The sequence below is a fragment of the Streptopelia decaocto genome, assembly GCF_964273445.1.
Source record: "Streptopelia decaocto genome assembly, chromosome: 7".
Taxonomy (NCBI): Eukaryota; Metazoa; Chordata; class Aves; order Columbiformes; family Columbidae; genus Streptopelia; species Streptopelia decaocto.
This window is the reverse complement of record NC_138661.1, coordinates 9674355-9738465: the sequence shown is the minus strand read 5'-3', so window position 1 is coordinate 9738465 and position 64111 is coordinate 9674355. Positions and strand designations below refer to the sequence as shown.

The 64111-nt window shown below is 39.6% G+C and overlaps 2 protein-coding genes across 2 annotated transcripts; both read left to right on the top strand.

Annotated features, from left to right (window-relative positions):
- Positions 1-13089: 13089 nt before the first annotated feature.
- Positions 13090-22775, top strand: LOC309442212 (inverted formin-2-like). Its single transcript, XM_082057843.1, has 7 exons — positions 13090-13211; positions 14451-14521; positions 14622-14729; positions 15319-15389; positions 17008-17128; positions 17868-18032; positions 22449-22775. Exons 1-7 carry the CDS (start codon positions 13133-13135, stop codon positions 22569-22571), a joined length of 738 nt encoding a protein of 245 aa, XP_081913969.1. The 5' UTR covers positions 13090-13132; the 3' UTR covers positions 22572-22775.
- Positions 22776-33006: 10231 nt separating this feature from the next.
- Positions 33007-59922, top strand: ADSS1 (adenylosuccinate synthase 1). Its single transcript, XM_082058236.1, has 13 exons — positions 33007-33243; positions 46970-47072; positions 48286-48348; positions 49100-49150; positions 49485-49551; positions 50546-50653; positions 50999-51080; positions 52044-52170; positions 53478-53632; positions 54810-54934; positions 56873-56970; positions 58112-58261; positions 59698-59922. The coding sequence occupies exons 1-13, from the start codon at positions 33058-33060 to the stop codon at positions 59748-59750; spliced, it is 1368 nt and encodes a 455-aa protein (XP_081914362.1). The 5' UTR covers positions 33007-33057; the 3' UTR covers positions 59751-59922.
- The last annotated feature ends 4189 nt before the right edge of the window (positions 59923-64111 follow it).

Here is a 64111-nt window from a genome sequence, read left to right as displayed (position 1 = left end):
TTTTTTGAGTATTTCAAAGTTTAGAATAAAATAAGTACTTGACAAATTTGCTTTCTCTTGTGGGGATGGAGAAGGCCTGTGATTCACCAGAATATGTCCATCAAAGTCCTGTATATTCCATGTAGTTTATAAAGCAACTAAGCATATCATTGTTGTGTATGCTTAGTAACAATTATCCATTATCTTCTCTCAAAGAAACAGAAGTGGATAAATGGAGCTATATCTAGTACCTGAGTACCACCACAGTGATGCACTGTAGTTAGGGCATGGCTGAAATCTCTGTGTCCAAAGTTATGCCAGTACCTTTCACTTTGAGCGTACCATTTGGTCCTCTCTTACATTTGGTAGAGCAGAGAGGGCTGAGAAATTCTTTCTAACCAGAACAGAAGAGGATAAATTGAAATAAAAGACAAATGCATGAGCCTGTTTCAGCAAAAGTAACCAGTTTTCATTCTCTTTAAACATAAAGCCTGGATCTACAGCTTCGTATTTCTGGTTTTCTGTCCACAGTGGTCAACTGAGTGCAACACACAAGCTTACCAAAACCAGAAGTCGGTACTGTACCAATCCTAGCTCACTCTTTCTATCTATGTGGTAATAGTCACAGCCATGAAATGTGGAGGAACACGTTAGTCATGGCGTTACATTCACATTGCATCTGGAAACAAATACAGTCATGAGCCAACTCCATCACAGACCACGTTTTGTTTGGTCATCTCACAACCAGGCTGTGGGCAGGATATGAAAAACAGCTTTTCCATGTCTAGAAGAGTGACTGCAGAGGGTTAAAAATGAGGAGTGACAGTTAAGGGACCTTGCTGGGTGTTTGCAACTACTACACAGTGACAATATTTCAGAATAACTGCATTGTTTGCAGGATTTGCAATGGCAATGCAGGTTCATAGTAAAGAAAAATGTTTCCAACTCCTTAGTGTAGAGCAGGTACCAGACCTTCAACACCAGTGGAGAATTTGACCACTGCAAGTTCATCAGCATACTGAGTATTATAAGTGTATCTCACTCCATCATCTGTGCTGTGCCAGCACTTAAATCACATTAGGGACTCTCCAGCACTCTCTGTGCTGCAGCACGAGCAACTCTTGCAAGATCCGTGTGTGACAATTCATAGAGAGCCAGGTGTTGGTAGGAATTAGCAGGAGCTCTGCTCTTCTCTAATGGAGACTTTATGTAGACTCAGCTAACATTACTCAAAGTCAGAAGACAACAATCACCCTGTGACAGTCAGCTCCTATCAAGTCAGTTTAGATACACTCCCAGCCTGTAAAAGTAGTTTTTCTCTAGGATTAGAGATGACACCAACATTATGGCTATGGTTGGCTTGTCCTGCTCTGGTCAGGCAGAACCTGATGTGTCTATTTAATACTTAAACAGCTTCACACAACATAATCTGCAATGAGTTTAGTTATAAATGGGTGACAAGTAATTGCTAAATCAATCAGTCAGAATAGATAGAGAAAGTCAGAGGTACCACAGAAAGATAAGGTTTGCTCAATTAAGAGATAGCACAGGCAAAAGGGGTAACAGATCTATGTCTACTGCTATGTTCCTTTAAAACATGGTACTCAATTTGGTCATCTAAATGAAACCCCCAGTAGTACACAATTTGCAGGAGTGATCCTTTGAGGCCAACAGACTTTTTTAAATACACTTTGCCTTGTTTTGTAGTCTTCATTATTTTTTTCACAGCTCAATTAGGCAAAACCATAGCTCATCTGATATATAGTGGTGGTGATAGTCCTCCAAAGGGAAGCTTGGACAAGACCATTTCCAAGGTCCCTCCCAACCAACATTCCTATGATCCTCTGTTCAGCAAGAACCAGACACAAGAAAAGCAGAGTAGTTCAGAAAAGACAAGCGTAGTAGAAGTCCAGAAACCCCTTCAGATGTATACATTAAACCTCGTTGGTGAACTGGTATCATACACTCAGAATATGCCCCAGGAGTAGTGACTATATTCACCATAGCAGCAGTCTACAAACCCATCCTGCATCACAGACAAATAGTTTGCTTCTCTAAAATACCTCCTTGATTGGAGAGAGCCCAGGGAGAACAGAAGAGTTTTTCTCCCTCCAGGAACTTTCAGCTGCCCTTCTTCACTTGCAGATGTCTAGAGGACAGAGGAGTGACCCTAACCTCTAAAAGGCAAGTTCTGTGACACATACAGCTGCCTGCAGAGTCTGCGTGCAGACCATAATATAACTGCATATCAATGAAGTGACAGCCAACACGGTAATCTCTCCAAACCATCACCTATCTCAACCCTAGCAAACATCCAAAGATTAAAGCTATTATATCTTGTCACTAATTCCTTCAGCTATACCAGCCCTAATTAAAGTAACTGCTGAAATTCATAGAATGATAAGAATCATTTAGGTTGGATGAGAAACTCAAGATCATCAAGTCCAACCATAACCTAACTCTGGCACTAAACCATGTCCCTAAGAACCACATCTATATGTATTTGAAACACCTCCAGGGATGGTGACTCAACTGCTTCCCTGGGCAGCCTGTTCCAATGCTTCACAACCCTTTCCAGGAATAATTTTTTCCTAATATCCAATCTGAATCTCCCCTGGCACAACCTGAGGCCATTTCCTCTCGCCTCATCATTTGCTACTTGGGAGAAGAGACCAACACCCTCCATGCTACAACCTCCTTTCAGGTAGTTTTAGACAGCGATAAGGTCTCTCCTCAGCCTCCTTTTCTCCAGGATAAAGAGTCCCAGTTCCCTCAGCTGCTCCTCATCAGACTTGTGCTCCAGGCCCCTCACCAGCTTCACCACCCTCCTCTGAACTCTCTCCAGCACCTCAATATCTTTCCTGTAGTGAAGGGCCCAAAACTAAACACAGGATTCAGGGTGGGGGCCTCACCAGTACAGTGGGACAATCCATTTTGAAGAGTTCATCCCTACTCTCTACAAAGCCCTTAGTTAGTCCTACAGCCCACCTCCTCCAGCCTCCTACCTTTCACAGCCCATCCCTGTATCCTACATACACCTTTGCATGGTTCCTTGGTTGAGCTCCCTCACTGCTCTGCTGCAGGGCACAAAGACCAGTAAAGGGGTCTTAGCAGCAGTCTCCCCAATGTCTGCCACCCACAGCTGCTGCTGCTGGTCCAGGCTCCATCTCCAGCAGATCACAAGGCTCCTGCCTTCTCACCAGCTGCCAAAAAGCTCAGCCAGTTTCCTTAGAGGGCTTTTTCATTCACCCCATCGCTAGGATTAAGCCCATAAGCGTGAAGCACGTAGACTTCACAGCCATGCTCCAGACAGCAGCAGAGGCAGTGAAAGAGTGAAAAGTAAACATTTTTGCTTTGTTTCAAACTGCTTCCAGCTTTTTGGTATGAGAAAATGAAGGTACAGCAGTAGCTGGATCTTAATAAAGGAGAGGTGGGTAGATTGCAAAGACTATACAGGTTTTTACTGCCAGAGCACTGAAACGAAATGCCGGAGACTTGGGCTACTGGGATAACTCATTTTGTGCCACTGGCTTCCTGCCTGGCTGTGGGCAAGCCATTTCTCCGTGCCTCAGTTTCCACATCTGCAAAATGCAGGCAATGGTATGCTTTGAAAGGCTTTGACAACTGTTGATGAAAAACACCACAAAAGAAATGTTAGCAATAAGAAAAAAATAAATAATTCTTTTCTTTTTATTTTTCTGACATCATAACACATATTTGCAGTCATATTAGAGTCAAAGCAAAAGGAAGAGGGCAACTTTCAAGGAACTACTGTTTCCTGAAGACCTCTCTGAACCAAGATTGCAGGAAATCCTTGGAAACCCCTAGGAATGTATCTGAAAGGAAGACAGTGACACTTATAGCAACAAGTTTGCTTGTGCAAGGAAGGATTAAGATCTCGCATTTCTTCTACTTCTTATTTTTATCCTTGCAAGAATCATGAACATTGAAAATCAATTACACCTGTTGAACAGTCAGCAGTGAAGAATATCACACTGGGAGCCTCTTCATGCCAGTAGGTGCCTGAATCCAAACTGCACCAAGTGTAGTCCATTGGGAGGCAACAAACAGTAGCTCTGTATTAGTGAGGGACCATCTTTCTGCATAACCAAGGCACTAACCCTCTCCCTGGTTGGATGATACATCCTGTAGCTCCCTTCCAGCCATCTGGCTAGCAGCACATCTTACCCTTGAAGATATCTTGCATTGCAGATATTAACTCTTGTGCTTACACTTTTGTAGGTTACCTTGAAAGAGCCTAGGGACACAGTTTTTAACCAACTTCAACCCTCCTCCATCCCCTGCAAAAAATCCCCAGCCTTTGGGAATAGCGCACAAGGGGAAATACCAAGTTTTCTGAAGCATTCATTGAAATCCTTGTTTCTAACATAATAATGACCAATAAATGAACTTTCAGCTATGAAGACAATCCAAGTTTTACAAAATAATGCAGCCTCATATCAGCCCACTGGCAACACCAGAAATGAAAAATTGAGAATGCTTACATGGCCCAAGACACAGAGGTAAGATGTTTTGGATCTAACTTTAAAATCTAAAGCCAATGCCATCAAAACACAACTTATTTTTCTAGGCTAACGAGAAGTGTGCCTATTTTTAGCATGTCATTAGGCAGATGAAAACAAAAGCCTGTTTGAGGACTGCCACAATACATCAGCATTTTTCCCACTGAAACAAAAGCTAGAGTAGCAGAGCACTGAAAACAGCTTCTGAGTTAATTGCAAGTTAATTGATTTCAACTGGATCACCAGAGTTGGGCTGATGTATTGAGTCAACCTCTGTTCCCTGCCCAAATGCTGCCAGCCAATTATTTCTGAGCTTTGGGAGCTTTCTGCAGTATGCCAGCCCTTGTCTGGTTGCATTGAGATGTGTGTGTATACATGTGTATATTTACCAGAGGTGGATTTTTGCACTTTCTAAGGAGAAATTTCACATAGAGGTTTTTATTAATTTTTTTTTTAATATACCCACAAGCTTATTTGAACAGTGTCAGCAATGTAAGTTACAGCTGCCTTGAAGTTATACTGAAGCTTTAATCTTCCTAGAGAGCATGGATTTCTCTACACAGCCTCAAAAGTATAATCTTTGGAGGTACATTATTATAAGCCTATTTATCATTCAAAGCATATTAGCTGTTTCTTGTGTAGTATTCCTTGTTTATTAGAATTTTTAAAAAACAACATTTTCCACTACACAAACCCTGTAGCAATTCAGATGAGCACTCTGATTAAAAAAAAATGAGCTTCCTAATTAATAGTCTTTTACAGATTCCTCCAATAGCTTAATTAAAACAACAAAGCAGCAGAATTTTAACATGATTATTTCTAATAAGATTTTTTTTTTTTAATCAGCTCATTTTAGACCTAATATGTCTAGCAGAAAGTGGCTTATTTCTCATTAGGCTCTTTCATAGTGCTGAATACCTCACTTGTCCTGTTAGGGCAATTACAGACATCTGTGCAAGTTTAGCACAGAGACTGTGAAGTCCTAAAGGGGATACATTAAGTTGTTCACATAAATTAAATGTAAGCCTGTTTTACCATTGGGAAAGTGTTAGAGCTTATTTGTGAAAAAAAAAATAATAAAATATCAAAACCAACAGCAAATTAATTCAAGTAAACAGCAAATATAGTTAATTCTTATTTTCTACTACAGGCCTTTGGCTTAGCTATTTTAACTGCTTCCATTTTGTATGTAAATCAAGTGTGATTTTCTGGTTGAGTTAACATTTAACATTTTTAATGTAAGTCATTCTTACTAAATTAAGATTTAAAACACAAATCAAAAGTTTTATTGCTTTCTTTTGCCTTGGATCCACGGTTTCAAAATTTTACTTAGGCTATTGTAAGATCTGGATGCTATCATCAGTACGGACTGCTACATTTCGAAGTCAAACTGTTTCAAATTGTAGGAGACACTTAAGAGCTGTACTATGGATTGAAGAGGCATCAATCGTAGATTTTAATGCAGCTCCCTTTCAGTGTTCTGTCTAACTCATTAGTTAAAATTGCTGTGTGATGAGGAAAATGGTCATTCGTAAGTATTAATTTAGTCCTTTGGGAACATAAACATGGTGCATGTATCAAATAAGTCCTTAATCCTGCATTAAACATAAAAATCAAAGTACCCTCCCAGATAACTCCATTAAAACTGCTGATGCTACTAATGTACGTTTTGTTAAAGACATGTGTAAGGGCTGGGATGACTGGGGACATAGTTTCTCTCTGCATGCAGTCCCTAGAAAGGCTGCATCTCCTGTGTCATTGCTAGAGCACTGCTAGTCTGCTCATCTCTCCTTCTTTAACATGTTCCTACTGTTGTTGATGAACATTGCTATAGAAGTTAGCTAAAGAGAGAAATCACAAAACAGCCACTGCTACTGGAAGTAAGTGTCCCAGCACACCGTTCATCCACAAGAGATGCAAGTATTTGCAAAAGAAAGGTTCACTCAATCTGGCAAAGCCAAGTCCTAAGCCAGCAAGTAGCTCTGCTGATTTGGGTAGGTCCACTTCCATGTTTAAAAGTGGGCACATATACAGATGGGGACTTCTGCATAGTTTCTTGCATAAAGCTCTGAGTGAAACTATATATCCTCAGGGCAAATATAAAGATTCATCCTAGATTAAAATCTGGTTAAAAAGGCCAAAGTAAGACCATCTTACTCATTTTAATGCTTACCAGTCAATTCCCCATATGGTCACAGATCCTAAAGCAACTCAGCCCAAGTCTTCCTCAGCTGTAGCTTGTTTTATTCATTAGGCTATTCTGCAAGCTTCTCTCAAAATCCCCACCCTTCTCTGCACTCAAGGTAAGTTTGTAGTAGGATGGTTTCTCAGGAATAAGTAACTGTCTTCCTATTGTCTCAGAAGTCCCCTTTGTAGAGCACCTGTAGCAGCTTCCATAGGAGCTATCCGTTTGTCCCATCAAAAGAAAAATCCCAGTGAATGGCTGAGCAACAAGGGGAAAAAAGCAACCAGGTAGAGATTTACTATGCTGATAGCATTTACTTTTCCTTTATGTGTCATAACAAGAAGGTAGAAGGATCAAGAAGAGTCAAAAAGGAGTCTTATGGCCAGCAGTACTGCTTTGCTCCTGACTCACAAAGCTGAAACTACCATGGAACGTATCTTGTAGAGCAGATAGAAATGTTTCTGATTTTTACCTTAGTGGGAAGGTCATTGTTACTTCTCTGTTTCTCTGTGGTAGCTGGCAGTAGCTGGCAGTTATGGGGAACTTTGCTAATCCATGCACCTCCTCCTTGTCTTGTAGAGCAGGAAAATGGGACTGGGGCAAGCTACAGAGGACCTGCTATCAAACATGCAGTGCCCGAATCACCACAAAGCAGCATCCAGAAGATCTGTTCAAAAGGTGAACAAATGTATTCAAGCTGATATGGACTTGGAGGAGGGGAACCCCAGTGCAGACCTGAGCCTTTCTCCAACATCCAGCCTTTCCAGGAAGCTGCAGCAGTCCCCAGGGAATGTGTCACCTTCCCAGCAAAGTGTTTCTTCACCCTCCCAAGGACAGTTTGCTATGCCAGTTCTGCCACCAGCTCCTCCACCCCTACCCCCTGGGTGTAAGGTGCCTCCTCCACCCCTTCCCATGCCTGGCATAAATGTCCTGTCACTCCCACCTGCTCAGCCATGCAGTGATCCCGAGTGCAAACATCTTACCTGTGGATGTGGGGAGCAGCCCCAATCTAAGAAGACGCCGACACTGAGGATGAAGTTGTTTCACTGGCAGAAGCTCCCTTCTGATGTGGTGAGACGTACGTGCTTGTTTGTAACACTGGGCTGACTGGTTCATTTACTTTGCGTCCAAACAAAGATGCTCATGTTGGGGCACTAGGCCTTGACTCAATAAGTCAGGTCACACAGGTGGTTCCATTGCTTCCTCTCAGTCCTACAAAAAATTAGTAATCACAAATAAATATGGAAAGCTGGACCTTTGCCAATAAATGGAGGAAACGGTAATTTGGGGGAAGCACTGAACTGAAGCTTTATGGCTGATAAAATTATCTTCTTCTAACCTTTCAGTCTTTGTTACTTGTTAAAGTGATGTTGTGGGTCTGCACTAATTAAGGTTTGCCAAGCACTCTGATTGTGTTGAGTGGGAGGATCTCTTTAATACTCAGGCTCCATGGTTCTTCCTCATGAGCTCCTGGCACATCACTGGGGAGTGTCTTCTCAGCTGAAGCTTTGACTTTCATTTCCTTGCACAGCCAGAAGATACATCAGCCGAGATTCAAGACTGAAAACTCTTGTCAGCAGGGCTAGGGAACATGTACCCTCAGGGTAGGCTGAGGCCTCCAACTTCATTTCATACTGACCATGGCCATGTGGATTCTGTGGGTTTTTTCCCCCCCACAAAATAACACTAAGGTCTGCGGTTAACATGTGGTCTGCCAAAGGAGACCGCAAGGCCTGTTCAACCTTCAGCAAGGAGACTGTGAACACGTTTCTATTCATACTGCAGCTTTTCACACTCAGTTCACACAACATAGAACTCTTAGGTGTTCTCCTTTGTGCTTACGTCCGAGAAAGGGGGGACACCAGGTGACAAGAACTTGCTGCTGTGGTAAAATACCTAAACATGCATGGAGAAAATCAGTCTGAGCCACATTCTGCCTTCTTGGGCAGAGATAGACATTCAGACTCAGAGCCAATGTCTTCAGTGCAAATGTTGCAATGTCTCCTAAAGCAAGACGAGGTGAGATCCTTTGTTAAAAATTCCAGTGTTGTAAACAAGGCCATGTTTTGAAGTGCCATGTGTTATTTGGATGGCTCCTAATGATTTTGGTGATAATGCTGGGCTTGGGAGTCCTTGTTTACCTAATCAGATGCAATATCCTGTGTTTGGGTACCACAATTCTCCAATGTTTGGTCAGCAATAGCAAAAAGAATTTGGAGTAGTCCATTAAGTTTCTCTGCTGTCTCAGTTCAGTGGAATGAATGATGTGGCAGTTTTCCAGGTTTAATTAGCCTTCAAACCTTTGGGATACTGTCTGTGGGAGATGCAATTCTTAAATAATTAACATTTGTCTAGGAATAATGAGAGTCATATTTCATTCATCTTCTAAAGTGTTTTCCCTTCCACAAATCATGCTACCTTGAAAGTGCTCCTCAACTTCCATGGTCCATCTTGAAGTGTTTTTCTCTTCCAGAAAGCCACTCCATGTGGGCTGTGATGCCAAGCAGCAGCAAGGAGCTCGTAGAGCCTGACTACGCTAGCTTGGAGCTTCTTTTCTGTGTCCCACCAACAGCACCTAAGGAGAAACCAGGGCCAAAAATGAAGAAAACAAAAGAGGTACTTGGACTGCTCACTCTTTGTAGAGCCTGGCATAATTCTTTGAAGTGACAAGCTTATTCAGTCTTTACTGTTGTCAATCTTATTACAATGAGGTATAAATTTTGGGGGTTTTTGATATCCATTGCCTAAGCCTGCCTTAAAAAAAGCACAGAAGAGGTTTAGAATTAAACATGTTGAAGTGACTCTGCTGAGGTCTTAGTTTGAGAGAGGGAGGCTGTGGGAATTTCAGTACTAATTCGTATAAATTGGAATATTTTGGACAAATCAGTTCCCTTCTCTACTACTTTGTCTCTTTCTCTTTCTGTAGTAGATCTAATGTCCTGTACTGTTGTAAATTCCTCTAAGTTTGATCAATGAATATTGTTGATAATGTTATTACTAGAGGAGAATGAATCTGGCCCAACAAACAAAAGCTGTAAAATTTCTGTTAAAGTCAAGGTAAATGTGTTTCTAGCTGGCTCCTCTTTTGCTGCTTCTTTTGACAGATCACATTTGTAGGTCCAAAGAAAAGCCTTCTTCTGAGTATATTTCTGAAGCAATTTAAGTGGTAAGATTTGGAGACTACCATCTGAATTATTTATTTGATGTGTGTATGTGTTTATTCCTTCATTGCACGAAAAAAATCTAGCAGAAATTCTTTACAATGACTATCTTTCTTCAGCGAGAAGTCAAGTTTTTTTTTTAATTAATGAGGTGTGGCAGTCTTTTTCAAGGCCATATCATGTTGCAAACTGATAAACCTAAGACTCACCACCACTAATTCCTAAAGCAACAGTATTCATCAATGATAGCAAAATCATGTGTAAACATTTTTTTCTTTGGTATTACTGACATAAATATCAATTGCTGGCAGCATCTGTTAGTGAAGATTCTTGATTAAAAGATTCTAATTACTTTATTGACTTTAAAGCCATATCTCCAGGAATTTGGATCCAAAATTATATATCATTTTTATTCACGGTTTTTCTATAAATAGAAAACAGTTTCGATAATTAAACAAATGGAAATTTACCAAGTCTTTAAGGGGTGGGGAAGGAAGCAAAAATAATGAATCTGTACTAGTTTTTTGGCAAACTGCTAATTGACTTTACACTTAGATTCCCTGAAACTACTGCAGGATAAAGACACATTTTGTGCTCTCCCTGCCCATGTTACGAGGGCTTCAAAAAGAAACTCAGCTTAGAAGTTCCTTTGTGTTAAGAATAAATCAGAATCAGTCAGAGGACTTTTTTTTTTTAATTAATTATTATCATTACTTTATTTCTTCCATTGCAAACTGCTTCTCAGTGGGGAAGAGCTGTGCATAGCCCCATCCAGTTGCTATTTCCTCTCTCCGGATAATCCCTGGGCAGTGGCCAACCTCTCCTGGGAGCAGTCAGCGGCTGTGGGACCCCAGAGCTGAGCTCCTTTTGCACTCGTGAGGGGTGAGGCTGCTCTGCAGCCAGGTCCTGCTTATGTTCATGCTGGTGGCTGGAGGGACCTGAGCTCCCCCGAGCCTAAACCAGAGCAGTCTGGACTAATTTCAAAGACATGCTGTCTGCCAAAGTTTCAGGGAAGGATTTTGGGTAAAATCTTCTGGGATCTTTATAAATACTTCTCAGGAGGAGGAGAGCTATTTCATTTAGCCTTGGCTTTGCTGCACGTAGTGGAGAATTTCAAAGGAAATCTCTCTTCAGTGACACTAGACACCTGCAGTAAAAGGAGAACCTTCAGGGTTTGTTGTGTAAAGATGAACAAAGCCCAGAAACATATCTAAATTATGAAGAATATTGCTTTAGGCTTAAAAAAATACTTTGCTTTTTCACATCTCCACTGTACTTCTGATGACTAAAATCCAAAATGTAATGGGAGGCAAGTACAGGAAGAATTATTTCATTTACTCCTACAGTGCTAGCTGAGAGACTGAGGTCTCTTCTGTTTGTCATGTTACTTCTCCCTATGCTGTTGCTCTACAGCACCTCTCTCTGTCTTACAGCTCTAATGAAGAGATTGTTGCCATGATTCAGAAAGGGGACAGATCCAAGTTGGATGCTGAGAGATTGAAGCAGCTACTTAAACTGCTGCCTGATGACCATGAGGTACCTATTGTGTTGTTCTGATGGAGTTCAGCGTGTCTTGGACTCAGGTTGAAACACTTGCACTGCTAAACCTGCTAACTAGATCCCACATCCTCCTGCACCATCTCAGTCAACGACTTTCCAAGGTAGGGTGGTGGGATGTGCCCCAGCAATGGTCTGGCCTCTTCACAGAAAGGCTGGGCAACAGCAAGTTGGGAGACTCAACACAGGTGTAGACCAACTGCTGCTCTCTATTCCTGTTATTTTAATTAGATGAATGATGTAAATTAGCGTTTATGTACTTAGGTGAATAAAGAGCCTTTCAGAGAAGGTTTCAATGAGGAGAAAGGACTCATATTTGTAAAGGGGTTGCTAGGCTTGGATGCATTGTAGCTTGCCTAAGTCCAGCCTCAGGATCAAGGATTCAACATCAAGGTGTTGTACAAATGAATATGAGTTTCCAACTACATCTTAGCCCTTGCAAATCAGTTCATATACACAATATATTGTTCATCTGCCTCAGCCCCATTGCCCATTCACACAGCACGTTTAGAAAAGCCAGTGAAGTGAATTGGAAGCAGAAATATTTGTGCGAGTATTTTACTGTTTCATTCCTCATTAGATAAATGGCCTCAAATCTTGCAAAGAAGAAAAATCAGAGCTAGCAGATGCAGATCAGTTTTATCTTCATCTCTTGGAAGTTCCTAGGTAAGCAAAATTTTCCTTGTCTTCAACCCATGAGTGTGGTTCTTATCAGATTTATCCATAAGAATTAAGGCCTCTGTTTCCCGTGCTAAAGAGATGTTCCTGACATTCAGCCTTCAGGGTAAATCATCTGACTACTATTTGTAGAGCTGGTTTGAGAAATTTTTCCCTCCTAAAGGCCAAACAGGCTTTCAGACACCTTTGGCAAACCACAGATAAATTAATAAGTTAGTGAGAAAAAGCTTGGCTCTTGTAAGAGCTACTATCTGTATGGCATGAAGCTGCAGACTGAATCCTGCCACCAGGCTGCTGATTCACTCCACCCCTGGTTTAGAGATTCCAGCTCCAATGGGAGCCCACAAACCCATCGTTGAATCACAGCAGTGCTGGTGTTTTAACTACCTCCCTGATTTTTACCAAGTCAAAGGAGGTGAGCACAGAGGAATCTTTGTGCTGTCCATAAAAACATGGTGATGTGTCATAATTCATAGAAACAGCTCTCCATAAATCTGATCAGTTGCCATGACACAGCCTGAGACATGTTTTTGAAAATGTGTTTTTTCATTTTCTCAAGCTTATAGCCAGCTTTAAAAGTACTTTAGAAAATGTTTTCATAGCTCTTCCACAACATTAATCCATAGTGAGGCACAAAGATAATTAAAGGACATCACTGCAAAAATATTTAGAATTTCTGTATGGGAAGTTAAAGGGAAGAATGAAAATCCTGACTAGTGCTGCCCAGGAACGGTCAAAAATTATGGCCTCATTATGCTGGGAAGTCACTGCCAGATGTCAGTGCAACATTGCTTTCTGAAAGAGGAGATCATAATTGTTTCTAGGACATCTTTGGAAATATCCAAGTGTTTGGTTTATTTATAATCCAGTTCTCATGTCAGAGCATTAAAGAGAGCATAACAATGCTGGTACTGAGCTTTGCCTAAAATGGGTGATTCTCTCGCTGAACACAAGACAATTAATCAGGCTTAAGGGTTTTGTTTTTGTGGTGTTTGTTGGTTTTTTTTTTTCCACTGATCTCTTTTAGCTACCAGTTGCGGATTGAATGTATGCTGATTTGTGAGGAAACAAAAATTCTGCTGGAGTGTCTGTGGCCAAAAGCACAAGCCATCAAGACAGCCTGTGAAAGTAAGTACATCAGTCCACTGCCTATGCCCAGGCTCAGTCTATAGGAAGCCTCTCTCCTACTTGAATAGCATCAGTAGTAGCATATGCTACAATTTAATCAAAATTAACCTTTTAATTGCTGAATATGTACTGAATGTCAAAATTATTCTGCAAATTCCTGCTTCTAGAATTCATTCTCTAGAATTGCAATTTGTGCTATCTGTTCTGAAGTGGAGCTTCTGTCAACATGAATAACACAAACCTCTCTCATATCAGTGGTTCTGCAGAGAAGAAATTTCCTTTATGTCAGTGACAGATTCTGTTTGAACATAGGTTAGTTTTTTTTCTGTATGCAGTGAAGATTTTTGTCCGTAGCAGTGAATCAGTCCCAGTTTGTCCTCTAGTACACACTGGTTGCTGCCCAGCTTAGCTCTGCCGTGGAGCAGTCCACAGTGACTTACCAGAATTTGGTTTGGCTTACAAAGTGGACGTCCTAGATGGTGTTCACCAGCGCTTCAGGAACCCCCTCCACACAAAATTAGCCTTGGTTTTAGTTTTAAATTGGCTTGTTCGTGAAGTTGCGCTTCAGTTCAATAATTTTAAGAAAGTCATTGACCTCATGTTGAACAGTTAAACTGCAAAACTTCTGTTTATGGTTGCACATAAAACTTGGCTATACCTGGCTGTCTGATGACAGTGCTATAATCTCTCTTCACTGTGTTGCAATCAACAGCTCCCTGCAGTCTCACCCTGTTGTCCCTGTCCCTACTCCATCCCATTGCATGGATCAGAGTTTCTGTTCCAGTTTTGCCAAAAACTTTCATCTTACCCCAGATTCTCCAGCAAAACACACACAGCGTCTAGTTATCACTCTCATTAAGGATAATAATGAGGCAAAACCCCCTTTGCTTTTCTTAACCTAGAATAATATGTGCTGGAAATTTGAGCTATTGTCTTTCACAAGTTTATAGACTTTCCCATGTGCAGTTCTCCTTCCTAAGTGGCTGTAGGGATGACACATCTATACTCCAAACTTGATGGGAAAACTAGTTTGTAGAGAAGAGACTTCAATAGAAACTTGCTCATTCCACTTCCATTCAGCTGATTTATTTCTGTACTGGTGTATTTCCAAATCCATGACAATGGCTTGACATACTCTTGGATGATGATTTTCTTAGCCTTACTGTCAAACCTAAGGAAAATCCTATTTCAGATCATTTAATTTAATCTATTGAAAATGTCTCTCTGTTTATTCTTCAGCACTTCTTACCAGTCACCGACTGCTGGTTTTCTGCCACTTGATTCTTAAAGTTGGAAACTTTTTGAACTATGTAAGTAAACTGTTTTCTTTCATCGGTGTATTTCTAAAGACAACAGAAAATACAAATGCAAGACTTGGAAACTGAAGGAACTCTCTTCTGTATCTTCTAGGGGCATCACACTGGAGATGCTGGAGGTTTTAAAATTAGTGCCTTGCTCAGACTAACAGAAACAAAAGCAAACCAAAGCCACATTACTCTGCTTCACCATATTTTGGAGGTACAACAAAACTGAAATTATTTCTGTATGCATTATTCTAAAATACTAATGGTCCGGAAACTAAGGGGCTTTGACCTCAGTAGCACCCCACTGTAGGTATTTGGAGATTGAGTGGCTCTGCCTGAAATACAATGAAAATTTTTCCACTGTTCTCTGCGCAAGTGGGATCAAATCCCTATGCAGTAATATTTAGAGAGTTAACACTAGCTTTCCTTTCTCAAGCTTTTTTCACATGTCTGCTTGCTGTTTCTTTCTCTTCTCCAACTGCTCTCTGGTGTTGACATGCCTCCCAACCACATCTGTCAAAATAAATTCATGTTAGTGGCTTGAAGACAAAATCTCAGGTCAGCTTGCGCACTGTGGCAGCACATAGGATGTAAGCCTGAGTAATTAACACAACCCTTTGCTATCTTTAACTCCCTATGGGTCCCAACATGAGAAAAATAATTAACAAGACTAAATTTACCCCCATGCTTATAAGAGTGAAAACTGATGTGTAAATTTTTTGGTCCTGATGTTGTCCAGCTGAAAATCTTTCATACTCTTTGTCTGACTGTGCAAGATAACTATTTTTTCACTTCAATTTTAGGAGATTGAAAAAAATCACACAGATTTGCTGCAGCTTCCCAGAGATCTTGACTTTGTTTCCAAGGCAGCAGGGTAGGACATTATTGTTTGTTTATGTTGTGTATGAATTGCCAACCTCTTTAAAGCCAACAAGGGGCTGAGTCATTTTATGGTGGTGTAATAAGGTCACAGGACTTGTCTGCTGTGGGAGAGAGAAGTTCCCTCCTAACACCAGACAGTTTTGAGATTTATAAATCAACCTGGTAAAGGCTTTTTTATGTGGAGCTCAGTGGGATTTTTCTTTCTGAAGCTCCAGTACTACCTAAAAGTAAAACTGTGTGAATAGTGAACTCCCGCATTTTCAAGGACAAGGTTCTCCTTCCACATATTGCAATAGAAACAAATCTTCCCTGACATTTCTCAGTGATATTCATGTGTAAGCTCATCAGGAGGTACATGTGCAGAGATGGTGTAAGGAGGGAATGATTGGGGTGATTTACTGGCTATTGGGGGATCTCAGGAGTCTCTGAGTTGAGTATCAGCTCAAGTTTCCAATGTATTTGGGTAGAAAGAAAAAAATCAGTTTCTGCAGACTTTTTTTCCATGTGCCTGAAAGCCTCATGAGTCTAATGACAGCTTATTCTGTTTAGCTCAGAAGAATCACATGGTGATATGTTAAATTACACTAATCAGAATCCAAATCTGTAGCATGAGGATTAACCTTTTTTAATCCTATTATGAATTCATAGGAACCCTCAGTGTTTTAAGTTTGCTTTTATCTAGAAGTAGGGGTAATCTGGAGATGGACTGACATTGTTAAGTAACTGTTAAATAATCAAATATAAAAGTATTTTTATTCATTACTATAACAAAGTATTACAGTTTTGTGAGTTATCTGTGCAGAATTTAATTTGGATGTTGTTTTGAAACATGAATTTCTTTTGGGTTTGTGTGATAACAGAAATACTTTTGTTATCTAAAACTAAATCTTGCTGGTTGATGGTATAAATGGTGGTGATGGTATAAATGATGGTCTATGTTCATTTTTATAAAGTAATTGGCCTCCGGTTTAATCCAACTCTCAAACTTCCAAAATCGATTTGCTAATCAACCTATGGAGAACTGTTTACAATGCAAATCCTGCAAGGGACTGTTGTAGTGCTGCTCACATCTGGATGCACCGTGTCAGGTTTTGCCAATTCAGTATTTTCTGTCTGGCACAAAGAGCTGGTTAGAACCACAGATGATGTTGGTTCGGCAGGGTAACATGTTTGGGTCTCCACATGAGCTATTAACAAATGAACTCTGAAAAGAGATGTGATTTTGGACTATAATTAGATTAGGGAGAAAAGGCAAGGAGAAAAAAGAGCCAGCTAAGTAACCACAGTATTGGCACAAGGGAGATGAATGTGTGTTGCCTGTGAATAGAAATAGGCAGGAAATTTTGGAGGTTTTTTTAATACTGTAACAGCGAGGTTCTTCCATAGTCTGTCCAGGGAGGTAGTGAGGGCAGAAGTACAGATTCTTTCTTAGTGAAGGGTTGGAGCACATAGAAAAGGATTTATGTACAGAACTACCTGCAAAGGCAGGGCCTGGGTTGGATGATTAACTCTACATTCATTTGCACAGATTATATCATTTATAATAATATTTTAACTTAATGAAAACAAAATACCCCTTCAATGTACTGTCCCTTTTGTGGACCTTTCAGAATCCGCTTGGACGTTTTGCGGGCTGAAGCAGGTGCCAATTTGAAGAAACTGTTAGAAATAGAGAAGCGTTTGTTTCTGTCGACAGACGATTTAAAAATACAGCATGCAAAATCTGTTCAAGTAGGTAACGTGGGTGTGATGCACTTCCTATCTTTCTTCCTAACCACTTTGAATGTCTTCTCAAAGGCACTGTAATTCAGGTTGCAAATGGACATAGAGCTCTATGGGAAAGGGGACATAACTACATTCTTCCCCTGTGCCCCGCTGGAAGGAGCATCCCAGATTTTGCTCCAATTCTGGTGGTATCATGATAAGGAAACGGCAGAGGAGCAGTCAGTTTGTGTGTGGGCAAAAGAAAAGAAAGCCCTAAAAATGAAACGTAGGATGCAACTATAAATGCATGCAGCACAGTACAGAAACATGGTTTGTCTCACTGTTCTTTGGGGGGAGAAAAAGGTGAACAGATTTGCAATATGCTCTTTTTTTTTTTTTCCCCCATATATTTCCAGACATCCTAGCTTTTCATGTTCTCAGAACAGGGTAATTTAACTAAAGCTAAAAGGCAGAAATCCTGGTGCTGTATCTTCCTTGATCAGTCATCCCAAGTTGTACCAAATTTCCACGTGGTTTTGTGACGAAAGTGTCAACAAGCAATGAGCTGCTTTGGTCCAAATGAAACCAGGGAATAGGTTAGGTAGATGGTTCAATTAAGAGGAAAATATCACATATTGTGAAACAGTCTTAATTGTCAGTTTTTTTAAAAACTGATTGCTCTGTGTTAAGTGGCTTGAGTCTTCTGGGCAGCTCAGAATATGCTACTTCTTAATATGTATGAATTGTATTGCAAACTGTGTCTCAGGGCAGTCTCGATGCTTCAAAGGACCTGCAGAAGGAGTTTGCCACCATTGAAAAGAAGAAGGAAGAACTTGCTGATTATTTTTGTGAAGACCGAAAAAAATTGTCTTTAGAAGATGTGTTCAACACAATGAAAACCTTCAGAGAGCTCTTCCTCAAGGCCTTACAGGTGGTTTGCATTTGTGACTCTTTAGAAATAGATTGAGAACTTTTACTGTTAAGCAAACAAGAAGTTTTTTTCTTCTTCTCCAAGCTGGGTTACTGAAAGTAACTGTTTATGTGGGCAAACATAAAATGTGATTTTTTTTTTTTTTTTTTTTTTTTTCTGTGCAGAACCCTCCAAGTTGTTGTTCCCACTGTAAAATTATTAATCGGGCTTCAATGCAATCAGAGCTTAGTGGTGTGTGAAAGAAGGAGCAACCTGACATGCTTTATAGGCTTTGCCAATAGGCAAAACATAATTTTTCCAATAGGCAAAGCCTAATTGGAAAATATGTTTACATATAGGTATTTCATTTTACTAGTTAGCTCAAAACAGTCTGTTTTTTGCCCCCTGTAAAACTTTGAATCTCCCAAGAGATTATATTTGGCACTTTATTAATTTATAAGACTTCACTCCTTGCAATAAGGAGCAAGAAAAGAGCAACTTCACCATAAAAGTTGTGTAGAGCACCTTCTAATTAGTAAGCCTCCAGTAAACCTTCATTTCGCATCCCCTGCTACATACTTCACACCTGAACTATTGAACTTCCTCTAGGGTTTTCTTAACACCAGGTGAGAGTGGCTGCACATTTATATATTTTAACAGCAACAGTCACCCACCCACTCCAGTGCTGACTCCCCCGTAGACTGGATGCGCCTTCTGCCCAGGGAACCATCCATGTCACAAGACGTATTGCAGGAACACAGACAACTCTGCTGGGCAATGTCAAGGCAAGAGAGGCTGAAGGAATGTTTAAGGGCAGATCGTAGTTTCAGATGAAAACAAAGGAGCTTTTGAAGTGCTGGAAGATGAAAAATATATCCTGTAATATTCCCACGGCTTCTCCTGTGAGGCCCTGGCCTTCAATTTCACAACAATACAGCTACAGAGGCTCCAAAATTATGTGATAGCACCATAGATAGTCTGGGAAATAAACCCAACAAACCAAGGATCATTTGATGACATACTTGACCCTCAGAGTTCCTAAAAATATAGGTAGGAGGGGAAGAATTAAGATTCAAGAACAACATGGCTCAGTAGCTGTGGAGAGCTACACTGGAAAATTGCTGTGAAGGGTAAATCCAACAATTTTTTTTGAAGAAACAGTCCCAATAAAGGTTATGTAGTGTCCTAGTACAGCTGCAGTAAATTTAAACTCTTTTTTGGGTGCTGCTTGCTCACAGCTAGGCTGGAGCAACTAGCAAGAAGCTTATTTTTATCTCCCCAACATGTAGACTCCCTTTCATCCTTATTTTTGTTCCATTTCTCAGCAGCACCTCACCTCAAAGGTACCACAGCCATTAGCCATATCGTGTGCTTCTCTGCTACCTCCACTGCAGACCTGTAATGCAAACTCCTCTCTGTCTTGCCTTGCTTTCTCCCTGTCACTGTAGTAAAGATACTCTCTGTGCTTGAAACAGCACCATGTTGAAAAGCTGAAGGTTTAAATTTTCAGAGTATTTAATTGTTTTGTGATTTTGATTTTTACATTGGAATCAGCCACATGCATCGTCTCTTTCTAGTGCAATTTGACAGAAGCTTTAAGGCTAAGGTGTAACTTTTATTTTGAGATGAGTCTTCTGTGTAAAGCAGGTCTCTTAGCACTACCAAAATCATTAGTGCTATCTTTCCATTCTCACATGAAATAAGAAAGGGAAATAATTTTGATAAATAGTGACTCTTCATGGCTCCTAAGCTTACCTAGAGAGGTTTTGATTTTGTTACTTCTTCATTTAAGCAAAATCCTTTTCCATTCCCTGAGGGTTCTTTCTGCTTTCTTATCCCTCAGGTAACAAAAGCTGAGCTACACAAATGAAATTGCTATAATAAGAATCTGCCTTCTTCTCCATCTACTTGAAGAGGTGAAGGGGGAAAAAAAAGGCTTTTAAAACAGCCAAACAATCCCCAAAACTGACAGAGTGAAAAGGAGCTAGTTCATCACCCAGGGCTGGTGACTGCTTTGCCAGTTCTCAAAAAATAAAAGGAGCAGATGGTAGGAGGAAGGAGAAAGGGAGAAAATAGCTTCCTAGATCAAAGATGAAAAAAAAAAAAAAAAACAGTACTGGAGATACACTGAGAACTAGTTGTAAAATTGTGTGGAAAAGAAACACTGTGTGATTATAGGGGATTGGGAGAAACATTTGATTTCCCTTAGCACTTGCAGCTGTTCAAAGGGGAGCTCCCAACAAAGAGTCTGTCTAACCTCAGAAAAAGGAGAAAAAATGTTAAACAAAATCTGCTCTAGGAAGGAAGTACTCAGTTGATGAGGGAGGTTACATAGACAGCTCTGCGTGGGGATGGCTCTTCTGAGGGCTCCCCTGGGATAACTGAGCTGGAGCAGCTGTTCCTCCGCAGGGTGCACATAGTGCTGGAACGGGATGTGCTTCAGATAGTGTGGGCATAAACAGTTGTCATGGAGCATCCTTCAGTTCAAAGATCACGCAAGTATCTAACGTCCCACAAAGTTCAAATCTGAAGTGATACCCCTCTTTGGTTTAATCTCATCCATACAGCTGCCTTCAGTAATCCAGGAGATTGAGGAGGGATTATAAATATTAATTCCTCTGCCTTTACCTTGTTGGGCTTTCTCATGTTGAAAAGTGTGGTTGCATTGAATTACGTTTTTACTTTTGTTTGTTTGTTGGGGTTTTTTTTGTTTTGTTTTTGTTTTGTTTTTTAATTTTCTCTGAACAATTTGGTTCAGGCTTCCTCAATACATAAATTCATTCCTGATATATTTGGGTTTGTTTTCAGTACATTGTGTGCTGCTTAAGTAGCAGAACAATGTATCCCTGAATTCACCGCCTTTATTTCTTGTGGCACATGACGCAGAGACATTCTCACAGGGCCCACAGATCTGCAAGTCCCTCAGCAGCCAGAACCTCTCAAAGACATTGCCCTAAGGCACAGTGGGAATTATCAGGCAAGCATGTAGGAGGCATACAGTGATGAAAGGCTTTTAGCCTCTCCATAAGACTTCATCACCTGGACCTCCTTCTTTCAGAAGCAGGGAAAATATATCCTTTTCTTTCTTTGTCACGAGTACACCATTTTTCTCTCCTTTCCTATGTATTCAGTGAAGGTCCCCATAACCTTGAGCCTATAATGCTGCTATATTTCAGAAAGACTAATTCTATTAATGTTCACAAGTTTTCTTTATTTGCCTGAAAATGTCTTTGGACCAAAGAATCCTAGGCTTTAAATTTCTAGAAAGGCTTTAAGAAACTTGTGCATGTTTCTAAGAACTTCTTCAGCCCATTTTATGGAAATAGCAGCAGATGATCCATAGCAATTAACCAAATCTATCACTATAATGAGAAAATGTCTCTTCTGCTGCCAGACTCTCTGCAAGGGAGACCAGACATGTCTCATCAAGAATCCTATCTCACCACATCATCAACATCTTCCTGGACATTATTACATTTTGTAATATGACACAGCAGCACGCTACTGTTAACGTCACAATTCTCTATGACAGCAGGCCCAACACCTACTGATCTACCTACAACATGTAGATTAGCTACAGGCTGGTTGCAATCACAAGTAGGCAAGCTTCCAGGTGGTGATGGCAATGTTCTGGTGATGATTGCAGCTCTGGAACAAGGACTGCATAACCTTTCAAGGAAATGGGTTTTGTCATCTGATGTTCTGCTACACTTATCCCAGTTGTTCAGAACCACCCTTTCCTACAATTGTGCTACTTGTCAAAACCTAGAGTAAAGTTCTTCCTCTACCAGGAGTAATCATTCAATTTATTTCTCTTCAATTTCTTTCTCTTAATCATATCAGCCTGGTACCAGCAGCTCTGTGGAAACCAGAGTCCTGCCTGTCTGCGTAAATCCCAGCGGGATTTATGCCATCCTGGCAGTTGTCTGACTGGTACCAACAGATGCTGCCACTGAACACCAGTGTAGAAATACAGCTGCAAATTTAACAGGTGCCTGAAGAGAAGCTGTGAATTCCTGTTTAATACAGCCAAAAAGTTCCTGAAATTTTTGGTTGAAATCCCTGAATACAAACAATATAAAATCAAGGTTGCTATGGGATAAATCTCTAGAATGCAATTTAAGCTAAACTAATGTTCTGTTTTGTTGACAAAAGGACTAATTAAGAAGAATGCCTTTCACTCCATAGTCAAATGTTGTAGTTAAAGCTCAAGAAATAGTTTGCTGGTAACATCACCATATGGAGAAGGCCAAAGGGATTGACAGAGAAGCTCTGTTCTGCTATTTACCCTCAAACCCCAGAGGCTGAGAGTTTTAAGTGTGCATAGGTCATATTCACAACAGCTCTTCATTGCAAACTGGAAGTTTTTTAACCAGATTTTCCTTCAGTAACTCTTCTTCTTTTTCTTTTTTTATTTGTTATTCTGTCTGAATGCAGGAAAATGAAGAAAGGAAGGCGCAAGCTGCAAAGTCTGAGAAAAGGAAGAAACAGCTTAAAGGAGAAGATGCAAAGAGGCTAAAGGGAGAGTATGGAAAGAGCATAACATTTAACAAAAATTAATTCTGCTTTTACTAGCCAGTCTTTTGTTAATTAGGAGGAAACTATCTGTTTAGCTGTGGCTGATCTAATACAATGACAGTGATTTAGCCATGGATGGTCCAAGCAGACAGTATAGTAAGATACTGATTATCAAGTGTGTGTGAATGCTTGGAAGAAATCATGATGGGGGTGTTAGAAAAAAATATCACTCCCGATGAGCAAGTTACTACCATTTTGCTAGGAGGTGAATGATATCCTGCTGGTGGTCTGAACAGTTACTGGAAGACTTTTAGGGGTACAGAAAGTTGCACATACTTGAATTTCAAGCTGCGCTGTGTCACTATGGTAGGCGAGTTGTGTCAAATGTTACTGTTACCGCAACATTTGCTTTTTTCTGATTAGAGATCGGATTCCTTAAAGCGGTTCTATGTGTGCTTAAAGGAGTGTCTGTGCTTTGCTGAAGAACAGCTGATTGACATAAATGCAGAAAAGTATTTGCTGTGCTGGATCTACCTGGGTGTGAAGCATTTCTAGTGCTAACGCTGGCATGTGTATATTTAAAAGTTTTATATTGGGAAATACTTTTCATCCACTTTTCTTGAAGATTTCTGCCAATAACATTTGGGTTTGATTCTTGATTCTTTAGAGAACCACTGCAATAATGGCATCAAGAAATCTGAGTGGAGTTCGTGTAAATATTACACTAGATGCCCACCCCTTGGATGACTGTGTTTTTCCTTTTATCTGGTGTTTAAATGGCCTTGTTTAAGCTCCTCTTTTACAGTTACTCATCTGTAGAAATAAATTTTTAAAATACATAAAATTCATTGAAAACTGACAAAAACAAATTTGTCAGTATTGTCTTGACAAGTGACAAGCTGCAGTGCAAAGGTTTTATGTATTTTGCAATTATAACATGCTTAACGTAAAGATGTAGATTAAAACCTTCTTGCTGTAAATACAGAACAGTATCTTAGTATATGGTAAAATAAAATTATAAAGTGATATTCAGCAGCTGTAAGGATTAAAGGTGTGCTTCTACACTGTGAAGACATGGATAGACCAGAAGAACCTTCTGCACTTCCAACATGCAATTTAGATGGTTGCTTTTGATCCCTTGTGAGAAGGTAGATTTAATTATTGGGGTATAAACTTAAATATGAGAGAGACCATTTAGACTCTGAATTATTTTTCAGTACTCATTTTAGAAAACTGTGCATAGCACTAGTGACAATGAGAATTGGGCATTTTTTTAATCTATTTTAATCTCCATCAGGGTGTGCTGACAAATTATAGAGGGTATCAGATCTGGTGTGGCAGGATGTCGGAGCCCATCTTAACATTCTTCTGCCTATGTGAAACCTTTTTCCTTTTTTTATCATATATTTAGCAAGTTGAGTAATTATTTCTAAGGAGGGAATGAAAAGACAGTAAATCTGGTAAAACGCTATTATCATGTGCTTACACGATTATCAGAGCCTGGTTCCACAAAGACTCAAGAGCAACTTCAACTTTGCAGGTATCTCCCTTGAGGCCGGTGATATCCAGCAAAAGGGGTAATCCTGTGCATAAATCTTAAAAGGCCCAAGTCCTACAGTCTTTGAATCTCTGACCTTATCTCCAGGCACATGCTCTGTCAGTGTCAATATCTGCTTTATCCAGTTTTCTGAGGATCATTTCTCTGCAGCTGACAGATCAGAGCACAGAGCAGTGAAGTTTCTCAGGGTAGGCGATAGTCTCGCTCTCCCGAGTTCAAACAGAAGAGGTGAAGACACAAGCACCCATCACTGTTATTTTATTGACAGATTGCAAGGGAAGGCTTGCAGCTGCTGAAAATTGATGAGTCAGAAATTGTTACCAAAATTCAAATGTATGGCACGATTAAGAGAACAGAGCAATATCCTATTTGATTCTATGTATTAAAAACATCTTTCCTGTGAATAAATTTTAAGTTATGCTTCCCTAAAAAACCTTTGGTGACAGGCTTCTGCTGATTCCAGAAACTCAGACATCTAGGGATTTTTTTTTCACTCCTCTGAACTAGTTTATATATGTATTTACATGAAGGATTTTTCCATGCTTTATGTTGGATTAAGCAATTATCCTGCTTCATTATCTTCAGCTTCTCTTGCAGCAGCTTCCATTACTGAGCAGTTAAATTCTTCAAGACAATTATATCAGATAGTTGCAAAGACTGTTTCAAGAGAAATAACATATAGAGGTTTCTTTAGCTAAACAAGTGGAAAAATTAGCTGCTTCTAATGCAAATTTGGGGGCACAGCTAATGACTACAGTAAGCAACAGAACAAAACCACTTCAGAACAGAGAGTGAAAATGTGCAGTTAAATATCTGGTGATAATTTATATATGCAGCTCTAATACTGTAACTGCAGCAGAAAATGAAATGCTATCAAAAGATGAAGAGCAAGTAAATTTTGATGAACAGTATAGGAGTCTCACAGCATATTTACCACCATTACATATAGAAACCAACTGCAAAAGCAGATCCCCCCAGTCCAGTTTCTTGTGTTGATGCATTCAGCACCAAATACAAGAGCTTTTCTCTGGCAAAATCCTTACTGTTTCTACTTACACAGGACTTATTCATGTGGCTATAAGTAACAAACTAATATATGATAAAATGTTATCCGCATAAATTGGTCTTGCAATAGTAAAAGCATCAAGTCTTCAAGAGCCGGGGAAATAAGCAAATGTTCTGCTGCTAAAAATTTACTGCTTAGTGGGTTAGTGTTGTATTGCTTGAATTTGCTTTTTAAAAACATGTCATAATGGTTTAAAAACTCTGTATTTAGGACAAGTCCAACCTTCAGTGCAGAGTTTACTCACAACTGCATTGTACTCTAGTATGTACCTGTAATCCAGGATGTATTTCGCATTTGTATACGTTCATTTTAGTAAACAGAACTAAACAAATGTATCTGAATCTGTGAGGCTTGTTAGTTGTGGTTTTAAATCATATACTAGCAAATAAGATTCTGAGCAACTGCATTTCTTGGGCTGATTGTGAATGCGGTTGCAGTGTTTTTGTTTTATTTCTTTTTAAGCACAACGGCAAAGATAGACTATCTGGATCTTAATCTCCTAAATAAGATGGTGAATAAATGAGAAAAAGCTTCTTAACTGCATCTGGCAATATAAAACTGTTAAACAGTTAGATTAATTCCACATGAATTCTAGAAAATCGCAAAGATTTGTTTTGTTTTGTTTTTAATTCTGACCCTGAGCCCTGGAGCTCAATGAGTTTGCCACAGTTCTTTCACAGTTCTTTTTTTAAATATAAATCACCTCATAGAATGTCCAATTCATTACATTGCCTGGAGAGGTGACTCAAATCGAGCTCATTTCATTCAAATGTGGTTTAAGATCTCTCCATAGGTTTTACGCAATCTTATTTCTTTGCGTGATATTTACTCAACCAGCTGAAATATTGTGAATAAGCCTCCAGTTTTGGTATCAGTTTCATTATTTATTAGGCAGAGAAAGATGCTGCATAATTCAGCTATTAGAGGGCTCACCGTAAGATGCCTGAGACTAACATTTCTGTTCACATCTCTAGTCAGGGGAAAATACACAGATTTGAACCAGTCAGTGCCTGTCACACCACAGCTGAGACCCTTAACTCCTCAGCCAGTCTGTGGGGAAAGTCCAAATACAACTTTCAGGGACAATTGTCCCAGTCTGTTACGTTCACTGTTCATAAGGGAGGGACCTGGTAGCAAAGCAGAACATGTGCTGTGAGACTCCTCTCATAGCTTGACACAGGGTGAAATGTGAAATAAATTGCCTGTGCCCGCCCACAGTGATTACAGAATTGGGTGGCAGCTGAGAGGCCTTTTGATTGTTGCTGAAGTATTCAACCTGGGCATCTAAACAGATGGATACGTACTTTTGAGAGTTTGGGCCAACATCTTCATAAAAGACCTACAGTACTGGGACTTACTTAGTAAAGCTGGTCTAACTCAAAGCTGAATCATTTTTGCCTAATCTTTTCTCAAAAAATGTTCAAGGACACAGGAATCCTGCTGCCTGGACAAGATGCTGTTCTGCTAGGATGGTGCTAAAATGTTGGTGTTGGTCTTTTCTCCCAAGTAGCAAGTGATAGGACAAGAGGAAATGGCCTCAAGTATCACCAGGGGAGGTTTAGATTGGATATTAGGAAAAAATTCTTCACAGAAAGGGTTGTTAGGCATTGGAACAGGCTGCCCAGGGCAGTGGTGGAGTCACCAACCCTGGAGGTGTCTAAAAGGCATTTAGACGAGGTTCTTAGGGACATGGTTTAGTGCTAGAGTTACGCTAGGTTATGGTTGGACTTGATCCTGAGGGTCTCCTCCAACTGAAATGATTCCATGATTCTATAAAATGCTGCTGTGCTAAAATGCCATCCTGAGGAGTAGCGTTGGAGCAAAGTTGGTCTTATTCACAGCTTCTGTTTCAAGCTTAATAATGTTTTATATGTCTTCAAGTTTGTCCATGTTTACCAGATCAGTTGGTTTGGCCTAACAAAAGATGCAAACTCTTCATTTCATCCTGTTCACTGCAGAGAAGACACAACATCACTCCATTTCACTTTGCAGCAGCCTTTTACATATCTGGCGGCTGTTATCCTGCCACCTCTGGTCTTTTTCTTCCTAGACTCAACAACCCCAGCCCTTTCAGTTTCTCATTCTGGAGCTTTCCTAGTTTGTTCATCCTAGGCTTTTCAAAATCTGTGTTCATGTACTTGTGGCTCTCTTCCAGATTTTCTTCAACTGGATCTCCTCTTCCTCCCAGCACAGTGGTTCAGCAGGGCTGAGAAGAGTGAAAGGCCATTTTCCTGCCCCTTACAGGTTGTTCTTCCATCTCAGCGTGATGTTTGACTTCTTTTGCAACCATACAACATTTGGACTCCTATTCAGAGAAACATCCTGGTCTCCAGCAAGATTCTTGTGGCTTCCAGCTTCATTCCATCTGCACATTCAGAAGTGCACTCTCTATTGCACACTCCCAAGTCTTTCATGGAAATAGAAAAAAAAAATTGAACCACAAACAGTCCTAATGATTTGATGTGTGCTTTGTCCAAAGAAATCATTCTTTACTACTCTCAGAGTACAGTTATTCCTGTGCTTTTGCACCAATTTACTGTTTTTATCAGGCTGTGAACAAACAAGTGTTTGGTAAAAATGTAGTTCTGCAAAGAAACAATGTAGTTTTGGTTAATTTATTCTACAGTAAATCTGAAGTGTAGTGCTTTAATCATGTGGACATATTTTTCTCCTGTTAGTTGCCCTGAAGTAAAATGCACTGTGTTCATTTATCTGCGAAGGCAAATTCTTGAAAGTTTTTATGCGAAATTGCAAAGGTCAAGCATTATCAGGTGAATTGGTTTTAATGGAAAAGATCTGGGATACCAAGATACTGATACTGGGTTCATCCCCTTGATGGTGCCCAGCACCAGGTGACAAGCAGGGGACAGGGACACTGCAAACCTGCAGCCTTGTACGTCACGTCACCCTGCACAACCTCACTGTTAATTCATGTATTACTCAGTTTAACAGCCAAACTTTTGCTTTTAACTGAGCAAAACCTACCTTGAAGATTTGATTTTTTTTTTGATCTTGCACATCAAAATGGATTTAAATCTATTGATTATCCATGGACTTGAGTTAGTTTTCAAATTGTTTTGAGAAGAAGAATTATTCAATTCAAGCTATCAATTGCTTGATATTATTTCTATGCTGAGATATGTTTTGAACTTTTATGAAGAGAAGTGTTCCCCTGGTCAACTATTTTTTTTTGCCAAGTGTTCAGTATTTCTTTCATATGAAAGAAAGATATTCCATATTTTATATGGAAGGTTTGATATTGTTGGCACTGGAAATAAAATGCAACTGGAGTTTCTGTCCATCTCAGAATGACAGTGGATCTGACTACAGAAATACTTAAGAAAATGTCAAAAAAATCTTCATATTTGCTAAATCTGAAATAACATAAAAAGAAAAATCAAGAATACTTGAGAATACTTTTTGCCTGTTAAGAGCAGAGAAGCTGCACCTTTATTTGCACAAAAAGTGTGGAATTTTCCACCAAGTCAGTCATGAAAGTTATTAACATACAACTGGCTGAGAGCCACGAAGAACAAATAGCTGGAAACACTGTCATCACCTGTTTAAAAGGGTAGATTCTGTACTTAAGCAGGGGAATTTACATACAGTCATGCCAAGATGACTGGCTTTTAAAAAAACAGACGAAGCATAACCAAAAACCAGCCAAGCAAACAAAAGAACAGCAATAACATTACTCTGGGAAAATATTTGAGTTCCTATGCTAATAGGTGTAGAGAATCGTAAAGAGAAGAAAGAAAATGTAAGCAAGAATGGCAATGTTAAATGCTGTAAAAATCAATAAAAAGTTATGATTCTGGGATCCTTTCTGACTTCAAAATGTAGCTGTATACAGCTTCTCCTGCAGATGAATGACACCAAGAATACGTATTTCTTGCAGCAAAGGGTATTTTTATATTCTAGCTGTGTGGCGCTGACCTGCAAGCTGTCAATTTTGAGGCGAATTAGCATGTGAGTGAGGGAACTGAGTGAAACCACTGCTATATTTTCCTGTACTTGGTGATTGGGTTTTCAAGTTGTAAAAACAACTGTAAACATAATGCCCAAAAAATACTTATTCCACAATGCGAAGACACAGTTTTTATTGTTTAATGGACAAAATTATTTTGTCCATTAAATAATAAATTCAGCAAAAAAAAACAAAACTGAAAGATTTGATGGGACAGTAAGGAAAGCTTTAGAGGAAATTATGAAAGAAAATAAAAGCTGGGAGGGGAATGAAAGTGAGATAAAATACAAAAGGGACAAGCAAAAGTAGAAACACATCACCCTGATATCAGCTTCCTTTGCCAGCTATCAAGATAGACCAAATGCAGTAGACATGGACTTCACTAAGATACTCACTGTGACACTGAGTATGAGGCGAGTACAATTACAAATGGGGCCAAAATATCAGGTAAAGAGAATTTTAAGTCATTAACAAGAATTTCTGTTGCATAGCGGGACCAGGCTGGCTGCGAATGGTTGACGAGATGATAGACCAGCGCAGAAGTTTTTCAGGTGACATCCATGTGCTGTCAGTGTGTGACAGGGAAGAGAAACACGGCCAGTGATAGCTGTTCCCGTGCCAGGTGGAACAAGTTCAAGCTCAACTGGTCTGGGATGCAGAGCAGCTCTAAACTGGCTGGTACCAGGGCAAGAAGCCCAGAGTTTGGCATAAAGCCTGCCCGTGCTTGAGGAGCTGTGGCCCGATATTTGGTGTGTATTAAACCAGGGGAACCAAAAGTCTTAGAAGACTTCACAGTAACCTTCTATCCCTACAACGGAAACAATGGTCAAAATAAAAGTAAAGGTTAAAATTCTATGACGCAAAATTCTGAAACCTGAGCTGGAGGCTTGTCTTTCAGGCCATGTTAGATCACACGTGGCGTCTGGCTGTGAATATATACATGAAATGCCAAGTAGCTGTATCATGCATGTGAAGAATCAACGGTGGAAAGAGGCAGCAGCATTTCAGTGTGTGAGGTACCAGCAGAAGAGTGGGAGAGGAGCTGACTTCTGTCAGGAATGTGAAACTTGACAAGTCCAGGAATGTCTTAGGTGACATATTTTCAGCTAAAAGGAGAAGACATTAATTCCCATGTAGAGGGTACTAAGGAACTTGACGCCGACCACCATGTACAATTCTAGCTGCCCATATTTGAGAAACATGAACTGAATTCAGAACAGGTAAAGGGCAGGCAGATGAGAATGACTAGTGAACTGAGAGCCAGTTTTTAGAGAAGAGCAAAAAAATCTTGTATTTTTCTGCAGAGCAAAACAAAGCCAGAGACTCAATGTAATTCCTCCTATAAATACAGGCACAGGAAAGGGGGAGGAAGAAGCATTTAAACTAAATGGCAATGTCAGCACAGAACATATGGGTATAATTGGCCAGAAGGCTGGAAATTAGTGGAGGTTTCCAACTAGAACAGCTCAAAACAGTTATTTAGTAGGAACAGCGAGGTGTAGTATGACTTATTGCTTTCTACAACTACCTGAAAGGAGGTTGTAGCATGGAGGGTGTTGGTCTCTTCTCCCAAGTAGCAAGTGACAGGACAAGAGGAAATGGCCTCGAGTTGCACCAGGGGAGGTTTAGACTGGCTATTAGGAAAAAGGGTTGCCAGCCATTGGAACAGGCTGCCCAGGGCAGTGGTGGAGTCACTATCCCTGGAGGTGTTTAAAAAACGTGTAGATGAGGTTTTTACGGACATGGTTTAGTGCCAGTGTTGGGTTAACAGTCAGACTCAATGATCTTGAGGGTGTCTTCCAACCAAAATGATTCTATGTTTCTATGACTTACTTAACTGTAGTAGTGGGGGAAACAAGGATGAACACCGGGAGTTCCCTTCCAGTCTTCTGTATTTATCATATCCACTGATCCATGCTAAACACTCAGCTGGAGCATACAGAGTATTAAATCTTCCCTACCTCTTTTTCCTAGAGGAAACATTGCAAATGCTAGTAGAGGAAATGTCTGCTTTGTTTGTCACCATGAATGCTTACAAGGTGCTGGAGTCTGGAATATGTTCCATACTATTTCTCTACATTCACATATGTAAACCCACACATGTATATGTATATGTATATGTATATCTATATCTATTATCTATATCTATGGGTAGATGCTTGTGTATATGCACACATGCACACATACAGAGCCCACACAGCACGTTTGAAATGGGCTGTATATGCTGCTATATTTCTATTTCTCAGTAGTTCATCCAAGTATTCCAGTACTTTCTTTTCATCCTTATAGCAGAGTAACAGATTGTGTGACCACATTTCTGCATTTTGGCCCCTGCATTCACAACATGTTTGTGTGATCTCATGTGTATCATGGCATCTCCCCCAAGCCACCGTGTAAGAGAAGGAATGCGTCACTGGAAAACGCTGAGTTTCTGTCACTTGTTTTCTCGCTGGGAACCACATGCATGCATTGGCTGGTGCAGCTCCTCCTGTCTGAAGCTGCAACCTGGTATTTTCTGCTGGTGCATTGCTTCTGTGCGAGCGCATGTGCACAGACATGTACGTGCATATAAATATATATATATACACCTCATGCAGCTCCATGGGCCTCAGACTAGTCTGTAAGCTCACACTTTCCAAATTGCTTTTTTAAGGACGTGGTGCCACATGTCTGGAGCTAAAGGATGTGCATTACAGAAGTCAAGTGTAGAGTACAGCTCGTGCATGGGGAGGGGGTTATGGGTGCCAGGCACGGTCTGTTTGCCTGTCGCAGCAGGGAAGCAGGCACATAAATCTCTCCCTGTGACACAGCTCCACATGCCTCGCTTGTTTGTGTCGCAGTGACAGTCCTGTTTTTTCAGGTCAGTGTGTGAGGGTATGTGTGGGTGTGCACATGTACCTCGCCAAAACAGTCTCGGGTGTCTCAGGCCACCAGGACAGGGTATGTATGTGCCTGTCAGCGGGGTCTGTGCCAGGCAAGTTCCAACAGTCATATGTATTTTAGGCGCTAGCATGTCTGTCAAATGCAAGTGCGCCTGCCCGTAATTCTTGGGCCAGCGGGTGGATGTTTGTGTCTCATGATCTGTGTGTGCCAGAGCAGCTTGTGCGCCTGCCCTTCTCCCTCTGAGTGCACATCTGCGTGTGTCAGGCCACTCTGCGTGTGCGGCTCTCTGTATCTGATGCCGCAGTCCCACATGCCCCATAGCAACGCCTCTCTTGTGGTGACAGCGGCTCATGTCTCTCAGGCCAGTGTCTGTCTGTCTGTCAGCGACACAGGCTCGGGTGCCGCAGGACTCCGTGTGTGTCTCACAGTGATGCAGCTCCTGTGCGTAACACCAGCTCATGGGTCCGTTTCATTGTGTCACTGTCACATACACCTCAGCGCTGCTCGTGCATCGCAGTGACAGTCACACACCTCAGGATGGCACGTACCTCTATGTTACCGAGATACAGCCCCGCGGGGCTCAAACCACTGTGACAGCCACACGCCTTGGCCCCGTGTGTTGTCTGTGTCACAGAGCCATATGCCTCAGACTCTTGCAGGAGTGTGACTCGCATGATGCAAGCCTGCATGACCCAGTCTGTCTGCCTGTCCGTCTGTGCCACAGGCCTGGCTGCCTCCGACAAGCGCGCCTGAGAGTGACACGGGCCCATGTCCCTCTGAGGCGCCCCTGTCACACGCGTGCTCCACAGTGCCACAGCCTCTGTGCCTCGGAGGTCGGTGCGTGCGTGTGTGCGGAGCTTGTGCGTGTGTGCGCACTTGTGCGCGGTACGGTGCGAGTGTTGCCGGGCGCGGCGGCCGGCGGGGCAGCCGGACCCTCACGTCAGCGCGCCGCGCGGGGCGGGCGGTGGCGGCGCCGTTAAAGGCCGGCGGCGCAGGCGGCGAGCGGAGATTGGGCTCGGCGCCGGCTCCAGTTCCAGCCACCCTCCCTCCCACCATGTCGGGCACCCGAGCGTCCAACGACCGCAGCAGCCACCCCGGCGGCGGCGGGGTCAAGCGGGCGCGCAGCGAGCCGGGCGGTAACAAAGTGACGGTGGTGCTGGGAGCGCAGTGGGGGGACGAAGGCAAAGGCAAGGTGGTCGACCTGCTGGCCACCGAGTCGGACATTGTGTGCCGGTGCCAGGTGGGTGCCGGGCCGGCTCTGCCCGCCGGTCCCCTGCCCTGCGTTTCGTGCTCTCCTCGGCCCCCGCTTTAACCCCCGCTCCCCTCAGCCCGGCGCCCTCCTTCCCTTGTGGGTCCCCTCTTTCTCTCCCGTGTTGCTCTCCCCTTTCTCCCCTCAAATCCCGTTTCCCTCCGCCTGCCCGCCTTTATCTTCTGCCGCTCCTGCGGGTTTTCTTCCTCCTCTCTCCGCTCGTTATCCCTTCACCCCGTCCCCTCTCCCGCAGCGAGGGGGGGGACGCGAATGTACCCCGGTGGGCATCCATGTACCCCCCCAAGGCCCCCCCAACTCTCCCCGGTTGCTCCTCGAAATGCCAGTCGGAAAGAAAAAGCCCTGAACTATAAATATAAATAGCTGACCCTTCACGATAAGCGACACAAGATCCCGAGGGGGCGGGCGGGCGGGGGGGGCCGGGGACCGGGACCGTCTGCCTGGGGCGGGGCGGGCGGGGCAGCGCTGCGGGGCCGCTGCCCGCGGGGAACCGGCTGCGCTCCGGGCGCTTCCCGGCGCTGGGTTCCGTGGAGAAGCAAAGCCCCGGGGCCTGGGGTGGGGTCGGCTGCTTGCAAGGCTGAACCGCTGCCTGGAAGGGAGCTGGTGGGGATCCCGGCTTGTTGGTTCGTCGGGAAAAGAAACGTGATGAAGCGGCTTGACGACCGGCTGCTAATAAACATCATGAGTTTTTCTAAGTTTTGCTGCAGGGACTTTTTGGATAGGGGGGTTGTGTTCTCTGCAAAACGCCTGGAAGTTTATTATAAGAAATATTTTAAAGTGGGGTGTGAGTAAAATGGAAAAAACAAGTTATGTAAAAATACAAGATTTAAACAGCTTGATGAAAACAGGGAACATTTTACATGTCTTTGTTTATATGTATTTTTGAATTGAATATAATGCAAGGATTCTTAAAACTGTTTGCCTAGTACAAACCAAATTAGACACAAAAGGGATCCCAAATAATAGCAATAGCTTTTAAAAGAACTGCTTTCAAACATTAATTATGAACATATTAGATGAACACAACAGAGAATCTGTTCAGTTGTCCTTGTAAACTATGTGACCACATTCATAAGTATTCAGCTTAGTTCAGCTCACTTGCTATGTACCATAAAATTTATTCTGCTTTAAAATGCATGATAGCTACTGAAAAGCTACAGATATCCTTGAATCTGAGATGATAAATCCAAGTATGTTTGTGTCATTAAGTATATTGTGTAAATAAATGTTGTCATGAGAGTTAAATATTTAGTAGACAGAGGAAGTATTTTCAATTGGAACATTAAACTCACAGGATCTTGAATCACCTTGGGGAGAAGTTTCCATGCAAAAGTTAGCTAATGAAATATATTTTATCAAGACTATAGTTACTTTTCCATCTTCTCCCTCCACCCCAATAAGCTGTTGCTAGGAATTTAAACACAGGTCTCATAACTGCTTTGAGAAAACAAGATTTAGCTTTTAGCTGAGGAGGAGCATTTAATGTAGGCCACAATCAGTACTTTCTCATGGGTTTACTGTTACTACTGCAAGAAATCATATTAGATCTTTTTAGACCCACTTCTGAGGGATGGCCTGAGGCCTTTTTCAAGATGGATTTTCTGTCCATCGCATGGCCCCAGGTGCAGGCTCAGAATACCCTTTGCAGGATACAGGACCCTGCGTGGGTGAGCGTGTCGGACGGGTTAGTGTGTTAACAACAGGCAAGATGGCTTTGATGGTTTAATATGGTGTCGGGCACATCTAGATCATCTTTCCATAGCCTGAGGGTGGATCTAGAATCGCTCTGGACTCTATTCAGAAAAGTGTTCACAGATACACACACACACACACACACACACACACACACTGTGTATATGAGACTACAATAAGATTGATAACTAATACACTGATTTAATGGTCTTCAGGATTAGAGTTTAGGGGAGAATATGAAACATTTGAAGGAGAAAATATGAATAATGATTTACTTCTGAGTAGTAAAAATTATTCAACTTAAGTGAGAAGTGGGGGGGGTTGTTAGTATTTAAGTGGGGGTTTTGTGCATCTGGTAACTTTGAGGATGCTTTTTTTAAAAATACGCCATCTTAGTAGTTTAATATTCTGTACTTTCAAAGCCAATCATGCAAGTAGGTAACAGTGTATGAAATGTTTCTGTTTGAAATGTTGATTTCTCTGAGTGAAAATGGTAGGTCATTAACTTACAGGTGTAATCAGTTTGAGGGGGAATTCATTAATGCTGTGTAATGCCATGAAAAAACTCAGTGTCTGCACCAGGATCTTGCTTGTGTTACATTCCTCCTAGAAACTAAGAAAAACTTTCTCAGTGTGATAGCACTTGAGTATTAGAACAGATAGCTTTGAAAAGAAATGCTGAATGGCTTGCTTCTTAGAGATTTTAGCCAAAATACCAGAAAAAGCTCCATCAGGAATTTTTTGTTGTTTAGATTGACAAGGTTATTTCCTGATGTCCTGCCCACTCCATTTTCTGAGACATTGATGGAAATGGTGTTCAACAGCTTGTTTTGGTCCTCAGTGACATGGAAGTAGGAAAAGCTAGAAAATGAATGTCAGAAAGGGGGATGTTTATGTCTTTTAAAACAACGTCTGAGCTACATTAATCCTCCATCATGGCAGGATACTCTTTGAGCTAATGTTTTAAAAAAGGTGTTGTTTGTTTATTTTCCCACCCTTTTGAATAGGAGTTTAAATCCTGGGCTGAATTGGAGTTTGAAGAGCTTTCTCGAAATAGTAGTTCCCTAATATTTCTATGAAAGGAAATAATTTTCATTAAATGTTTCTCAAGTATTTTTAGTGTGTTGATTTCATGAGAAACATCTGTGACAACTAGATTGCTACCGAGGAAACGAAGTAATATTTCCTGGGATACTGGAGAGAAAGGCAAGCAGGCAAATAAGTCCTTCACCGGCACAACGGAGGCTTCAAAATACATTAAATAAAGAAAACTGTGCATTAAAAACCCATATTATTTAATTTTCCTGAGCTTTCAGGATTTAATGTCACAGGAATTGAAAAATATCAGTTTGGTGATCATGTTGTTTCAGTCTTTCTCAGTACTTACACAGTCTAAGTCAAAACAAATTTGCTTAGTTTTTCACATTAGCAACACTGAAATATGTGACATAATTTAAATATGAAATCTTAGTTCACTTGAAGTAATTGATTTCATTTCACCCATATACTTGAAGCATTCTTCTTGAAATGGGATGTTTCAAGAAGGGTGAAAGATCTCTGGATAATCTCATAAATGATGCTTGAGCAAAACTTTTCACAGGCTGCTTTCATTAAAATACCAGATACACAGGCACACATACTCATATAAACAACCAGAAAACCCATTTCTGAATAGATTAATAACAACAGGCAGTTTAGGGCTGTTAAGGAACCGAGCAGGTTTATCTAAGTTTGGGTTATTGATGGAGAACATCAAGAACATTTTTCGTCTAAGTTGCTCTTTCAGCAAGCAAAGGCATTCAGAAGCAGAGCGATAGAGGCTGATATTTTTCTTATTGTGGCCTCCTGGGGCATAGAACTGTCCCATTATGCTGTGCAATGCTTAATCTCTGGTATGTTTTTACAGAAGGATACAATCAAAGAGTTCCTCTGCAAATGTTTCATTTTGATTGGTTTTTTTTGTTTTGTTTTGTTTTTTGAAGAACAGGGTTTGTGCATTTGTGTAAAGCTTCTAGCTGAGAGAACATCAGACATAAAGAAGGAAGTTGACATTTTTCCCAGCCTCTTACCCTGTTCTCATAGAACAAGAAGTCCTAATGTAAGCTTAAGTAATACGGATGCATGTACTGAAGAAGAGAAGTTTGGCATTGTTCAAAATGTGCCTTCAGATTGTGATTTCTTCAGTGGCTGCTCCCAATCCAGTTGTCTGTTTTGCACTTCACCTCACACGTTCTTGTACAGTTACCTTAAAAGCTCTGGTTTGCAGTTGGTTTTGCCTACCTGTGTTTACTTAGATTATTTCCACAGATGTGGTTCAGGGCATGACCCAACAGTCAGCTGTCACAGATGCCGGGGCGATGCACCTCCAAAGGCACCACTTAAACTAGATCTATTCCCAAAGAGTTGTATGTAGCACTGCTGGAGTAAGTTCAGAGTTATTTGAGGACAGCTGGTGGTCACACAGTTCTAGCAGAGACTATGCAAGATACACTTGTAATAATAATTTTTCATTGAGTGTATGTACTGTGCAGTTCTGCATGAGTGCAAATGGAAAAGCAAATAGCATGCATTGGCATAAATGGCAGGAGAAGTACCGTGCGTCTTTGCTGATAATGTTTAATTACTGCTGAGATATTTGCTCTTTTATAATACAAGTGTGTGCCAAGAGCGTCTAGGAATTCCTGTAGAAATGGAGATTAAACAATTCTGCCTTTTCTGGTCAAGTTTTCTTGTGCAATAAATTGTTTTTCAAAAAGATATCCAAAAGCATTGGAGGGAAATGACGTTAAACAATTTGATTAAAAGTTTGAAGGAGAGGAAAGAGAAAAGATTTCTAAAAGCTCAGTGTGAAAGATATGGAAAATGTTGCTAGTAAACTAGTAGAGCCCCTGTGATAATAATCATTACCTGCAGTGGGTTTGATCTCAGTTACTGAATAGATTGGTAAAACAGTTGGAGCAGAAATTAATATCTTTCCTTCACTTCGTACTGAAACCGGTGACAATGATTCAGCAGCAGGGACTAGTCCAAGACAGTTTTTAAGATTTCTTTCAAGCCTTCATTTGGCACTGCTGTTGTAGTGCTGCCCATGCCAGTGCTGGATGTGTCAGACCTGTGACACTTCTGGCATCTGGAAGCCTGGAAACAATCTGCCTGATGTTACCAGCATTCCCTTCAAGAGCTGGTGTTGAAGAAACAACACCAAATTGTAAGAATGTGGTTGCAATAAGAAGAGCTGTTATTAGGTTTCTTTAGCTTCTCGTATTAATGTGCTTTTATTTTTCACTAAGTATGCGGTCACTTTTAAAAACGTTTCCTCTATCCAAGTCAGTATGCTTTCAGGTTAAGAGCTGCTTTGGTTTTAGAGAGGGATCATCTGATCTTTTCAGACAGATAGACAAAAATTATTGTTGAAGAAAACCTGAGGAAGTTGAAAAAGGTGCCAGAAAAACTTGCTGTTAATGGTTGAGTAGTTCACAGTTATTTGGGCTGAAGAGATTTAACCAAGTTATACCCCAAGGGTGTTGAGTCTCTAGTTTTCTTGATGTAGTGGGTGTTAACAAATAAGATTGAGAGGGCCTAACCAGCAGGAAAAGCTTAGCAATGGTTGGTTTGAGATACCATTGCAATATGACAGTACAATCTAAGAAGGGGTAAGGGACATGCCCAACAATCACCATACAAATAATTGTTGTGTATTATTGGCAGTTGCCTTATTTCCTTGTTCTAGTGTTTTCATGAATTCAAAGTAAATACCATATATATATATATATATATATATATATTAGAAGTAGTACTTTGAAGAATGCAAAGGAATATACCGTGGGCAAGTGATTGGAAAATAAAGACCAAACGTGGCAGAACTGCCAGAGAACAAGGTTTTTTTCAGTGGTTTAGGTGCAAGACAGGATGTTTCCTCTGTTCCCCTGTTGTGCTGCTGACGTGGCTGGGCAAAGCAGCCACATGTTGTTGTGACTGTCCCTATTGATCATGGGCTGCTGGAACTGTTTGCAATGGGGATTAAATTAGGGCAGTTTTATGTGATGACTGCATGGAGTTACAGGGGCTCGTTGCCTACTGTTTTTCTCTGTGTGTATGTATTGTGTTATTCTCATTTCAGTGAGACCTAACCCTGATATTCAGTATAATTTCTCCCTACAGGATAAAGTATCATGTAAAGACTTTAATCTCCTAATGATTTAGTGCTTGATGATTTTCAGTGCAGAGATTGATGACCTTGGAGTCACGAGTGTGCAGTGACTGCAGGACTGTGGGTTTTGATTTCTATAATGTTTGGGAAGGTTGATAATCCCAGTTGCACGCACATGTACATTCATACAGGCATATTACTTTCTAAGTAAGGTTTGTAAGATTCCATGCAGAAAAGAAACTAGCTTATATTTTGCTGCTTAACAGAAGAGAGGATTCTTTAAGTGTGGGCATTGGTTTCCTTAGCTACAATAAAGAATTGCACCCTTTCAAAATTGAAACTTTTTGTTGCAATTTCTAACTTGTTGGATATTTTATCAAAATTTTACTTTCCATTTTGCTTATACAATACTTACATGCTGCACAGTATCATTTGAGGCTTTAGAACAACTTGGTGACATTGCTATTTTAAACTAGCCTCTCCTCTGGGCATCAGCGAGATCATCTCAGGAGCACCAGGATTATAAATACTGTATGAGAAGGTCAGGTTTAAAGTTTCCAAATCTCCATAAGAAAGCAAGCTTAATTTTCAATCCCCTGTAATAAAGCCTGATAAATTTATTATCCTGTACAAGCATCAAAAGAAAGCAACTGAAAATTAAGCTGAAATGACATCTGTTCTGTTTCATTCCTGTTGTAACTCACTAGCTGTTGATACTTGTTTACAGATATAAGAAAAGTTATGTTCATATCCTTGGATCATATTACTTCCTACAGGGACATGACTGTATCTCTTCAGAAGAGAGGGCTGAAGATGAGCAGACATGTCTAGGTTTTTCACGTTTGATTTCCTTTCTTTTAGGATCCTGCTAACGTTAGTCGGCATGCTTTTTCCACTATAGCATTTTTCTATCATTTTACCTTGAATTTGTTATTTTCATCTTCTGCTGGAGTAGTGTGGTGTTTTTGCAGTGGTCTGTTGTAGCAGATTGTTTTTACATGGTTTGACAAAACTTTAAATTCTGTTTGAGAGAAGATAACTGGAGTTTATAACTGTCTAGTTTGCCTACGCTGATTGCTATTTAAACCTGAGTTGAATTAGACCTGTCTTTTCCAGTTGCGTTTTTCAGATACTTAGGAAGACCAAGGTATGAATATAATTTAGGGCCACTTTTTCTTTGCAATAAAGGAAAAATACTACATTATTACTGCAAAATACGATATAAGCTTCAGTCTTGGATATTTGCACTATAGTTATTTTATATATTTATTTTAAAGGTCAAAAGTTTTGCTCAGTTCGTCTCTCAATTGTTTGTGTCTATAATAATACTATAATTAGCTCCTTAGGCTTTAGGTCTCCTTCTGTGGGAATTAAGGAGTTTTTTAAGAGATCACTATTTGAATGGGGAAAGCGGGATCCTGTGATTTTTGTTCATTCTATGAGGCAGTGAGAAGAGGTACAGCAGGAACACACTTGAGCAGATGCAGGAATTGGACACAGCAGTTCTGTGCGGAGTTGTTCTTACTCAAAACTGTTATTGCAAACGTATTCTTTGGGAAGAAGAGCAAGCCAAGCTAGGTTTGGCTGATGATAACTCGTGTCAGGAGATAAATACTTGCAACTCACTCCAGCTCCTTGTCACCACCATAGCTTTAAAAATCACCCCTCAGTCAGTCGTTCTGGTCTAAGTGTACTTCTGATTATTCTCTTTGCAATGGCTTGGGTTAAATAAAAACATAAAAGTTGTGATCCACTCCCTGGAACCGAGTTGGGGTGAGTTGGGTTGCTATCAGGTAACAGTTTCACTGGAAAAATTAGCAAGAAAAAACTTGCAGTAAAGGAAACTATAACAAACACCAAAGGCAGCACCTCCCAACCAGAATGTACAGCACTCCCAGTCATCTGACAAAAGCTTTCACACACAGGTGACTTTGTGCCGTTGTGTCCAAAGGTCTGAGCGTTCAAAGCATTTAATGCATTCCATTTATGTGTGTGTTGGATTTTTTTTAAAGCCAATGATGTTCTAAATTCATTTGCAATGGTGTAAATTAAGAGAAAGAAAATTGCTCCATCCAGGTAAGAAAAGTGAAGTATTTTGTAGTCTGTTTCATAGTATGATGAGAGGTTTTTGGCCTGCAGATGCAGTTGAATTTCAGAAAATGTTTTGCTTCGTCGGTGGATGGAATTTGTAGAGCTGAGACACTTAGAATGAAAAGAGGTGAACAGGAATCATAGCATTTGTTTTCAGATGTGGTCTTCCCAAACTGCTGGTTTGTAGCTGTTATTACAATTCCTAGATTATAAATTCTTAGATTATAATGCCAGACAGGGTCATCTTGTAATCTTGTCTGAGTACCAAGGACACAGTATTCCAGTAGCAGTTGCACCATGGCCGAGAGGAGAGGTAATACAATCTCCTCCTACTTGATATTCCCATTTATACATGCAAGGCTTGTATTAGGCATATCAGCTGGTACTGAAGCTGTGTTCAAAAACCTCCACATGCTTCCTAGCATAGACACCTCCCATCCAAAGTCTGACCTGTCCTTTTGTTTCTAATTTATTTATTCTAGACCTGCTTGTGAAAAATCATACATTCACTGTTTATACCAATTGGCCAAGGAGCTCAGACTGCTGCATGCTGCTGGTACACCGCCCAAATAATAGTTGATTTATTTTTTCCTCATTGCATTGATTAACATTGCTAACAAGAAGAGGGTGAGAACTGATCCCTGTGTGGCACATCAGAGACATACCTGTTGTGTGTTCATCTTCTAGTTCTAGTTTAAAACTATCATCAGGTTCTAAGGCATTTCATATGTGCTCTGCTGATTTTTAGATCAATCTGGTTTGTTAATCATGTTGTTTTGGGGCATTGTGGGGAGCACTGAGCAGATGAAGGATGTGCTAACCAGCAGAAACCAGAGTATCTGGAAATGTTCCTCCCACATGTGCAGAATGCAGCATCCTGCACTGCCTGGCTGGCAAGAGCAGGCAGAAACACCTCTGAGCATCAGGACACGCTTCGTTCCTATTCAAACATGTTTCATAGGGTTCCTGCTGCAGGTACTGAACAGCTTCACTGCTGCTCTGAATAGAAATTGTGCTTCTACCGTGGGATGTTTCAACTGCACAGAATTGATGGTTTTAAAAAAATCAGCCTTGAAATGGCTGAGCACTTTGGAAGGTGGATTTGCTTCTTCATCTTTTGTCTAAGTTCTACTAACAAGATAAAGACCATGTGTTATCCTCTACCAGCCTCTTCATAATAATTATTAATTCCCTGAAAGGTAGTATTTATACAAGCATACAGTTGCTAACACTGGTAAAATGGAATAGCTTCTCAATTTAGTTTATTGATGGCAGTGCTCACGTTCACATGCTCTAGAACAGTAATCAAAGTACATCACTTCAGTGGAAGAATCCAGTATCACAAATATGTCAGCACATGAAAAGCTTTGAAAAGTATTTTCTTTTTAAACAATGGACTTGAAAAAAAATTTGGATGTTTTATGAGGCAGCGTAAATTCCTTTAGGTCCTTCTGGTACTGGGACAGCATGCAACTTAACACTTCGATTATTAGAAGTCTGAAAATATAGATTAAAATCTTTCAAGAAAAAAATCCCATTTTTGTGTCCAATATAAGCATTCTTTGAAAGTAATTGGGGGAAAAAAAAAAAACAAAAAACAAAAAAAACCTCTAGAAACAAAAAACCTCACCATATAGGATAACTCTGCTCTGAAAATAGTGCCTAGTATGTGTTTCCGGCTGTTTAACTCTTGAAAATGTCATGTTGCAACTATTTCCATTAACTAACTAACTTGTTTTCCAACCTGGAATGACAGGCATCTTAGCTTGTTGAATTTAAACCATGTTGCTCATGGTCTGCTGGATTTTAGAAGAGAGGTATAGCTTGCAGTGCTACAGGTAATAAAGCATGCCTTAGGCAAAATATATTGAAATTATACATATTGAATGCTGTTATAGAGTCTCAACTTCTAGCACTTTCAAAGATAATCAAAATTGATTTGTTAGGCAATGTAGGTACTTCCAAGAGACTGAATACTAATTTTCCACTGCAGACTATTAATGATGTAAGTGGAAGTTATTTTTTCCTAGGTGCCTGATTTACATGTGGGGAACTTTAACATCCACCAAATACTGTTAGAAACAAGCATTTTTCCGCTCTTTATCTTTAACATAACTGATACAGAGATTGGCAGCTGTGTCTGCACACTCAAAAAGAATTTTCTGTGTTCTCTAGAGATGAGTTTCCTAAATGATATTTAAGTCTTTTTATTACTGTGCTAATCATGTTGTCTTTGGCATGCTTAATACTTTCTAGTTCTCAAGTCACACTTCATTGCTGCAGTTTGCTGTAACTGATAGCCCCAAACACCTGTACCTGGTAGTTTTCCTGCATTTTCTACGGTTTTAATGGAGTCACTTGAGATTAAAGTGGCTTTACAGAAGGCACACAAGTGCTGCTCAACGTGTTGGAATCACTGCAGGTCTCAGATTGAACTGGATGCTGATGTTCAAGGTGCTGCAGCCATCCCAGTTACACTCTTAGCCTTTCAGAGCTTCAGGAGCTCACCTAAGGGTTCCTTCTTGGGAACAGAACTTCCCATTCTGGAGGAGTTTAGTGGGAATGGCCAGGCTTTCCAGATTTTGCAAGTGAATGCTAGTTATTTCTGGTCATACTATCATTTTGCAATACAGATGATGCCAAAGTGGCATCATTCATTAATCAGTAAGAACATAACTCTTGTCAGAGAAGTTTTTGAAGAACCACAAAAGAAGGCAGGTATGGTCTCTGAAGACCTAGGAAACTGCAAATGATGAGAAACAAAATTCATGTGAGATCAGTGATATATAGCAGAGATTCTGTGGGCTGGATCTGGATATTAAATGGAAGCTCATTATGCAGGGCCAAGCAGAGAGACCAAAGATTTCTTGGTCTAAGTAGAAGCATCCTGAGGGTCCAGAGAATACTGTCACCAGGTATGTTAGTGCTCAACATCACTTTAATGAAATACCATTTGAGGGAAAAGGAGGGCTCTTACATGCCTGTGGTGTACAGGGTATTTCTCTGCACCCTCAATTGTGTGATCTCCAGATTAAGCCCACACAAGCTTTTATACTTGATTAGCAAAATAAATGGTTCATATAGACCCTATATGGACTCTTAGAACTCAAGTAAAATTAGAAAAGGAGTAGATATCTTTAATATCTGGGCTATTTCACTGCCAGTATGCTGTTATTAATAGAATATCTATGAAACTGAACATGAGAAATTACTGAGATGACCAGATAGTAAATTGGAAGTATCTCATTGGACCAGCAGTATGTTTTGCAAGTTAGATCTTGTGCGATGGGCAATTTAGTGCTCTGCTACCACTTCAATTGTATTTGTAAAAATGTAGTTAACTGAGCCGGAAAAATATACTTGGAAGACGCTTGTTTAGGAAATGCAGACCAACGTGAGCAGAGTACAAAAACAGTTCCAGAGCTGTCAACACTAGCTTTAGATTTAGAAAAGTGCTGGTTTAGAAGGTTTGTCACTGGATTCTTGGTTTATATTGTCTAGACAGAGGGACTGAAAGTGGATTCAGATATTTTGACAATTAAAGGATGTATTGTATTTGCTGATGTTTCTGCACTTCAGCATTTTCTTCTATGTATGCCAGCTTTCACAGCTGATTGACTAAATCCCTTTTTAAGCATTTGCTAAAGAGAAAAACAGCATTTGTCTGGGTATCAGTAGTTCGGGAAAAATTCCAAAACCATAAACTATCTTTCATAAAAATTCTCATATTGGTATATCCCACCTTCTAAAATTTTGGATACCAGAAAACACTTCTGACTATAATTTGGGAGTGCTCTTATCTCAGATTGTGAGTCCTAAAGCCTGGTTTCATTTGTTCATGTTGATTAAGAAAAGTGGAATGTCACTATGGTATTAGTGACAACAAATACTTTTGAAGGAGCCTGGTTCCCCATTTTCTAATGAAATCTGAAAGTTGTTGTTTGTAGTAGAGATTAAATCAGTGTTAAAATATGAAATTCATTCTCTTAACGTTTGTCTTGCCGTTGCCTACGGGCAAGCAGGAAAGCAAAGCTGATTGTCTCAGAAATTATTAGTCTCTTTCTTAAGCCTGAGACCACTATAGTAAAATAAACTAGTGTTTCAACCAGTGCAATCCATCCAGTCTCAGACCTCTTAAATATCATGAAAGGAGTCTTCTGCATGATTTATTAGCCTGCTAGGTAGTTCAGTACCTTTAACTAGATCCGGGTTTCTACAACTGGCTTATTGTGTCTGGGAGGCAAGCTAAATACCCAGGGATGGTCCTGTTTTCTTCAGGATTGTCTGGACAAGTAATAACTCTGCATTATCAAGACACTTGGGAGTCCTTCATAGCCCAAGGATGAGCCATCCAGCAGTTCGCTAAATCAAATGAAATTTGTGTGTGCTCCAGTTTTTCTGTTACAACTCCTACTCGGCTCTCCCTTACCAGGTTATGTGTTTAAACTTCATTGTTGAATTCACGTCTCCAAAAATGTGAGAATTACTATTGTTATATTTAAAGGCATTATTTTTAATGTTTTTCTTCATCCCACTGCTTAAAAAAAGCTTAGATTTTTTTTTTATATATATCCTGTAGCTTTTATTTTCTTAATGTTGCGTTTCAGCATGTATTCCCACTTTGAAAGAAATTCCAGTTGCCGTTTTCCTGTATATTACATGCAAACATATAGGCAAATGAGTAAATGAAACTCTGGAAAGGCCTGTGTTATATTATTAATTTTTATAAATGACTGTCCTTTCTCAGAGTCTTCATACAACATCTCCACTCATTCAGCCAACGTTCTTCATTATTTGCAAATTATCAGTGACAAGTCTCAGTTCGCCTTCCAGCAGATGCCCTCATTCAAGATACTTCTATGTCATTCAGACCTCATATGAAATCCGCAAAGATTTATAATTCTTTTGGAAAATGGCAGGCCTGTAGCACCGTATCAGACAAGTAGTCAAGCAAAAGAGTTAAATCATGGCAGAACAGCAACAAACATTAAGCCTGTTAAGAAAACTGGACCTTTAATTTTTAAAACTCTTTAGTGTTTCTGTTGAAATCAACTCATAATCTTGATTTACCTCTTCCCAAGTTTGTGTGTTGTCTCATCACTCTCTTTTAAAGCTGTTTGCAAAAAAATCAGTTTCTTGAGGAAAATACCAGCCCCCATTCTCAGGTCTGGTAGATGGTCGGATAAGGTTTGAGTAGTAGCAGACTCCATAAAATGGTGGTGGTCTTAAGTGGGGAGGTCATGCCTTGACAGGGAGATTCTGTGAAGCCGCAAAGACCAGACATGCTCCCAACTCCGTACAGACCTTCCATCTGGTACCACTAGAGAAGCAGGGACTGGTTGTGGGTGGGCAGGCGGGAGGAGCTTCTGTTCAAGGGGAAATATTGGGCATTGTAGGCTTAAGCCTGAAGAAATAGCCATGCACAGATGATGCTCAAAAGGATGGGCTTGTGTAGGTATGTCAGAGGTGGGACTCCATGGGTGGCACTTCAGTCCAGTTTTGTTCCCAGAGGTCTTCAGTTCTCTTCAGTCTTCTGCCAGGACTCCTCCGTTTATTCTTGCGCTGCCCCAGTTCTGCCTTGACTCCGTGGTATCTTTCTGCCCCTTTTACAAGCTTACAGCAGCTCAAGAAACTATAAGGTGGAGAAAGCAATGACCTAAGACGCGAATGTGTAAATAAAAAAAGATGATCTTGGCAAATCATCTGCTGAGGATTGAGATTGGTGGTATAAGGCCGTTAATCTTGTGGTGTTTCTTTCCATTGCAGGGTGGAAATAATGCAGGCCATACCGTGGTTGTCGATGGGAAAGAATATGATTTTCACCTATTTCCTAGTGGCATCATTAATCCAAAGGCAATTTCATTTATTGGTAAGATAATTTTGGAACTTATTCAATAAAACAGCATTATGTGGTGGGTAGCTGCAACCATATTTTATAGCAGCAAGCAAATTAAAACATATAAGTGACTGTGTTGGATTTGCTTTAGGTTCAGCTGATTGACTTTTATTTCATTGCTGCTTTAACATAAGAGTTATTCTGCTTTCAGTGTCAGTTTAGTTTCTGCCACTAGAAAACTGAAAGCAAGACCCCACTCTTTCTATCATGTTTTCAGGTTATCATCCAGTCTTCTTTTTGTTCATATTACCAGCTCTTTCAGGTGATGTTATATTTCACTCTAAAGATATTCAGTGCAGATGGCATCATAAAAAGCATGCATTCCTTACTGAACATTAAGCTCATTTTAGTGATAGGCACGTTTAAGCCTTTTATTTGTCTGAAATTATTATTCTTTCTGACATAAAAAAATGTAAGTTTTAGTGAGCCGTGGATTTTCAGTTTTGTTCCATTTGATAATTTCTGAATGGATTATTGAAATACATGAAACACATATTTTTTCTCTCTCTGCTAAACATGGTGTATTGTCTTGCTTTCCAGTTTACTCCCTTGTCAGTTAAAGACTGTAACTTAAGTTATCCTAAATTTAGGCTGAGACAGACTCTTGCAGATATTTCTGATGTTCCCAAGAAGGAAGCAGCAGCTGTTTCCAGCCCACTACATCACTAATCCTCCACAATTCTATATTGTAGCTCAAAAGCAAGGTGAAGGCATTGCTGTTGTGTTACACCATAGTTTGAGCTGAGTTTAAAACAAATACATGAATATTGCAGAAAACTTCAATACTGTCGCACAGGCTTGTCAGTGTTGTAAGGCCACACACTTCTTTATGCTTTTACCAGCAGAGAACTGAGGCTGAAGTCATGGTGCAAAGTCCGTGACAGACCAAGACAAGAATCCACCTGCCTCTGAGACAAGCAAGCTCTGTTTTTTCTGATTTGAGCAGGCTCAAAATCAGCTCTGGCAGGGGGACTGGACTAGATGATCTTTCGAGGTCCCTTCCAATCCATGACATTCTGTGATTCTGTGATTTATCCCAAAAGTTCTCAAGGTCACTTAATGAGAAACGTGGCCAACTTAGACTTATTTTTTAAGTAAAATTTCAGACCAAGTGTTTTCATGCCTTACTTCCTACGAATGAGTGTTTAATTTCTTGCTTTAAAATAAATCATTTATGTTCCCAAAGGTAATGGAGTCGTTATACATTTACCAGGCCTGTTTGAAGAAGCTGAAAAGAATGAAAAGAAAGGTTTGTATTGAGTAATTTTTAACCTTTCTTTATGGTGCCAGCCAGGTTGAGGGTTTGTTTAAGCCTTTATTTCTGACCATAAATACTCAGTGCAATGACATTCTGGATTTTTAAATAATGAGAAAAACAGTATTTAAAATGTTGAATAGTGTTGTAGTCTTCAGACAGATTTTTCTAAAGGCATTTTTTTCATGGGTTTTCAGGAAGTTTTATGGCATTTGATACCATGTTAGAAAATAAAATCCTAAAATGTGTGGCAAAGCTCCCTTTGACCTCAAACTGAGATGGATTAACCAGAGTTTCTGTGTTCCCTTTTCTGTGCCCAAGTATGAACTCTGCTTTGACACAGATGGTCTTCTAAGGTCCCTTACATCTTGAATTGTTTTATGATTCTATGTGTATAAATTCTCTATTTTATGAGGCACAAATGAAGTTTGTGATTTACCGTATAATGTTACACAAAAATCGTTCCTTAAAATAAGAATTGTGTGTAAGCCACAGCATTTTGGCATTAAGAAGTGCTGAATGTCTTTGTCCATACCAAAATGAAAAAGGAAAAAATGAGAAAAGTTTGTAAACAAAAGCATTGCTGATATTTGCTGTTCACATATATTTTATCCATTTTTTCTACAATCTTCTTAACAAAAAGTTCTATAAACTAGAAGACAGATACAGGAAAACTAAAAGCAAATCTAAAAGTTTGACCAATCAGCACAGCTGAAATTGTACTTTTCCTTATGTCTTCTGGCAGGTTTAAAAGATTGGGAGAAAAGACTGATTATATCAGATAGAGCACATATAGGTAAGTGATGATTAGGGGAAAAATCTCACAAATGATTGCTTAGCTCGTGGTGCTGAACTACATTATTACTCCACAGAGCAGTCCTGTATTTGATCTAATACGGTTTCTTTATGTTGTGTGTCTGAAACATAATAATGGAATTTGGATTGCTGAAGAGTGATGTTTCACATGTTTCACAATGTTTAAGGAATAACTTGCTCTGTTTTCACATGACGAGGCCTGTGCACTATCAGTGGTAACAAAGACACTTTGTCATGACATTAGAGATGTCTGTGATTTAAAGAATATTTTTTCCTTTGTTCTCCCACTATGTCCATTTGATTTTCCGTTGCAGTGTTTGACTTTCACCAGGCAGTAGATGGGCTCCAGGAAGTGCAACGCCAAGCACAAGAAGGAAAAAAGTAAATATCTTTAGCACCTTCATTTAATTAACAATTAAGCTAATTTGAAAAAATGATGTAATTTTGGGAAACAGAAATGCAATGTACCTCTAAAGAGCTTTGATGTTACTAATTCTGTGGCTCTGTTCTGCTCCTGCTTACATTAGTGAACCAACTCTGAGGTATTACTGAGAAGGCAGGGTATGAATTCATGCATATTTCCGTTTTCCAGTTCTGTGAAACATATAGAGACATTTTAAAATTCCTACCAAATCCTCAAAATTAGTTTCCATTACAATGATGTTTCTAATCCAGTTTGATATCAGACTAGTGATTCTCTTTTGAGTCAGGTCTGAAGAGTTGGCATGATTGGGTTCCACACTTGTAGTCGTTTATTGTTTATTCACTTACACTTCATGGGGATAGTAGTTTCTGTTTTAATCTTGTACTTTAGTACAGTATGTAACTATTCGTACTTCATTATTCTGGTTTCTTGAAAGAACAAAGGTTTATATGAACACTGCTTTTCTCTGTTAGTTTTTGAACCCATTGAACAATTTCAGCCGAACCTACCATACAAATAGAGATCTCAGAGTTACTGTATTTCTAAAATACTCATGGAAATAGGCATGCAGGTAGGGAAATAGCTTCAATTTTTTTTATTCTCATCAAAGTAAAGGCTGCAGCAACAATTCATAGGGACAGGTGGTATGAATAATGCCGAAGCCATAGGAAAGCAGTTTGATCACTCACAGAACTGGTTGTCATTTACAACCAGACAGTGCTACAACTCAAGGCTCAATGCTTTACTGCATAGCATGCATATCAGCAACATTTATGCAAATCCACTGAAGCATGAAAGTTGTTGTATATTTATTATTATAGAACTCTAGTCTTTGTTTAGTCTCAGCTCTTGTACCCAGTAAATGGTATATTGAAGAGCATTAACAAAATTACCTACAATAAAACCTATTTTCATATATTTATACATGTTTGCGGGGTTTCTTTTTAAAAGTATTGGCACAACAAAGAAGGGGATTGGACCAACATATTCTTCCAAAGCTGCACGAACAGGCCTTCGAATTTGTGACCTCCTTTCTGACTTTGATGAATTTTCTTCAAGGTACAACTATTTTCATTTCTAAATATTATGTGAAAGAGTGATACATTTTGGCTGCCAGATGTGCTTTTAAGGAGATGTTTTTAAATATGTGTCTGAATTTTGTATATAAGTTGTCTAGAAGGAGAAGAAAACTGGAAAGAACGTGTGTGTTTCTTTCCTGTACTTCAGAGTTTCTCATCATTTAGAATGTAATTTTGTAACCTGGGAAACGCACTGGCTGAGTTCTGGGTGTTTTCTCCCTACAGCTCTTAGTATATACTGTGTATAATATAACCTGAGTTCTTGCCAAAGGTTCTATGAAGCTCAAAGAGTGTTCTTCATAGATATGACTTCAATATTTTACAGATTTAAAAATCTGGCACAACAATACAAGTCAATGTTTCCCTCATTGGAAATAGATATAGAAGGGCAATTGAAAAAGCTAAAGGTAAGGATTTAACACTTTTAATACTTATTCAGTTTCAGGGAAAGTATAGAAGAATAATATTCGTTTTAATTAAAGTAAAAATGAAGTTTACCAGAACTGCTACTTATTAACCCAGTTAATTAGTTTAAATGAAAAATGCATATCTTTGTTATTATAAAACCTTTTCAGAAGCATTAGCTGTGCCTTTTAATAGAATGTTCTCTTATTGTGGCCATTAAAATCAATTTTGTTTATGATGAATTTCTTCTCTAATATTTTGCTTTTTTGACATAAACTAACGGTTGTGTTAGTAGCCAAGAGAACACAGGGTGACACTCACAGTTAGCTGTCTCCAGCCCTGACTGATCCAGTCTGTCTGAGAGACTTCCAGGCTTGCTGAAGAATTGTTTGTGAAAGCTGCGTTTCAAGGTCCTGGTATTACAAGAATAATGTCTTTTTATAAATAAATGCAGAAGAGCCACTGCTAAAACATTGTCTTTCATGAATATGTAAGAAAAGCGGATGCTCCTCCCTTTCTCAAGTTTTGTCACTTGTTCAGAGCAGACACCCTTCCTCTAAAAACATTTTTTAATATTTGTGAGTAGTGAGATATATATTCTTTTTTTTAAATTTTGGAGCTCCCTCTGTTTCTAAGTCCCACTCTCCCATGTGTCTAGACTACAGAAACACTATATAGAGACTGTAGCAACAGAATGAGGTAGGTATGCAGCATTTCTGTGAACAGAAATGGTACAGAAATTACAGCATTCTAATACCATAACAAATAATGTTTTTTTTAATGTGAGTAGTTCAATACATAGATTTGTTTCCAATAGAATACAAGTTAATGGTTGTGTTTTTCAGGTAAAACACAGTTATTAAGGATGACGTGTTAAGCCTATCTGTATGTTTCAAAAGTGAACACAGTGTTCCCCACTTCCAGCTGTTGTCAGGGGAGCCTCACATTTCTACTCAAATTTGCAGGGATATGCTGAAAAAATAAGACCCATGGTTCGTGATGGAGTGTATTTTATGTATGAAGCTCTTCATGGCTCCCCGAAGAAGATTCTTGTTGAAGGAGCCAATGCAGCATTACTTGATATTGACTTTGGTAAGTTAAATTCAAAACTCAATTTAACTCCTAAGAGAGAGTTTTATTTTGATTTGTGTTTATTATCAGCTTTGCAAACAGCAGGAAAATAGAGGAACAAAATAGCCTTTAATAGGAACAGATCTCCCAAACGTAAAACGCAGTAAACCAGAGATTGTATCATTAACAGGATTAAGTGCTTAGCGTTTAAATATTGATTCTTTTTTTTTTTTTTTACTGAAGCTTATTCCAGTGGAGTTAAAATTTCACTCCAGATATTCTTGTCTTTATTACTTCTAAATGTGTGTGCTCATTGCTGTACATTCCAGGCAGCCATTGCAGGGCTGCTGTGATAATTCCTCTGCAGGGGAGGGAGGATTAAGCTGATGCAGATAACCTGTAAGTCCAAACCTCCTCAGCTGACCTCTGCTCTCTTACCAAAAGTCTAACCACTGAGGTCTCCATGAAGATGAAATGAAGAACTGGAGAGATGCTCCAATCCAGAGTCACAGTGTAGAGACCATGAATAACTTCTTAAGACTTGAAAAATGTGCTGCAGATACTCAGAGCTGCTCATGTGGAGCACTGGGAATATCAGACTGTGACCTTTACACCAGGCTGTCCATGGACACTGCAGAAATACTTTCTGGGATACACAGGATAGTGGAAAAAGCATTACAGAGCAGCAGCATCCTGTAATACAGGGGTGTCAAACTCATTTTCACTGGAGGCCAGATCAGTAGTTACAGTTATACAGTCCTAAAATTACATTTGCCCCTTGAAGGCAACCATGAGGCTGATGTGGCCCCTGGTGAAAATGAGTTTGACACCCCCGCTGTAATAGATCCAGTGCCTGTTGTGAGTCAGATTGCCATTCTTCTAAATTTCCCCCTTGTGGGCAATCCTCAGTGAAAGTTGCAAAGGATGAAGGCAGAAGAGCTCACGTGTTGGAACAGATTGCAGATACTTGATACCTCTAAGTATAAGTAGTATGTTTTCTTATTTGTCTTGCTCACTAATAATATGCTTATAGAAATTGCTAGGATATCAGCTATTTGAGTGGAAAAAAAATCCTTCATTTTGGGTGGATTTCTGTGGAGCTTTAGAAATCTAAATACATATTATTCAATTCAGGAGGAAGCAATTTGGGGAAAAACAGCTTAATTTGTTCTCTTAAAAGTAAAATGAGGATGTGTAGTAGGAAGAATTTACCCTGCTCTTTGGCTGCTATTTCAGTTTAGTTGAAAATCTCCTTTCAGCTCATAAAGGAAAACTGGTCTTTGTTGTCTTGCTGAAACAGGGTTGTGCTGTTGTGTTTTTTCTGGCAGGCACGTATCCTTTCGTGACTTCGTCAAACTGCACCATAGGTGGTGTGTGCACCGGGCTTGGTGTTCCTCCCCAGCACGTCGGTGATGTGTATGGTGTGGTGAAGGCTTATACTACTCGGGTGGGAATTGGAGCCTTCCCTACTGAGCAGATTAATGTAGGTTTTATGTTACAAAATGTGATATCTACAGTTGCCAAAAAATAAGGTCAATAGAATGGGGTAAGGGTATACAAACAATAAATAAGCACCACAGTAAGACACTTACGGAAAGCATAGAACTACATTAGAAACTTCACGTATTTTTCTTCAGAGGAGAGAAGCAGAGTGTGATGATGTTGTCATATGACAGTGACCACAGTTCTGTTGTAATGAATGATGTGAAAACAGATTTCATCATTTTATGTAATATGGTAGGTGCATTTCAGTGGCAAGAGTTTGTTGTAGACTGGAACAGTAAGTGCAGGAAAGTTTAAATTACAAGATACAACTTCTGTGCTTAACAGCCTGTGTTCCGTGTCACTTATAGAATAAATGTGGTGTGTATGTCAGCCAGTCATGCACAAATTGATCAATAAAAAGAAGGGGAAAGATTTTGATTCTTTTAAACTGTCTATTGTATTTTCATTATCAAGAAACTAGAAAGCTCAGGGTATTGATTGAGCTGTGCACACAGCAATCTCCAGGTCAGTGATCTGAATCTAATTTCAGGTTTTAGTCACTAAAATCCATTCTCTAATGGCTCAAATAGATCGGTGATGTCCTTTAGTTTTATGAATCATGAGTGTAAAGTTTTTCTCCTTCTTTTTTAACACATTATAAACACTGCCAGAAGGGAAGAGTCGGCAGTCTTATATGGTGGGAGAACCTTGGAGCCCTGCGCAATGTCAAGGAGTCTGACCAAGACATTGCACAAGCACTGATCTTGTCCCAAGCGTTTACAGTCTTACCCCCCTGCCAAAAAAAAATAGATGCCAGAAGAGTAGATGAAGAAAGTAAACACAAACAAAATTGTAAACTGGGCTGAATTTTCAAGGAAATCTTCCTATCAGATGAAGAGGGAAGAAAAGTGTCTTCTTGGAACATGAAATAGTCATATTAAATAAGTATTTTGGAAATGCTAGTGATTGAAATACAAAAATCTTGTGTACAAGGGACTTAATTCTTCACCTTAGACCCCTCCTAATAAAACTTAATTATTCTTTTTCTTCCTAAAAAAAAAATCTTGGAATTGAAGAACTATATTTGTCTTGCTATTTGTCTATATTTGTGTAGATTTCGTTTTCCTGCTATTTTTCAGTGAAATACCATCAGCATTCTTTTTGCCTTCTTTTAGGAAATCGGAGATCTTTTACAGTCCCGTGGCCACGAATGGGGAGTAACTACAGGCAGAAAGAGACGCTGTGGCTGGTTAGATCTTGTCATTTTGAAATATGCTCATATGATCAACGGATTCACTGCGTAAGCATCACAGATTTTGCGCTACATTTGGAAGTGATAATTTTGTGCTTCGCAGAATAAATATGTAGGTAACATTAATATAAGTCCAGTAAAGTGTTACATTTTAAGCAATAAAATAATTCACGATGGGCAACTGAGAAGTGTCGTAATGCTAATAATAATCTAATCTATCCTTTGACTTTTTTTTCAAATCAAGTGATTTGATTACATCAGATGGCCAATGTAGATTGGGTTAATATATCAGTTTTCTAATAGCTTGCTCTAGTGTTCTTGATCCAGTGCTTTCATACTGTCTTATGTGATGATCTAAAACCCGCTGGTTTTGAGCTTTGGTTGAGTCTGGTAGATCATACTTGTAAGCCCAGATCTACATCATTTGGGACCACTACCTCTCTAAGTGAAATAAGTGGGATGACACCAAGTTACAGCAACTGGCTCAGCTCTCGTTCCAGTCCTGACAGGTTCATTTATTTACAAAGATGTAGCCTAATATTGTATTATAAATGCTGCTTTTAATGGGCTGAGTTTTATTTTCATTGGAACAGAGTAACTTACTTGGTTGATAAATTATTTTATAATTAAAAATATGTATTAAATTGACATTTTAATGGAAAGTGGCTGTTTAAAGGAACTGTTCAAGAGCGTAATGCCATCAAGCTAGCTTATGTCTAGTCCTAAAATGCTAGTAGCTATGACAAGCCATTAACTCGTAACTAATTACTAATGTGTATTTTCAGCAAAAGTTGCGAAAGTTTCATTACAGTTTTGTTCATATAAAGTGTGGACTCATTAATGCATTCAGGCAAACTTGTTCAGATATGCAAACACATGACCCTGGGCATTTCAATATCTTATAAACTGACTTAACATAATATTGTTTATGCTTCTAATGTTACGAAGGAACCATGATCTTTGTTCATTAATTTATCAGAAGGGTTTTAAAATATTTTTTAACTTGGATTGATATTTTGCTTTAACTTACACAGCTCTAGTTCGTGTGGAAATAGTATTAGGAAGGCACTATGTTTCCTTCCATTTCAGTTCTATACAATTACTGCACTTCTATCAACAAAACGATGTCATCTCTAGTAACTATGATGGTTAATACACAAAAACTTCAAAAGAGTTGAAGAACTGGCTCTGTGCTGCTTCTTTCCCAATAGGTCTTTTCATTTAATCATTGTGTTCATCGTATACTTACTGAGCACATACAGCATGGGCTGTTATGCACGCACCTGTCTAAATCTTTAGCTACTCTTCTTTTATCAAGCAATGTCTGGCATATTGTTTTTAAAGAATCTGACTAGTTTTAAAATGCGGTTTGATTATGATCAGTGAATAATATGGTGTCCAGGTTCTGTTTTTGTGTTCCAGTGTGTTCATTCACAAGATGAAAAAGGTTCATTAAAATGACAGCCCTGGTAGCACAGCCCAGGCACTGAAAGTTGTGCTGGGATCCTTCCTGCTGGACTGTATCTGTGATTTTAGTAGCCAGGTTATGCTTGTGAAGTTTTTTATTTAAGTTGTAATTTAGTAAATAAGTCTGTCTTATAGTTGTTGTTAATTAGTAAGAGTAACAGAAATAATCACTAAATGTGATGTAAAGTGACGTCATACACACCTAAACCAAGTCCTGTAAGTGCCACCTTACATACTCAGTTTGCATTTTAATGTGCTGAACTGAACACCGCGCACCCGTATGAGCAGCCAAGCATTTAGAACTAAATGTGTCTTAGTAACTCAGTCACGTGTTCATCCGAGAGGCATGAATTCAATTAACAATGCTCATTATTTGATATATTTGTGTATTTCTGCTTGCTGGGTTGTCTGAGCTGAATTTGTGAATACAAAACTAGAAGGGGGAAAAACAAACAGTTAGAAAGTATTAAAGAGGAGAGTCACCATGTGTGTAATTCTAAACAATGTTTTTCTGTACAGTTTGGCATTGACAAAACTGGATATTCTCGATGTCCTTGATGAAATTAAAATTGGTGTTGCTTACAAATTGGGTGGAAAAAGAATTCCATATTTTCCAGGTATGTCACTAAATATTTCTCTCTTTCCTGCCTGTTTTGTCATATCTGTTGGGCAAGTCTGCTTTTTAAAATCAGGCTTGATTTCTTTTTCACCAGACCTTCTGTAGATACTTGCAGGACTGTAGTGTCAATACAAACACTACTGTATCAGTACATTAGCATTTTCCATTCACCTTGTACCTCTATGTACAATCACAATAAGTTCAAAGCAAATCAAATCGTGTTATGGCCTCTCTATCTTGTCCCATTAGATTTGGGTGGGTTTTTCTGGCAATGCCAGGGATATGAAAATCAGTAAGAGTCAAGTCAGTGACTGTGTATCATTAGCAATAGTCTTTAATGAAGTAAAAATGAAAGCAGTGCTCAAGCTGTGCAAAAATGAGATGGATACGAGCAGAATAAAACTGCTTATGGGTTACCATCATGTAACTATAATTAACAGCAACATCGTTGTGGTTAATCATATTGAAAGGCAATATATATTTTTATTAATGTTAAAACTTTTAAGAAGTAGTGATATGTAATTTTCTTACATTAATTATGTTTTCAAGCTCTCTGTAACAGTCTGCGCCAGGTGAGGGGTTTGTTCTGTTGAGATGTAGGGTTCTGGAGGCGTGGGGAGGGCGGGCAGCAGCCGCTTTCCCACCACAGATGGTATAATAGCTCCTGGCCGTGGGGACAGTGAGAATTCAGTGGGGAAAAGCTTGCAGACATTTAAGTTTTTAGCAAGCCCAATTTAGCCCTGTTCTGTAAAGATAAAAATATTTGAGATAGTAGTGCCTTGTCTACAGGAGGACTTCTATTTTATTATGTGCAAATCTTAAACAAAAAGTGGAACTACTGCAGGCTCCAGTTTGTTTCCTCAAAAATACTGTAGTCTTCTGGCAACATACAAGAGCATCCTACAGTTGTTAGAAGAGGAAACTGGATTCCTGGATCCTCTTGAATCAGAGTTACCTTCTGAAGTAACAGAACTTAATCCAAATAAAGAATGAATGAATACCCCAACCAGTAGGAATACTGTTTTTTCTTATCACGTTATAAATGTTGGCAAAATACTTTGTTGGTCAAGAACCATAAGTGTGTTCTTCCAAGGTGGAGCAGCTAAAATGAACTGTGATTAAAAATTGTTCTCCCACAGCTAATCAGGAGATCCTACAGAAGGTGGAAGTAGAGTATGAAACAATGCCTGGGTGGAAAACTGACACAACCGGTGCACGAAAATGGGAGGACCTGCCACCCAAGGCCCAGAATTACATCCGATGCGTGGAGAACCATGTTGGAGTGCCAGGTAAATCTTTCTGTAAACGTACACGTGAGGATGCCACAGCTATGGATGAGTGCTCAGTTCATCAGTCAGGGAGTGCCTTGGTTTGGGTAGGTGGCAGCGGAGGCAGCTGTGGTTGGGCTGGTGATGGTACATGACAGCTTGCTGAGAAGCAGCAGAGGCCGGTGTTCTGTGGGCAGCTCCACAGCATTTCAGAGGGGCCCAAGCTGCTGCTGACAAGGATTTAACCAGAGGAAGGGTAAAATGTGTATTGTTCTTGGCAAGCTGCTGCCTTTTGTCAGTGAAAGCTTTGGGATCTCTGCACCATGCTTCAGTGCATCATTAGTCTAATGTCCTCCCTTTGTTGATCTCTTCCTTTCACTTCCTGCCCTGCATTGCTGTTTGAACATGGACTTTTCTTTTTTTCCTTTTTTCTCGCTTTCATACTTCTCCATATAAGGAGATGTGTTGCACAAGGAATATAAGATTGTTTAGCCCAATTCTGCCACTTTGGAAAAATGAGAATCTTAACACAGTCAATCTCCAAAGGTTAAACCATCCATTTATTATTTTTTTTCCAAACCTAATTGCTAGAGCTCTAGAGGTGCCAAGATAATAGGTACGATGTGAATGGTGGAGTTTGGAAGGGAATTTCCACAGTAGCAAACTTAGAAAGCTAGCGTGTGTGCTTTTGTTTTCCGTAAAGCACCTCAAATGTCACATTTGGGGAGCGTGAGCTGATTGCAACTGTGGCAAGTCCGGTATTGTTCAGGGATTAGGAAGCCTCTGACAGCAGAACCTGAAACTCGGTGGCCTGTGTGTGGTCATGGACACATATGTGAGTGATGGGATATGTAAATGAAGCTCTCCTTATTTTCTTTCTGAAGTTCTCAGTGTGAAGGGAAGGTGCCTTGGTGGGTCTGGCTAAAAGAGCCCTGTCTACACTCATTCTTATAGTATACTTGGGCAATAAAAATTGTAGTGGAACAATTAGGTATTTGGGGTGGCTGCTTACACTGGATAATGTTTTTAATTGCAACCTTACATTTAACAATATCATAGCATGTGTGCATCACTGTCCCTGGGGTCCTCATCAAGAAAAGTTCACTGTCTGGCAGAACTCCTGCTTCCTCTGGACAGGGATTGAGCTAGATCCCTGTCACACAAGATGGTGACAGCTAAACCTTCAGCACATGTGCTTGACCTTCTGTTAGGCCTTCCATCTGCAGTGCTTCGTGTTTGTGGTGTAATTATTTCATGCTTTCAAACTTCTGTATATTTCACTTCTAGTCTGGTAATGCAGCAGGACTAAAGTTTTTGACAATAAAACTTCCTAGCATTGTGTTTCAGCCAGTTCCTAGTGAAGCATAATAAGATAAAGAATTATTCCAGTTCATTGTTTGTAATGTTTACTCTCAGTAATTGATCTCATGGATGTGTTTGTTTTTTTTCCTCCCTAGTTAAGTGGGTTGGAGTTGGAAAATCAAGAGAGTCAATGATCCAGCTGTTTTAAACAAAAGAAGAACTTCAGCGATGAGAAGCACAGTATAGCATTCATCTGTTCCTTACTGCTTCTTCTTTAAATGGAGATGCTATTTAAAACCATGTTCTCCTAGGAATGGAATAGAAACAAAACATGTATTCTGTATTTATCTTTAAGTTCTTAATAAATTCAGTGTCAAACATTTGGTGGCCATCATCAAAAAAATTCAAAAAAGTATTCTTAACAAAATAAGGATTTTATTTTTATTTGAGCCATGTTACTGTTTGAAAGTATTTTACACCCATATAGAGTTATTTTTTCTTGCTGAAACCAATATTAAGCCTTTTCCAGTAGTTACTGGGTAACCTTAGAATTGTGAAGCTTAAATTTGTTCTTCAACTTCAAATATTAAAATATCTTTGTATCTGAGTAGTAAGACAGATATTGTGTACTTAAATTGGTTGGATTATACAGACTTTCCATTTCTAAAATACAGTAAAGTTAGGTAATTTTGATTACACAAAGCAAACACAATTATCTATGGGTTTTTTTAATAATTATTTTTATTGGCCCACAAAAATGAATAGAGGCTAAAGTATTTTTATCACAGAGCCTATTCTAGTAACTGAGATGACATCTATAGAGGGGCCAAACTGGAGAAAGCTGACCTGTCTAATAATTCTTTCAAATATCCTGTGTACTAACAGTCCCTGTGGAGACTCTGGGATGTGCAGTCTTGATTTTTATGCAGTAGGGAAGGAGTGAAGGTGGAAGGAAGAGAATCCTCAGGGTGCAAAACACATGGGAGAGTGGAGCTGAGACAACGGCACGTGTTCTCTCAGTGAACCTGAGACATTTCTTCCTGCTAATGCAGTGACTGCGATTTCCAAAGTTTTACTGTAGTTCTCTGTTGAGGAACTTGGGACTTGAAGCTCTGTAATGCACCCTCGCTTCCACAACTCCTCGGTTTCCAAGAATAAATCAATGCGTGACTTAACGATGACTGCTGCAGTATTTACACCCCTCACACGTTTTGACCTTCCTCAGCAAAATGTAATGCCTATTTATAGAAGGGGATGACATGTGGCAGCCAGGGCTGGGACACGTAGAAGCTGTGGAGAGGTCCCAGTATCTTCAAGAACACACTTGGATTTCTTTGTGGATCTCACTTATAATTGTTACACTTCAAGAGCTCTCAACAAAGGCCTACCTCTTGTAGAGGAAAAAAGAATACCCTAGAAACAGAATTACTCCACAACTGTGGAGTTTTCTGAGTAAATACTCATTTTCTATAGATGTCTCAGAGAGCTATAACAATATTTTTGTATCATTCCCAGGGGCTGTGGAAAGGACATCACAACCCCAATAATGCCATTATGTAGTGTGTGAAAATATCCCTTTTCTGAGATGATGATAACTCCAAGGATACCAAGTTATGACATTCTTTGCATCAGAGATAGGGAAAAAGAAAAATCTATCCAGAGTACTTTGTGTCATACTCATCCCCTCTGTCTTTTCTCATTCAATATTAAATAACAGTCAGTGTTCAAAACCAATTTGTGTCAAGAAGCAATTAAAAATGTACTGGTATAAGCACAGAGCAAGCACTAAATTTGACTATTGTTGCTTATAGGGCAGAATTGTTAAACCCTCTGACTGCAGTGCAGTCCATTCACCACAGATGGTGGCTTTATGCCACAAGAAAATACCTTTTATCTCTAAAAAAAACAACAACAAAAAAAAAAGAGCCCAAAGCTGTGAATCCTTAATTGAGCTACAACTCCTTTGTTGATCTTTGACAAGTTGTTTGATCTCCTTGCTGCTGTTGTAAAATGGCAATTGCGAATACAATGCATCATCACCTCCTTTATGTTGCTTTTTGGAGGTCCATGAGTTGAACCCTGCAGTCCTTGCTATGACATTGATGAGGAAGCTCTCCCTGTCATATTTATGGGTGTTCTAGTGAAAGAGTGATGAGATTTCTGACCTTATTTAATGTTTGCAAAGCACCTCTGAAAGGTGCTTGGTAAGTGCTAATTATTAGAAGCACTGTGAAATGTGCCTCATTTATATGAGGTAATTTAAGTATAAAGATGCTTGGAGGTACAGTAATTAAGTTTCATTTTCACATGGCTTAACCTTGTGACATATGCCTACTGGATGAGCTAGACCTGTTTCTTTTCTTGGCCTCCCTCTTTATGAGCACATTTGTGTTAGGAGGTTGCTTTTATATTTAAGCTTTGTTTGATTTATAGGCAAAGTCCACAATGACTATAAGGCACTCAGTGTGCTAAATAACTGGATTAAATGATCAACTCTAAATGAAGTTTTCAACATATTGAAAAAAATAGGGTTTATAACTTAGTTTTCACAGGAATGCTTTTTCTTGTTCACTTAATCTTGTTGTTTTCCATTAAGTAATTTTTCCATTAAACTAGATCCATGTTGCCTGTCTTTGCATTCAAGGAGTCATCAAAAAAACCCAGTGATGTTGTCAGTGGGCATGATGTAATAGGCAGTTATCCTGTGACTTACTCTGTTACCTAAAAACTATTGTGTATTTCATTTCATAGTATGGATTTTTTAAGTGAAAATTCTATTCCTATTGAATTTCATATGTGTTGTTATTGAGTTAACTGTGAATAAGTTCAGGTTTTTATTGAAAAGCTCTTTAATCTACTGAGTGACACAATGCTTAATAAGAACATTTTAATGTAAATTTGCTTTCATTTTGGCTGCTTCCCATGTGTATTATTTTGTTTTGTTTGGAATTTCATTTTAATAACAATCACTGTGATTAATTTAACTTCTTTCTCCCCAGTAAAATGCAATAATAATGACTAAAACTGGTTGATGCATCATCCCGTTAGATATCTGGATGGAAGAGCAAGGGTAAACATCTACTAAAATGGCATAATTTGTGGTAAAGATTATAGGTTATTTTTAAAGTAGCAATTACTGATTCGCTCATGCACATTAATGTATTTGACGTATTTTCTCAGCCTTACCTTTATAACATGGCCTTCGTAGTCAGGTGTGTGCTTCCTAACACATGCAGGATAGGATTTTGAAGCTTTTGTAATTTTTAATTTGGCTGTACATGGTCTTTGGGTTCTGGCATAATGCACTTTATAAAAGGAAAGAAGATAAAGCATTTCCATAGTAATGTGCAAACTATACTTACAACTTATGCACCTTTTTTCAGATGAATTTTGAATCTACACCTGTTCATTTGTCCTGAAAGACACAGTAAAACCAATTTAAAGTAACAGTGCTTGGTCTCTATTTCTCTCTTCATTTTTTTGACACAATACACTTCATTCAAAAACCTGGTACAGTATTTCATGGATTTTTAAAAAGTAGCTAACAGCATTACTGAACGAATGGATATTTTCTTTCAATCTACGGATTCTCAGTGCTTGGCTGTTTTTTCACATGTTCTATAGATTTTGTCACACTTTCCAATTTACAAACTGAGCAGACATCCAGCTTTAACACTGGGGATTCATAGTTAGCCTGAGTTATCTCACCTGAGTGAACAATAGTTTTATGAAGAAAGAAAACATTCTCTAATTGATGCAAAAATGTTCTTGCCATACCAGCTGGCTCAGAACAACCCACATAAACTCCATAGGACTTCATCAACAGCCCTGTGCTAGAAAGGAAGGGGTGATGTTGGTTCAGATAAACAATTACTGCCTCTAAAATGTGGATGACCCTCAGACAAGTCCTGTTAGGGCTTTCAGAAGCCTTTATAGAAGTCACTCTTTTTCTCATCCATTTTAGAAGGAGCCTGGAACACGAGGTGAGTCACCTGTCCAGTAAACCACAGCAGGTTAGTACACATTTTGGGGCATTGTTGGAGATCTGTATGAGAACAGCTCTCCTAATTAACTTATGTTTCTTCATTTCCTTTGCATCCGTTATTTATATATATGTAAATTCACATAAAATGATCATAGAATGGTCTTTGGTAGCTGAAGGATCTGCAGCAGTTTTGTCTCACTCCACGTAATGCTGGCAATGCCCAAGAAAAAACATAGAAACAACCCCAAGATAGTCTCTCTTTGCTGAAATTACTTACTGGGCAAACACTCTTGTTTGTTACTGGTCCATCTGTTGTCTGTCACCTGGAGAGCTGAGTTTTAGGGTTGGGAGGGAGGAAAGAAGATAGACAGCCTGGTGAAATTGGAACAATGCGACTGTTTTGCCTTTGGAGAGTTGGGATTAATAGATGACTTTCCTGCCTCTACTCTCTTCTAGTGGTACTTTACATGGGGTCAAGCTCTAATCCACTCCCTATTCCTCATGGAAGTGGCCCAGCTTCTTTTACAGTAACGTTCCATATCCATCAGCTGGCAGCACCCTTTCAACAAGCACCAAGCAAGAAA

Bases quoted from the DNA above. Each gene is read 5' to 3' on its own strand.
- LOC309442212 (XM_082057843.1), top strand. From the start codon at position 13,133: ATGCTGATTTGTGAGGAAACAAAAATTCTGCTGGAGTGTCTGTGGCCA. The intron at 13,212-14,450 runs GTAAGTACATCA...TTTATTCTTCAG, and splicing joins CATCAAGACAGCCTGTGAAA to CACTTCTTACCAGTCACCGA. The intron at 14,730-15,318 runs GTACAACAAAAC...CTTCAATTTTAG, and splicing joins TGCTTCACCATATTTTGGAG to GAGATTGAAAAAAATCACAC.
- ADSS1 (XM_082058236.1), top strand. From the start codon at position 33,058: ATGTCGGGCACCCGAGCGTCCAACGACCGCAGCAGCCACCCCGGCGGC. The intron at 47,073-48,285 runs GTAAGATAATTT...ATGTTCCCAAAG, and splicing joins AAAGGCAATTTCATTTATTG to GTAATGGAGTCGTTATACAT. The intron at 53,633-54,809 runs GTAGGTTTTATG...GCCTTCTTTTAG, and splicing joins TCCCTACTGAGCAGATTAAT to GAAATCGGAGATCTTTTACA.